Below are 72,089 nucleotides of genomic sequence, written 5' to 3'. Positions count from 1 at the left end.
TAAAAAATAATAATAATTCAGCTACAAAACATTAGCATATGCAAGCTTCCCAAATGAGTTCCAAGGCTGGTATTTACATTAAACTGTAAATGAGCAAAACCAGCCAGATGTAACTGTGCCATTCAGAGAAGGGGATGCTAAGATTTCAAAACCAGGGCGTTCAGCCCCGGTTTCAGCCCTCTCACCTGCACTCAGTGAAAGCTCATACAGGGAAGTGCCACCACAGATTTGCTGTGAATTAAAAACAGAGGGGCATGAGGATGAAGAGACATGGGGAGGCAACTCACACTCTGCTCACTGGGGACATTTCTGGGCCTTATTTGCCACCAGCAAACCTCAAAATATGGGACAAGTATGTGGGAGTCGTTGGGGTGCAGAAGACAAGGTTCTGGGGAGACTTTAAAGTCCATTTCAGTGGCTAAAGGGGCTCCAAGAGATGGAGAGGGACTTGGGACAAGGGCCTGGAGTGACAGGAAAAGGGGGAATGGCCTCCCACTGCCAGAGGGCAGGGTTAGATTAGAGATTAGGAAGAATTTCTGGGTTGTGAGGGTGGTGAGGCTTTAGCACAGGTTGCCCAGATAAGATGTGGCTGCCTCATCCCCAGAAGTGTTCAGGGTTGCATGGGAATTGGAGCAACATGGGATAATGGAAGGTGTCATGGGATAGTGGAATGGGACTGGATGAACTTTAATGTCCCTTCCAACCCAAACCATTCTGGATTCTCTATGACTGAATCCTGGATTCACCCACCAGGATCACCCCCAAACAAGAGCTCTGCTGAGCTGTGGTGTCCCACAGCCAGAACAATCCATGGGATCAAAGCTCTCTGCACCTGGGATCTAAGACCAGCTCATGGGGGAGCAGTGTCAGCACTGTGCAGGAAATTCCACTTTGGGCCAATGTTATGTGAAACCACAAACATTCCAAAACTTGCAAACCGCATGGAGAGTCAAGGTGAGTAACGTGCCCTGAATACTCCATCTACAGGGAGGAGATGCTCCCCCACATGGAAACAAGCTGCTCCCTGAAAATGGCCAGGATAGCTCTTGCTGACCTCTTCTGTTAATAACAACATTAACATTTTCAAGTTAATTAAAATGGCAGAGCCCACAACAAACGCGTGATTCACAGCAAGCTTCGAGAAAATCACGAAGTATATTTATGTTTGTTCTTTACCTGCTAACAGCCCTTCAAAACCCTGCTCACAGCAGAGCAGTTGCCCTTCGAGGACGCCTTCCCCACGCTCAGCGCTTAGAGGAGCTCTGATTCAGAATAAAACAAGTGGCTAGAAGAGTATGTGGGTATTTAGCTAATTATATGTCTGGTAAATTTGTGTTTTAAAACAATGCTGCTTGTCTCCTCCCTTTGTAGAGTGCCAGTTCACTGGAGTGTTTCCCATGGATTGGCAATTAGCTGTAATTAGGTCTTGTGATTTCCCCATTTGTCCTCATGTCACAAAGTTTACTACTGGAAACGCTCAATTGGATGGTAGGTGGTTGCTAATTGCAGCAGCAACAAAAACCATTGGCAGCGCCAGCACCTGAGTTTGCTGTTGGATCAAGCCATTGCTCCCTGCTCCCAACTTTCCAGGAGGATTTTGCAGCTTTTTGGCTGGGTCAAGCTGCACTGAAGTCAGGGACAGAGGACTTACCCCTGCCTGCCGGCTGACAGGTCAGAGCAATTCCTGTTTTCAGAGCTCAAACTGAGCAGCTGCTGAAAATTTAGAGAGGAGGAACTGAGCTCTTTTTATAATTTATTTTTACAGAAAAACAAAACAAAACCTGTCAGTATTAAACTGCTAATTTACTTCTGTAATTCAGGTCTGCCTGTGACTGACATTACCTCAGTCCCGTGCAAGGTGTTTTTGTGTAGTTTGCAGGGTCAGTCTGCTTTGCTTTTCCAAGGAGGATGGGAGCAGAGGCAACGGGATCAAGATGCAAAGGAAAGCATGAGAAACCTGGTCTTGTGGAAGGTGGCCCTACTCATGGCAGGGGGTCCCTTTCAACCTAAACCATTCTATGATTTTACAATTCTAAAAATTGGGAAAATCTCTGCAGAGTGAGATTTGACCCAGACTGGTGGTGGCACAGTTCCTTTCAAAATTTGGCTCTTTAAGAACAGGTTAAGGAAAGAGTTGGCAAGATTTCGGTTTTGTTGGGTGCTGGAGCTAGGAGATGGGTTGAACAGCTTCCTAAAGGCCTTTTGAGCTGTATCCTTTGGGTTTGGGAGTAGCACAGTCCCACCATTGTAGATGTTGCTTCACTGTGTGTGCATTTGTCACATTAACTCACCCAGGCACCAGTCCCCTCTCCTGGCTGGGCCTTCTGAGCTCTTAAATGCATTCCCCTGAAGAGTGCACAGCAGAAGCGCGTATTTGACAAGCACAATTGGAGATAAGCAGCCCTGAGGAGTTTCAGGACATTGAAGAAAGAAAATAATCTTCTGGTTTCTTCTTTGCACAAAAAAAAAAAAAAGATTTAAAACAACTCCATCCCCTCTGGACTGGAGAAAGAGACACTCTAAACCAGATAATCTCCAGCTCTTAGACAGAACATTTTCTCAGTTGATCTCCAAGATCTTTGCTAAGGAGGTCAGCAGCATGATCCTGTTTTGCTGATACACACAGGTGTGCGGGTCTGGGCTGTGGCCACGGTGCCAGGTGAGGAAAGGGTGGGATCTGTTTTCCCCTGCTGGGAGGCAGATGCAGGCTGTGCTCAGGGCTCCTTGCAGATGGAGAGCCCAGCACCTCCAGCCTGTGCATCTGTGTGGGCAGAGCAGCTGGGCCCCAGCAGAGCTAAGCTGGCCATGTCTAAGTCCATCAGCAGACACCATAAGACCAGCTCTTTCTTAGCACTCTGCAGATGCTCTGTGCCTCTCCTGGCAGCCTGTGTGGGTCACAGAGCTCAGGGACTGCTCTCATTCCTCTTCCTCACCACTCTGCATGGACATTGCACCAGAAACCGGCTCGGTTCTCCCCACAGGTCACGGGGTGGAGGAGGAGTAGAGCTGAAGGCACCATCCCGTTGTCCTGATGCTTTCCAAGGATGTCTTTGCCAGGAGCAAGCACGTTCATGGATAACACATGTGGCTGCGCACATTCCACCTGCAGAGAAGGCAGCTCTTTGTCTGGTAAATGCTGCTGTGACAAAGCTGTTCCCTATCACTCCCTTTTATTAAATGTTTGCAGCAGCACTGGCTCAGTGCTGCTTCCCTCAAACCCCACAATCTTAAATTTAGGGCTTGCAATAGCGGGGAAGCACAGGAGCAGTGTGTGTGCACAGGTGCAACACCTAAAAATTCAAAGTCTGGTGGTCCTGATAGCATGTGAGACTTTATTTATTTCTTCAGTCAAGCTTTGCAAGGAAAAAAATCCCAGAACTAAAAACTATCTCGTTTATTTTTGTCTGGAACTGCAGGGCAGATGAGTTTTCCAGAAGGAATAGAAGGCTGCCATCGATTTTATTATTGAGTCAGTTTTAATGAGTCACAGTATTTTTGGAAGGCTTTTAAGATTACTGTAAAGTGCTTAGTTACAGTGGCTACAGGTGCCAAGGCAGGAAAGGAAACAACAAAGAAATGCACAGCAGCTGTATTGCTACGCTTCCCCTCAGAACTGGGATCAGCAGAACAACACACATGGCAAATGCAAAAGAAAATAGGAGAAGATGTAAGAGATGACAGAAGTCAGCATGGTCAGCTCCTACGCTAAAGCAAAATGCATTTTATTTAAGGAACTGTCCAGTGCTCCTTAGCGGCAAGTTGGAAGGGGTCACTGACAGGCTCTGGATTGCCAGACGTTCAGTGAATCGTGTGCTTGCCTTTCAAGCTGTCCTTTGCTTGTAAGTCATTTGCTCCCAGAGCTGCCAAGCTCTGCCACTGCCATCCTGTGTTGAATGAAACTGTGGAAACATCTCATTTAGCAGATGAGAGAAGGGAAAGCAGTGAAGGGGGAAAAGAGGTGGTGTGAAGAGAAAAAATTCATTTTTTCTTTGTGACTTGAACGGACTTGCCTTTTTTTTTTTTTTTTTTTTTTTTTTTTTTTTTTTTTGCCTGTACCATTCTGAATGCACAGGGCACAACTTCCAGAGCTCTTAAGGATGATCTGTGTTTTCTGGCAAAAAATTATTCCGTGTTTTCCACTAAACAAAAGGTGCTGGAAACTACATTCTTAATATCTGTACTATTCTGTACATTCTTAATATCTGTACCATTCTGTACCAATACTTTTTTGTCTGTACCATTCTGCACACAGAGGGCATGACTTCCAGAGCTCTTAAGGATGATCTGTGTTTTCTGGCAAAAAATTATTCCGTGTTTTCCACTAAACAAAAGGTGCTGGAAACTACATTCTTAATATCTGTACCATTCTGTACATTCTTAATATCTGTACCATTCTGTACCATTCTGTACCAATACTTTTTTGTCTGTACCATTCTGCACACAGAGGGCACGACTCCCAGAGCTCTTAAGCATGATCTGTCTTTTCTGGCAAAATATTATTCTGTGTTTTCCACCAAACAAAAGATGCTAGAAACCACATTCTTAATATCTGGAGATGGAAAACGAACAGCCTGGGAAATACAGGGCTGGGAAGAAAATCTTCCAGTTACCACTCGATGTGCCACGTGGATTTTCAGACCCTTCCCATGATGTCTGGGCTCAGAGTCAGGCAGAAGCAGCAGCCATGAGCTGGAGCAGGAGTGACTGAACACGCACAGGGCACAGGGCTGCCTTTGCTCGAGCACAGCGAGTGTCGGGATGCACAGCCAGTGTCGGGATGCACAGCTGGACCCTTGCATATGCAAATTCCAGCCTGGAGTGCTGCACACACCCCAGAAATCACCTCAGACTATGCAGGCCTGTTTTCCCTCCCCTCCTGCCTCCCCCATCCCCGTCAGCAGCAGGGGACAAGCACAATATTCTCCAGGCACCGCCGGCATCACGGCATCCTCGCTGCCAGCCGTGGAGATGCCACATAGCAACCTGGGCAGCAGCCACGCTCAAACCGGGGCTGGGAGAGGCGGGGAGAGCAAAGGGAAGCGCTCATTGTCTGTGTGGGCCCAGCCTTGTGTCTGCTCCGCTCTCGGTGCGTGGCTGGCAGCGGGCCCGGCGCTCGGGCCTTGGCGGGCGGCCAGGCGCGGAGTGGCAGGCACCTGTCCCTGCTGGGAGACCTGGCGACCCCGGCGTGCCCCAACGGTTAGTTGCGCTCTAACATCACGTCTACTCGAATTTACCTCAGGATTTCCCCCCTCCCGGTGCCAGGGAGCTCGGGCGGTGCCAACCGCTTCGCCGCGGATGAGGCGAGGCGCGTTCCCAGGCCGCACGCGGGGCACCCCCCAAGCGTTCAGCTGGACTGGCCTGGCTGGAACAGATGGGGCCCATCAAGGTGTTTGTGTCCTCCAGCACATCAGCAAAACGCCCCAGCACTGGGACAAAGTCAGGAGAGGAAAACAAAGCCCGGCAGGGATCCCTTTGGGCCGTGCTTAAAATGAAGTTTGGGATGTGTGCTGAGTGGTTTCACCTTGGGGGTGGCAGTGGACCTATGAGTCCCCCCTCTTCCAGCCACTAAAATCCTTCACACAAGGACAAGGTCTCTGTGCCTATGGAATCTGAGGCTGCATTTTGGTTCCCTTCCTTTGGGAAACCTCTTCAAGCATTCCCCTGATCTTTTCCAGCACCTTGAGCGCACAGATCAAAACCTTTCACAAGTGGCTCTGATGGAGAAAAGGACGAGGAATTTCAGTTCACAGGAGTGGAGATAAAGCCCAGCCAGGAAGGGTTTTTTTTTCAGGAAGTTTAGGGCAGAGATAGGAATGTCCTTATTCTGTTTCTTCAATTCCAGCCTGTTTCTTACATAAAACTCCACTTTCTTCAGCGTTACAAATGTGAATGGAAATATTTCCAAAGCGTGGAGAATTTTTGAGTGATCTCCCATTATTTCAGCTTTATTTATGGTCTCTTGTCCCAGTATAGGCACAGTTCACTTATCCTTCTGAAGAAAAAGAACAGAAGCTTTTGCTTTCTGACAAGTGATCTGCCTTGGAAATTGGGAAGTCCTGTGCACCTCGTCCTCGATTTTGATGGCATGAAGTTCATCAGATAGAAATAATGACAAATGGTTTGTCTTTGACAACAAAAGTGGAGCTGTATTGTGTGGAGCAGAATCTTCCTGTGCCGTGATGAGGAAGAGAGGGGGGTTGAAGGCAGAGCATCCCAGCTCTACTGCCTCATGTCAGGCACTCAGTGACTCTGCAGCCTCCTTTTTCCTTGTGGAACCACAGTCCAGAGGTTTCTTCTGCCTGTCCTGTCTCCCCTGACCACAGATCTTTGTCAAACTCTCCTCTGAAAGGAGGATACAGTACTGACAGCCTGGGAGCTTTATCTCAGCAGGCTCCACTACAAAAGGAGCAGCATGAGGAAAAGCAAAGATTCAAATCCTCTGTCTTAGAAATCAATGTTCATTTTGTGTTTAGGTTCAAAGAGGCGCAACAAAACCGAGGCTGGGAGATAGAAAGGACTGAGCAGAAAGTGCTTGGTGCTTGAACCACAGCCCAAGACCGGAGCCAGTAATGTTCTGGGGCCTGCTCATCTGTAAAAACAGGCTAAAAGCAGCCTAGCAGCAGCGAGATGTAGGAAAAACCATCATTTAGGGCAGTGGCAACTCGTTAACCCAAATGACCTGCAGCTCTGGCAAGCGCTGACCCAAGGACTCGCAAATTTACCTCCATTGCCCAATAAACTGTCACTGCCCAGCTTCTCTAATTAAAATAGTCCTGGATTTGCAGGACCTACCCAGAGAATAAACTGGAATTTATCAGATTAGCTAAGCCAGATCATACGCAGAGCATATAGGCTGGCCAACAGCCTACTTTGGACCAGATTAACCAGCTAAAATAATTGGGGATTTTTGCAAAGTCTGCCCCTAAAGACTGGCATTAAAGAAATGCACCAAAGACTGAGCATATATTGCAGCCCATTTCTTTTCACCCTATTTACTTCTTAGCTTGATTCTTTGGCAATTGCTGGAAATCAGCTTTTTATCTTTCACTAACCAGTGAAAAAAATTCTCTCTTCAGCTCCTTCAGGTGAGCTGTGCCAGTGGAAAATGGTGGAGGAGGCTGTATTTAATGTATTCCTACTCCTCAACTCTGTTCTCCTTATTCCTGCACTCTGCTCCTTGCATTGTCAGCCTTGGGTAATGAGGAATAATTGCTGGAGAGCTTGTGGACTGATGTTTGAGTGGGAGCAGAGCTGGTCTTGTCCTGATGTCTTTTGCTCTGGAAAGGGATGAGGTAAAAAATTCCTGCAGCCTGAAAAGGACAGAACCCAGATGGCTGCAGAACGCCTTGGGGGCTGTGTGTAAAACAGGGGGCTTCCCCCTGGCCTCCTCAAGGGAATTTTGGTGCAGTGGCACATCTCTCCACCTGCCCTCCCCGAGCCACAGCCCGCAGTGACATTCTGGCAGATGTGTCTCCGTGCAATTCGAGCTTTGCTTTGCTGCCACTCAGGCAAAACAGGTTTTGCTACCAGAGCCAAAGGACTGCAGCCATGGGGAGGAGCAGGAGGAGGAGCAGAGCCAGGAGACACCTGGGAGCTGCATTTCCTGCTCCTGTTAGCTGTTCTCACCCTCCCTCAGCAGCCCCTGCCCACCACAGCAGAGCCATGGGCATCTTGTTCCCCTCTGTGGGTGTAAAACCCCCTTGGCTTGTGCCTGGGGCAGGCTTTGGGCATCCTCAGCACTGCTTTGAACCAGCCACTTCAGAGGGGAATCAAACCTGAAATCATCTAGGATTTTATGAAGCTCCACTTCAGCATCACTGATTTCAGCTTTTTCCTTTCCTTTTCCTACAACACTTACTGGGTTTTTCTTGCTACACAAAAGCCATATTTAACAAAATGTGTGAAACATCCTAAGAACAGGAAAGTTGTATTCTGCTGAATTTAGTTGTGGGATGCATTAGCTCATTTCCCTTCTCCTTATCAAGGATCTGTCCAAATGTAGGGGAATAGAAAATAGCAGGTGACAAGGGAGGAAATATGCTGCTGGTCTGGAGCCCATGCCCCTGAACAGTGAGGCAATAGAAAGAAGGATGAAAGTCATTAAAGGACGGAGAAAGACATTCTCCCCCTAGTTTTGACTTTGTGAAGGACATCAGGAGGTTTCTGGTTGGCTATAAAATGAAAAGAGGAAGAACCCAGCAGCCTGTCCTTTCATACAGGAGAACCACAGCTGCAGGAGAGCTGTGGCTGGTTCAGTGTCTCCTATCACCACATCTCTGCCTGTCCTGGGACTCACTCCTTCCCTCACCTCCTCTGGGCAGTGCTGGTTGAGCCTCACAGAAAAACCTTAAAATCTCACTCCTCTGACCAGCTGAAAGCACATTTCCATTCCTAGGAGCACACATCCACAGGAGCTGAAAGCATCAAGCTTAGTTCTGCCATGGCATTTGCACCCCTGACAGCCACCCAAAACAATTCAGCACTTCCAGGCTAAAATAAGGGAATCTTTTCCTTGGTTAGGGGATCTGACCCCAGGATTGTCACCAGGCAAAGCAAACCAAATGCTATCTGGGCTGCAAATGAGTCTTTACATACCCCAGCCAGGGTAGGCATCTGTTTTTTGGGCAGAGGGACAGCTGCCACAGCAGGAGAGAACAGCTCAGACCCAGCGCTCAGTCTTGGCTGCAGTGACCTGGCTCCTCAATTTCCACATGTGAAATTTCTTCTGATGTAAACAGGGGAGCTCCAGGTTCTGAGCAGCTGCAGAAATGCAGATCTGAGCAGCAAGGTGCTTCTCCAGGGGGCTCACCCAGCTCTAGCTGTGCTCCTACCAAGGAGCACTCAGAGGATCTGCTGCAGGGTGCGGAGCTGAACCCTGAATTTTCCCCAAAGTTGGCATTTCACCCTGTTCTCTAGAAGCAATTGCAGAAGCTGACCTAAGACACCCGCGTGGGGGATATTATATAACAATGGAGATTGTGTGTGCAGTTTATGTAAAAACACTTAATCTCACAGCTGCTTCCCTCCCCTGCACCCTGGGCAAAATTTTTCCTTCCATCTCCCGTTTAAATACCTGGTATTTGATCATTTCACAGGGTTGGCAAAACAAGCACAATGGAGGTAATATTTGCTCAGATCTATTTTTGTGCGTGTGTGCGTGTGAATTTTTGGCAGAATCAGTGTTTGCAAGGAGCAGATAAAACTTTTCTGTTGAAGAGCCAGGGACAGCCAGGAATTGCTGCCTGCCAGCAAATCTCTGCTTACTGAGGGAGATCATGTCATTGTTAGCCAGGTGGAGGGGCTGGATTCTGGAATCCAGAGAGCTTCCTTGTTAGGCTATAAACGAAGGAGTTGTTTAGCAATTACTTTAAGACAGTAAATCTCTGTGTATGAACCCACTTGAAGATAAAATCCAAACTTGGTTTTCCCTGCTTACACAGCACAGATGCATATGCATCCTGGAAGCCACATAACCCAGTCATATTTTATTCACATCACACTCCAAGGAGCTCACTGACTGGAATTCAATAGAAACTGTTCTCTGTGTGAAAGTAATTTCAGAAAGTAATCTAGTTTATGGAAATGAAAGGCATCAAAACACAAAAAACACTGTTTCTGTACAAGTGCTTTGCTTCAAATATTTGACATGGAAATTTATATAATCCCTCTGGGGCACACGGGTTTCACGAGTGTTAACATCTTTTGAAATGAATTTCACAAATGTTTATTTGGAATACCAGGCATACAAATAATTTAGAATATCAAGGCATCTTGTTGAATCAGTCTTAATGATACAGATCTCAGATGGCTGTGGAGGTTAAAAGGTATGAATTTTAATTGGGTGTGTGGAAGATGTCATTTTCAATCATTGCACTGCATTGCCAAAGCTATCACTTTCCAATTCTAAGCTTCCTGCTACCTCCTCCTCTGCTCCTTCTGTTCCTTAAAGACCAAAATGAAACATTTTTCACGTTTTATTTGTGTGCTGGGCATGTATTAAATACAGAGTTTTGCTGCCTATCTTGGTTTATACAGGACCCCATCACCGTTGTATTGCAACACTTCTCAAGCAATAAAGAGGTTGACTTTTTCCAGACAGATAGTGCTGTATTGTCATTCCAGTTTTAGAAAAAGTTAAATTATTGAAGGCAAACAGCATTAAGGAGGGAAAAAGGGTTGCTAAGACTGGTTAAAGTCAGATTTTACAGGTGCCTCCTCTCTTCCCTGCTTCTATGGCAGGCCCTGTTTACATTATGGGATAAATCAGAAGTAAAATGGTTTTGCCATTTAAAATATACATGCTTTTAATTAGTAGATCCATATTTACATATGGCTTTGGACAGCATGATGGATAAGCATGAAAAGAAAAAACGACTGGGTACCTGCAAGGAGATCTTTGTCCATCCTGTGTGGCAAAGGAGCAAGGATCCTGTGGGAAAAGATATCGTGTGATTGGGTAATTAAAAATTATCATAAGCCATAGGCAGTAGGAAGGCAAATTAAGCCTGCAGAGGCAGCGTGAGTTCTGAGAGCTCCTCTGCCACTGAGTGCTCAATATTGCAACTTTATCACTCATTTTAAGTTTGTTCATAACCCAGATTTGTAATCAGTTAGATTTTATCCGAGATATCTTCTTTTTTTTGTGTGTATTAAAAAAAAATAATTTGGAAGTGGTTTATTCACATGGAAAAAAGTGTTGGGCTCTGGTTGACTCACTTACTGGCTACCCTTAGATGTGCTCAACCAACACAGGGAGCTAAGTCAGGCACGTTTTGGGGAAAAATGTCCCTTTCCCATTCAACAGCCTTGGGCAGACCATGTCTTCAGAGAAATGAAGCAGCCAAATTTCAACAAACCTCTGAAGAACATGCATTCGACTGATAACTTGGCCAAACATGGGTGGATTTCAAGGAGGGCATGAAAAGCACTTTGTTCCCAGGCAGCACGCGGCCAATTTCCTTTCTGCTCCCAAGAGCAATGATAAAAGCTCAGCAAATGGCTCTGAGATTTTTTTTTTCCCTTTTTTTGCAAGCACATTTTATTCCAAGAAATCATCATTGTTTTCTTTGAAATGCCCATTGTCAGCAGCAGGAGCAAAATGAGCAAGGCAAACATCCAACCCACACAAGTCTGAGCCACTGGCAGGGAAAAACCCCTACACTGGTCTTCTGCTAGAACACATTAAAGATTCCCTGGTACAGAATTGTCAGCTCTACCTGCACCCAGAGTGATGCTGATTTCAAACACTTAATTTCCTAAGGCTGATGACCTGAAATATTTAATAGCAACCATTCTGGGTCAGGCAACTGATGGCCAGAGCAATGACTTGGGCCACTATTTACAGAATCATGGAATCAGATAGAATCTTAGAAAGGTTTGGGTTGGAAGGGACCTTAAAGATCATCTCATTCCAACCCCACACCATGGATAGAGATGCCAAGGAAAAGAGGACAATAAATATGGTTTTTTGCTTCCTGCATCTGGCAATCTGTGCCTTTAGGATTTATGGACATGCTGGCCATTAATTTGTAGGATTGAAGTAGATTGAGCCCCTGTGAGGCACAAATGTGTCCAGAGCATCCCTGGGAGATGCTGCACAGGCCTTCTGATGAAAAAGAAACCCCTGAGCCTTTGATCTGGTTCAGGTTATCAACACCTCCACAAGCAGAAAGAATTCTCCAAAAACATCCTTAAGAAACTCCTGCTTTATAAGGTGTGGATTTGGCCATAAAATTCCCTTTCTTTTAATCCCCCAGTTTTCTGCTTGTCCCCACTCTGGTGGGAGGCTGGGCCTGGTGGGGCAGGTCCCCTCTCCATGGTGTGTGAGCACACACTCCTGAATTCCAGCCCTGAAACTCCCCCCTTGTTAGGGGGAACACAAAGCCCCGTGTTTTGCTTGAGTCCCTCCCGTGAATAGGCGGAACAAACGATAGGCACAGAAAGAAAGAAGGAAAGTTGTCCAAAGGAGGCATCAGTTTTCCTCGTGGGAAAGGCTTTCCAAGCCCTCCCCTTCCTCTCTGCCCTGCTTCGATGGGAATGAGCTTTCTGCTGAGCAGCTTGGACATCAGTTCCCTCCATCCCTCACCTTTCTTTCCCCTTCCTTTGCACATCTCCTTCACTTCAGCCTTTGCAACACTCTTTTCATGAGCAATGACAAGGTGGTTGGGCTGACTTCCAAAACCCCTCCTGTGGATTATCTGGTTTTTTTCTGCTCAGGTTGGGATTAAATGCACAAGACGGTATTTCTTTTTTGGACTCAGATGTTTATTAGTTCTTATCTATGTTACAGTCTCACAAACCCTGAGTTCTACATTGCTTTAACAAGCTAAAAATGGAGCCCTATCTCTCTGTCTCTACAAGGCCTTTTAAGGATAAACTGTCCAATTAAGAAATGACACTTAAATTATTTTCACTTTCAACCCAATAACCAACCACCCATGGCTGCAATGTGGACTTTTTTATCCAATTACACAAAACCACCCAAACTCATGGAGAGGAAGGTGAAGAAGAAGGACCAGCTTCTGCCCTAAAACTTCTATCTTGTTTTATATCTATTACTACATTCTAAAACCTTAAACTATAAGTTTTCCACTCTGTGATATTACACACTTCTATCCAAATTACACACCCATAATCCCAGTCCTATCATTCCATTTTGGAATCCTTCTCCAGGGCCTCAGGTCAATGCAGTGTTCTCTTGCGGTCAGTGCCTGACAGCACAGAAAGTCTAAAATTCTCAGCAACCAGGGTTCCAACATCCTCCCTAAGCAGAGCAGTGGCAGAAGCATCCCTTGGAAGAAAAACCCTGGCAGGAGATCCTCAATTATTTCCTGAGAAATGCTTGTGAGTTGAGATGACCTTTCTGTGCTAACAAACAGCCTGTACAGGCTGGGAGGAGGAGAAGGGCAGTACCTGCTCCAAAGCTGCTGGCTGGGCTGGGGAATGAGGTCCAGGAGCAGGCTGGGGTGAAGGAAAGAATTCCTTTTCTGGAAATGAGGTGGTGAAATGGATCTCCTGCCATGAAATGACTTTCCCATCCTCCTTCAGGGAAGCAAATCACCTGCTGGTGCTGCTGGTTTGTGGTGAGGTTTGGCTGCACCTGCCATCAGCAACACATGGGAGATCTGTCCTAAGGACACTCAAAGTTTTGGGGTGCAAGGGGGTCTCTGACATGGGAAAAAGCTGAGGATTGATGATCTGATCCTGTCTGATCCTGCAGAGGCTGCCAAGAGTGTGACCCTCAGCAGAGCGTCACTTTTGATTCTGAGAATATCCATATTTGTTAATATCCACCAGAAAAATAACTTTGTACAGATTCTTGGAGAGGGTTTCACCATTTCAGGGATGAGTTCAACCCAAGCTTTCATTTCACGCTGACAGCAGCCCCATTTCACAGGTCAGTCCCACTTTGTTCAAGTCTTCAGTGCACTTCATCTGCTTGCTTGGCATTGATTGATCCGTTCATTTTACTGGTGACACTGATTTTACAAATGTCTAAAGAAGAGGTTTAGAGCATCTGTGTGTCTGTATATAATGGACTGTAGGATATAAGCCTTTGGGTAAACCCAGAGACTTTAGGAAACAAAAGGTCTGTAAGATCCCTCAAGTGAGGGGCTGGGGAGCAGCTGAGAGGGAGAAGGAATGAGTATCTTCCTACAAGACTGCAGCAGAAAATGAGCACCAAGCAGTTTGAGTTATCAAATCCAGACTCCTTATCCAGACTTGTGTCATGTGCTCCCTTTCTCCAACCAAGTGCCAAGATGCCAATTTGTATTATGGAAGGCAGAACAGGCAGCCACTGGACTGGCTACTTCAAATGCAACATTTAAAATGCTGAAAGTACCAAAAATGGTCTTTTGCAGTGTATGTGATGATACATTAGAAACCTCAGTTCAAGGGAAGGGCTCAAAGGAGTCATTGACAGTCCAATGTCTTATGAGGATGTGAAAGCAGCACAGACCACTGAGAGGTCAAGATGGAATGTTTGATTGTACCAAACCCACAGCCCTTCATCCCACAAGCAGAGTGTGCCAACCCTTACAAGGAGATATTTCTCCAGCCAGGGCACACTCACTTCATCCATGTCTGTCAGAATGTGCCAAAAGCCTGGAAAGCAGCAGCGTCAATTGCCATGGTCATCAAAACATGACAGCAGCTCCAGGACTTTCTGGGAAGCACCTCCAGCACCAAAGAGGAAACTGAAACATCCTAAAACCCATTTGAGGACAAGAAGGGCCCCCTTTAATCACCAAGTCCTTCCCGTCACATTCCCCAGCAATCATACAATCCCATTTCACAGGCTGAACAAGCCTCAGCTTCAAATGAACTGGAGCATTTGCCCCAAGGCCATTCCCAAATCTCTGTTGTCTGAGAGTCTCAAACTCCCTTCTGATATCCAGCCTGAATATATTCTCCATCAGTTCCTGTCTCTCTGTATTTGCAGCAGCACGGTCCATTAAAGCTCGGCAGCCCCGGCCCTCCCACAATCAGTGTCTGCACAACCAGCAGCCTTCAGCACACATCAAGGCAGGATAAATCATCCTGGCTGTGCCCATCCCTTCATTCCTGACTGAATTCAAACCAGTCCCCTGCTCCTGTTCCCATCAGATGCCCCCAGTCTCAAACCCAGGTATTGCCCAAAGAAGCTCATTGAAAGATTTATCCCCAAAAGCAGAGAGTGATGCAAGAGTGAGATCATGTCCTTCACTAGAGAGATGATTTTTTTTAAACTTATTTTCCTGCCAGCAAGATGACAACCTGTAGATGTGATCTCCCATTACTACCATTCTCAACAATCTTTGTCCAAATTCAAATAAATGCTGATTGCAGTGAGTGTGATCAAACTGACACAAATACTGGAATGCGTCTGAAATTCTACCAAAAAGGTTCTTCAAACACCAGGGAAATAAAACCAATGACTGGGAAGGAATTTTGATTCTTGGTCACCTTGTTAATCTGAAGCCCTGCATTTCTAGGGCAGTCCTATTTTTCTCCTGTGTGATTTGTCCCAAGCACACAGCCCTGGGGACCAGCTCCCTCCTGATGGGTGCAGTCATAGGATCATGGAATATCCCAAATTGGAGAGGGCCCACAAGCACAAAGCTTCCAGATGCTGGGACAGTTACACCAGCCCAATGCAACCTTTAACATCATCATCCTCTGCAGAATATCCCCTCTGTATGCAGTGCTGGTAATTTTGGGAATCTCTCTTAAGCTGGGCCAGGTGATCGCTGCTCTCATTGCAAATGTTTTGGAAATGAGTTTCATGAGAAGTCTGGATCTGGGTTGCTTGTCTGGTAATTGGGGCACACTTTTTTTTCCCCCCACTGGATACAAAGCCCCAGATAAGCCAGCTGTGCAGGTCAGCAGGAATTCGAGTTTCTTCTATTTTTTTCTCTTCTTCTTTTCCTCTTCATTTCTTGTTGATTTGGAGGCACTGGTTAAAAATAGCTATGTAATATGTAAACCCACAGCAGGGAGTAAATGTCCTTCCCTCAGCACTTCCAGGCAAGTCCAAAATTGTTCACCAAGGCTGCGTGTGCCCATGTCTCTCCCACCCAGCAATCCCATTCCTCACTTTGGAGTAACAGCATAACAATCCCTCCTCTGCCTAAGAGCAGCCAAAGGATAATTAGTCTCTCTTGGTAGACAAGAGAGGCATGTGGTGGGATTGTTGGGGTGTCCTGTGCAGTGCCAGGAGTTGGACTTTGAGGATCCTTGTGGGTCCTTTCCAATTTGGGATATTCCATGATTGTACCCATCAGGAGGAGCTGGTCCTCAGGGCTGTGTGCTTGGGACAAATCACACAGGACAAAAACAGGACTGCTCTAGAAATGAAGGGCTTAAATTAACAAGGTGACCAAGAATCAAAATTCCTTCCCAGCCATTGGTTTTATTTCCCTGGTGTTTGAAGAACCTTTTTGGTAGAATTTCAGACGCATTCCAGTATTTGTGTCAGTTTGATCACACTCACTGCAATCAGCATTTATTCGAATTTGGACAAAGATTGTTGAGAATGGTGGAAAGGGGAGATCACATCTACAGGTTGTCATCTTGCTGGCAGGAAAATAAGTTTAAAAACCTCCAATCGGCATCAAATGGATTGCTTAGGAAATAATTTTCGTTCCTAAATGCAATCATCTATATTGGATACAATGTTTATTTGTTAAAAAGAAAATAAAAATGGAGTTGGGGAGCTCTCATGTCTATAAAAAGACTACTTTTCCTGGCATTTATAAATATTAATTTGGAATGCTAGAGAAGAACAATACATAACAATAATGAGAATCACCAAATCCCATCATTTTTGACATCGTCGTATCAACAGCTTAAGGATTAGCAGGTGAACTTTAAACATATTGCTTCCAAATAATAATAATAATAATAACAGTAATGATAATAACATCAGAATGTAAAAACTAAAACCCCCTTACTGCATTATATATTCCTGATGGCTTTCTTCTTCTAATAGCGTTTGCAGGATCGCTGCTTTGAACGTTTGGATGACACGCTTAAAAAATTAACCTGGAGAAAGTGGAGGTCTTCTTATCTCCCTCCATTCTTGCAAAGCTTTACTTAGCCCTGTCTTTGTTTCCCACTAACCCCTGACATTGACAGAGTCAAAGGCCTATCAACTAATACCCTAATTTCAGGAGGATTTTATACACGCTGTCTATCTATGCGCATCTGCAAATGTTTTGTGCACGTGGGGACGTCTGTGCATAAAACGAGGCAGTGTTTGCAAAGATAAAGTTGCACCAGGTGTCAATTTTCACACCTCCCGCTAAATACGCGTGGCAAAAATAAAAAAAACGATGCCGCAATTTCATTGAAAATCCAAGCTATTGAGATCTAATCGCTGCTTAAGCTGTGGCTTTATTCAAATCTGGATCACCAATAGGGCTCGGGATGTAAATGAAGTGCAAAGAGAAATAAAGCAAAGGAAGGAGGGGGGAAAAAAAGAAATCTCTGATAGCCCTTTCCTTCAGCCATTTGATTCCCAAGTCCTTATCAGTCAATTAATGCATACTAAAACTTTAGTGGCAGCCTCAGTTTAACAGACCTAATAGCTCCAGCGAGTCCCCAGCATTAGCCAAACAAAACACACTTTCAGCTGCCTTAATATGAGACTGAAAAAAGGTCAAAATAGACAGGCTTTACAGAATAAATCCTGAAGATCCATTCTAATTTCCACTCAAGGATCTTTTAAGCAGTTCTTGGATGCTCTTTATGGTACTTTGATCCAAGCATAGTTTCATTAAAACTTTGTGGCTTGGTATTTTTAAACCTGATAGCTTCACTAAACTAGTTCTCAAAATGTTAGCTAAGCCGCTATGCATAAAACTACTTTACTGTCATGGTGTCTTCTAATATCACCTAAGTACAGGCTGTTGCAATTTTGAAAATGAACCTTTTCTACATTCACCAGATCCCAGCTTGGGAATTTCTGCTTTCGCACTTGAAGGCTGTCTCACAGCATAAAGGGAAGGTGCTGCCTTACCCCCTTCCTCTCCCCCTCCTTGAAACCTAAAACTAAAATTAGCTGCTGTACCTTATTTGTTCTGGAAGCAAGTTACACAGTACTTCTATCCACTGTGGTTTCCAATTGCAGGATTAACACTGGATGCTAAAAAAAAAAAAAAAACCCAACCAAAAAACAACCCAACCACCCGAGAAAAATAACAAAACATTAAATGGTGGTTTAAAAATCCAGTTTAATTATGACAGGATAAATTCCCTTAAGACCCAGGAAAACAAATGTTACTTCCCACCTTCATAACGTGGCATGTTAATAAATATTATTTAAGTGCCACAGATAAAAGAACAAACCCAACTGTGTCTCCAGAGATTGTCCTTTGCTCCCCTGAAAATGAGGATGGCTGAAAGGTTAGGTGACAATTTTCTTCCTCATGCCTGGTGTTCACAACAGCCTTGATTTCTCGAGGAGCTTTTGTGGTGAGTTTGCATTACAGTAGTTAAGAGAATTACAGAAAGATGGCTTCAGAAGGGGCTGGGCTGAGTTTTGAGAGAAAATACAAGCAAAGGATTATTTAAAAAAATAGTAAAACTGAAGAGACTGGATTTGCACAGGCACTCAGCTACGATATCAGCCAAGGGACAAACTCCTGCTAATTTTCATGGCAGCAATGGTCATTGTTGGGAAACAAACAACAAAAACTTGCAAAACAGCCCCAAAAACATCTCTGGCTGGGAGATTACTTTCATGCATGGTGGACATTTAAAACCAAGCTGGCCACAATTAAGGCCAAAACACTGTATAATCACATATGGAAATACACCTTCTGTCATCTGCAGTCAGCCCTGTCCTGGATGGGTACAAATATCACCCTGAAATGGGCCTGATGCTGGTTTTAACCACAAACCAGGGGCTCTCCAGGCTCTGAGCCCAGCATCACCCTCTAACCTCAGCTCTGGCCCCAAGAATTGCTTGATGGGACAGATTTTGCTCCAAACACTTGAATATGAGTTTTTATATTCCCAATCGTTTCATGCTCACTTCCTGGGCCAGGATTCCTATTGGCTATGTTATAGGAAAGGCCACCAACTCTTGGCTCTTTAATTCTCTCAGATGCTCTCTAAAATAAAATGTAATTACCGATTTTTGTGAGCAGCCTGTGCCCAGTGGGTCGGGATAAGACTGTCCCACCTCTCCTCCTCACCTGGCAGAAAGGGTTTGGTTGTTTTCCCTGCTCCACACACCTCAGAGGGGTCAGCAGAGAATCCTGTCAGCTGAAGGGCTGACAAAAGCTCCTGATGTCAGGTATAAAGAATGCCACCTACAGCTTAATGTCTGCACAAACCCCTCCGACTTCGGGCAAACAATGAACGTTTTTGTCTCCTTAATGCCCAGTATGCAATCGAGTGGAAATGCTACTTCCATCCTTAATCTACAAATGAAATTAAAGTTGTTGAAAGACACACGATAAACCGGGATCCTTTGTTTCTCACAGAAGAGGGGGGAAAAAATTGAAACCACTAAATATTTTAGCAGATTTACTAAATTTCCAATTAAATCCGGAATTATGGCAGAGCCTGTATCTCCCCTCTCACTCCACCACACGCATTTTTCTATTTGAATAAAGTAGGTTAGACACAGCGCTCCCTCCACCCGCCCACCCGAGCAGGAATATTAATGAAGCAGATCCGTCTCCCCGGCGTGCTGGGGATGCTCGGGCATCCCTGGACCCAGCGTCTGGGAAGGGCTGGTTTATAGGGGAGCAGCCTCGGCCATCCGGAGGGAGCGGGATATGCAAGGCAAGAGCACCCTCTGCCCGCTGGCAGGAGGGTCTGGCTCGGCTCACATGCCCCCCATGCCTCCCCCTCCTTCCCTTCGCCGAGGAAAGGTCACGGGAAGCAGCTTACACAAGCCAGATGAGGTGGAGACCAAATCAGGACCGAGATTATGTGGCAGGGACTTAGGGACGGCAGCGGCAGGGCTGCGTGCGGTGCCAGGGCGTGCGGCCTGCCCGGCTCCAGCCCTGCTCCCATCCAGGGAGCGCTGGCCTGGACAGGGAAGGGTCAGGGGCATCCCCTCACTCAGGGGGTTCCAGTGCACGTGGACACATTGCCAGGAATTGGACAGAAAGGTTTGAGACAGGTGGATGTGCTTTGGTCCATTTGGAATTGGAGGCGTTGGCCTCCTCCTCCTCCAAAATACTGGCTTCCACCCTAAAACCCCTATCTTACTGTCTCTCTCTATACATTACTATATCCTAAAACCACAAACTCTAAGTTTTCTACTTTGTGATCTAATCAACTACACACTTGCAGTCTTAGTGTTATTAATAAATTTTGGAAGCCTTTTCTACAGCCTCAGGTCCAAAATGCAGTACTCTCTTAGGAGTTAGAGTTTGTCAACAGAAAAAGTCTAAAATTCTCAGTATCTAGGATTCCAACATTGAAGGGTGAGGGACATCCCCTTGCTCAAGGAGTTCCAGTGCAATGCTGGCCAGGACTGGGCCACAAAGCTTTGGGATACGTGGCTGTGCTTATGGCTCCTCCAGTCTGGTGTCCCATTTGGAACTGGAGGTGGTGGCCTCCTCCTCCAAAATACTGGCTTCTACCCTAAAACCTCTATCTTGCTCTCTCTGTATATATATTACTGCATCCTAAAACCCAAAACTCTAGGTTTTCTACTTTTTGATATTACACACTTCTAATCAACTACACACTTGTGATCTTAGTGTTATTCATCAATTTTGGAAGTCGTTTCTACAGCCTCGGGTCAAACACAGGGCTCTCTTAGGAGTTAGAGTTTGTCAATATAAAAAGTCTAAAATTCTCAGCGTCTATGACTCCTGGGTGGGTACAAATATCATCCTGAAATGGTCCTGATGCTGATTTTAACTTTTTAATTTTTTGATTTTTATGACTCCAGTATAGAAGGGTGAGGGGCATCGCCTCCCTCAGGGGGTTCCATTGCACATGGCCACGTTGTCCAGGACTTGGCCAAAGAGGTTTGAGACAGGTGGATGTGCTTGTGGCTCTTCCAATCTGGTGTCCTATTTGGAATTGGAGGTGTTGGCCTTCTCCTCCAAAATACTGGCTTCTGCCTTAAAACCTCTTTCTTGTTCTATATATATATATATTACTATATTCTAAAAGCACAAACTCCAAGTTTTCTACTTTGTGATATTACACACTTCTAATCAACTACACATTTGCAATCTTAGTGTTATTAGTCAGTTTGGGAAGAACTTTTCTATAGCCTCAGGTCAAACACAGTGCTCTCCTCAGAGTTGGAGTTTGTCAACATAAAAAGTCTAAAACTCTCAGCATCTAGGACTCCAGCATCGAAGGGTGAGGGGCATCGCTTTCCTCAAGGGATTCCAGTGCCTGTGGTCACGCTGGCCAGGACTTGGCCAGAAAGGTTTGAGACAGGTGGATGTACTCATGGCTCTTCCAATCTGGTCCTGTTTGGAATTGGAGGTGTTGGCCCTCATGGGAGGCACAGGTTAGCTTGGGGAAGGGTGGGAGCTGTCCCCTGCCCCAGGTCACACCACGAGGGACAAGCAGACCCACAGGGAAGCCTGAGCCTGGAGTCTGGAGCAGAGCAAGGTGACATTGGCTGTGAGGACAGGGTCACATCCATGCTGGGCCAGTTTTGGGACCAGCAGGTGTGTTCCTCCTCCTCCAGCACCAGCCACATTCTGGAAATGAGGAAAAAAGCACAGAGCAGCCTTCTCCCAGCACATCCCTCAGCATGCAGCAACCAGGGCGTTAGGGATGCCTTGATCCAGCATGCTGCATTTGGGACCATCCCCTTTATGTTTGGCTCTGTGACATTTCTGATGTCTGTGGGGATGTCACCTCAGAGACACCCAGACCCTGGGGAGCCCAGGAGACTGTCCCCATGCAGCCACAGGAACAAACAGGCAGCTGGGTGAGGAATGCATGGGCAAGGGTGGACAAAGGCTTGGACAGACCTTCCAGAGTGGCTTTTGGTGTGGCTTATCCTCACACACCTTCTGTCCACATTCTCTGGAAAAGTCCCTTTGCTCAGGAATTTTTCTCTTAGGAGATTGAGAAGCTTCAGAGAAAAGGAAAACAATTCTTGTCTCATTTGCTTCTCCTGTGTTTTGCTCATGTGGAATGTGTTTGGAGATTGTTTCCCCACAGGTGATTGTTTCATTGGGTTCTGCTGTGAGTTGTTTCACTCTTTGGCCAATCAGGGCCAAGCTGTGTCAGGACTCTGGAAAGAGTCACAAATTTTCATTATTATCTTTTTTAGCATTCTGTAAGTATCCTTTCTGTATAGTATAGTATAGTATAGTATAGTATAGTATAGTATAGTATAGTATAGTATAGTATAGTATAGTATAGTATAGTACAGTAAAATATTCTTTAATACAATATAGTATCATAAAATAACAAATTAGCCTTCTGAAACCATGGAGTCAGATTCATCATTCCTCCCTGCCACAAAGCTCCCTGCAAATACAATTCCACTAACCACACATCATTTTTTCCATGCATTAGACAAGGCTTTACCTGCCTGGACTCTGTGTCCCTCCAATCCCCTCACTCCCTGCTCTGGCTGCTCATTGCAGTGCAAGGGACATCACTCTCCTCTTTCTTCTCTTCCTTAGCACCATCTTGCACAGGAGAGATGTTTTTTTCCTGCCAATAAAACAAAATAAAAGAGTGGAAGGTCCTTTTCTTTTCCTTACATAGCAGCTAAGCCTGTGCAAATTCATCACAAGTCTTTGCTATGGCACAGAGCACTTGAGAACAAGGCCAAAGAAATCAGCAATTGCCCTTATTTTCTTCTCTTAAAAACAGCTCAATTGGCCCATTGCAACTTATTCCTGCTGTCTCTATTCTTCCAGGCAGCTGCCAACTGATGCTGCACATTTGCTTGGAGTGTAATATACCAATGGGCCTGAGCTCTAAAATGTTGTTTCAGTCACATATCAATATTTAGCTCATACACATCTGTATAAATCCTGGGTTTTTTCAAAACCTTGAGCAGGAAGAGAGCTAAATGGGGTTATTTTCCTTGTTTGCTGTGGTCAGAAAATGCAAATTCCAGCTGCAGAATGTTTTGCCACTTTCTGTGGGCTTTCCCACACTGTGAATGCCAACGCCTGAGGTGCTGACCTGGGCATGGACTGAGAGAAGGGGATCCCCAACATCTCCATCCTCCAGGATTGCTGCCCTGGGATGGGATAGATCCCCTGGCACTGTGCAGCCCTTCCAGGGGAGCCTTCCCTGGGACACCTGAGATGCAAAGGGGGAATTGGAGAGGTCTCTTCATCCTGTGCTGCCCCAGCCTGGAAAACCACTGAGCAGCCAGGTCAGGATATGTGCCATGACACATCAGTGAAGCTGAGGGAACAGAGGGAACTGCAGGAAATTCCAGGGAACCTGGAGAGATGTGATTTTTTTTTTTCCTCTACCAAGTATATATTTATAATGATTTTATGTTTTCAGAATTTAGGTTTGAAAATTCAGGGGTGATGTGGGTTTTTTTGTTGAGCTTTTTTTTTTGGTTGGTTGGGTTTTTTTTTTGGGGGGGGGGTTGTTGTTTTTTTTTTTTTTTTTTTTAACAAAATGTATGACTTCTCATTTTCAGCAGTTTCCACTCAATAATGGTCTTATAAGGAAGAAGCCTTTGAAACCAAAAGGTTCAAATAATGCTCCAAACAGGGCAAATTATTCCACTGCTGCTGAGTGGAGCATCACAAAGAAATGTTTCAACAGCAGGAAAAAAGTGACCTAGACTAATCTAAACTGGCTTGCAATAATTTCCATAATTCCCAGTGGGAATTCCTGCTTACCAGTGCCTTGTGAGTTGTAGAAATATCCACTACCATCAACCTGCCATGAGCTTGTGGGGAGCAACCACCCTGCTCTTAGCAAAGACACAAAACCTCCCTCAGTGCATTCAGACAATCCCCTTGGCTTTTACTCCCTCTAAAGGGAAAAGGAATTACCTGCTGCACATTTCCAACATATTGGGTGAAACCCAGGGCAAGAGCAGCTTTCCCTCCTGCTCAGACCCTGCACATCCAGCTCCAGGGGATGGTTTTGGTTCAGAGCAGCATCACCCTTTGCTCTCCTGCCTTGCTGGAGCTGGAGGTTTTCACATCTCAACAGCCTTGATCTTGGGGTGGGAGGAATTTGGGGTCTGAGGGACAGCTCTGGTTGCACAATGGCTTGGGATTATGAGAGCTGGAACCACAGATTATTCAGGTTGGAAAAGCCCTCTCAGATCACTGAGTCCAACCATTCCCCAGCACTGCCAAGGCCACCCGTGTCCCCAAGTGCCACATCCACACAGCTTTTCAATCCCTGTGGGAATGGGGACTCCACCACTTCCCGACTTTGCAAATTTGCGGGATGGTTTTTTTGTTGTTTTTGTTTGGTTTTGGTTTGTTTTGGTTTGGTTCGTTTTGGGGTTTTTTGGGGCTTGTTTTGTTTTTTTGTTTGTTTGTTTTGGTTTGGTTCGTTTTGGTTTTTTTTTTTTTTTGGAGGTCTACAAATAGATCCTGGATCCTCCTAGCCTGAATGAACTGGGGAACTCAGTGATCTCTGTCCCTAAAATCAGAGACAACAGAAGTCTGGGACAACATGCTCCTGCAGGTCTTGCAGGCACTGCCCTGGGTTATGCCATTAAACAGCAACACTGAGTTTGCAAAGCTGTCAATCCCATAACTTTCATCAGCACTTAATTCACATTAAAAAAAAAAAAAAAAAGAGTCACACCAGCCCTTAAAAGCTTTGGAGCTGCATTTCTCATGGCTGCAATAATACTTACTTACAATATGGACTCTAGCTGCTTTTTATGTAACTGCTGCTCTTAATCAGCTCAGTATTAGCAGCTCTAACCTGCTCTTGCTTGATTTATTTTATTTTATTTCTAAAACAAACATGGCTTTACAATCTCTCTGATTTCCCAGCTTTTATGCCACTCCACTGAGGCGCTTTAAACATCTCATTTATCTCCCATACGTTGGGAAATTACAACCCCCCTCCTCTCCAAAACAAACAAGCAAGCAAAAAAAAAAAAAACCTCCAGCTAAAATCTACACAGTTGGAAAGTGTTGATTTAAACAAAAACCCCGAAACAAGATAGGGAGAGACTAGAACATGAAAACAGACTATTTTTTTTTTCCTTGCACAGATTGAGCTCTGAGGTTGTCTGCATCAAACATTGACTTGTTCCAGGGCAGCATCTATTTAGGTGTTGTGAATCTGGAAGGAGCCAGTGTGAAATACATTTTTTCAGTTGTTTGAAAAAGACTGTGCTGTTGTATTTCTCCTCACACACTTTTCCCTCTCTTTCTTCCTTCCCACTTGTGCAAAGGGGACTGGAAGCAGCGGGAATAATTTGAAATATCAGACTTTCCAAAGGAGGATGGGTGGGAAGAACACATTAAAGGTTTTTTTTTTCTATCTGTATTGTTTATGAAAACAATTTTCCCCTAATCAGAGAGGCTGATTTAAGGGTTGTGCTTGTTCCTGGGGTTGTGCTTCTGAATAGTGACTGTACTTAGGAATATCTGCCCTCTCTGCACTGGTGAAAGCACTGCCGTGCCCCAATGGTCCATTTTTCTAATTGCATAATTCACTGAATGAAAAGAATAGAAAATTTCTAAAAAAATCTGTTGTTTTAGGCTTCTCTTACATGTTCTCCCTACCTATCCCCTGCCTAGTGCCATCACAGGTTTATTCTATAGTGTGTGAAACTCATGGGAAACTTTCTCTTCCCAGTCACTGTTTTGTTGTATATAAACCAGTGACTCACACTTTTCCATAAATAAAAGTGACAATATTCCCCTCCTTATGATTATCTTCAACCTGTTTTGCCTTAGGGATTTTTTTCACTCTGTAACATTTTTATTTACCCACAGAAACCCACATAAAAACACTGCTGGAAGAACACACTACCACAAGACACATCCTCTCCCTGTCAGCAGCCAAAATCTGAATTTTTAATTGAAGACACCACTCAAAGACCAAACCTGCTCCCCACACTTCACCAAACCAACCCCAGAAATTTAACAAAATAAAAAGTGGGCAAAACACTAAAGTCCCTTGTGGGGCTGGTGGAGGAGGAAGGGTGATAAATCTAAACCCTCTATTCCAGACCACATCCCCAAGTGGAAATAAGCACCCAAGCATGCTGCTACATATTTTTGCAGGGAATAATTGCGAGCAGCCTTATCAGCAGCGTCTGGCCCATCACTTATCCGTTGTGCCCTCTGCTGGATGCAGCACACAAAGGCAAGGAATATTATTCCCAATTAATTTTTGGCATCATCCCTTGGCATCTGTGTTAGGAATGCAAAGCGTGAAATTTGTAGTAGCAGGTTTAATATTTGATCCAGCCAAAAAAAAATTAAAAAAAAAGAAAAAAGAAAAAAATAGAAAAAAAAAATAAAAAAAAAAAAGGAAAAAATAAAAATGTTTATTTTGCTACAAGGACTTACCTTTGGTGGTGTTTTCCTCCCTGCTCAGCCCCCTCCTCTGGCTTTGCGTTGTGTGGCTGCCACTGAGCCTTGTTTGTGGTCCAAACGGAGAAATCTGCCGCCGAACGCCATCCATGGCAGGAATAATTTCATGCTGTGCAAAATTTGTTTCATTTCACATCCTGTAAGAATAATTACTTAGCATAATGCCACTTAAGCTGCATTTCTAGCTGCAAACGTTAAGGAAATGGTAAAAAGCTAGATCCTGGTTGGGAGAAGGGGGGGAAAAAATGGGTATTTAGGGGTCCCCAGGGTTTCTTCAAACTGGTTGTTTTTAGCACCAGGGACAACTGGAAGAATTAAAAGTGTCGTGAGTGATGTCACTGAATTTAAAAGCACAATGAAGCCCAATATTTTCAATGATATTTGAGGTCACCCATGTGCTGGGGACCTTGATAGGACACTGCCTTCAGGAATTGAGGACAAAACATGTAGCCCATTTTGCCCACCTTTCTCATGTTTTCTGCAAGTAAGTTTATTTGAAGGTGACTGTTGCCCAAAATGGTCCTAAATAAAACGGCAAGTGAAGAAGCTGAATCCTCTTTGTGTCACAACACAATTCAAATTTTTATGTGACAAAAAATAGGTTTTGGTAGGTTTGGAGGAGAGTCAATGGGATGGGATGGGTGAGCAGGGTGTATTGATCAAATATCAACATGAGCTGATACACTGAGCCAAAGTGGGCTCCGACCTCCCTCCTGGGCCCCCACAAGATAGAAAAATCCTCTTTCATATCTAGTCAGAATTATCCATGGTTCATTCTTACCTTCTAGCAAAACCAAGCTGCTGTCTTCAATCAAATGCAAGACTGGCATGGTCTAATTGAATTAGTTCAATTAAGTTTAAAGATCAAAATTATGATTGTGGATTTCTAAAAAAAAATCCCGCTTTCTTGATGCCAACACTTACAGCTTGTAACTGAGTAGTAAATTCCGATTTGTTCTTTCCCAAATGCTGGAAATAATCACTTCCAAAGAACTTCTCTTTCTCCAACAATGGCAACCCTCATGTACACCAAGTATCCAGGTTGACCTTCATCTTCCTCAAGGCCATTGTGTCTGTTCCTCACTCACCAGCAAAGCCCAGTTTTGAATGGGACCATCAAGAATTTACTGATAAAATTCACTGGAAACAAATACATTTGCCTTGGGTTTGTTCAGCCCAACAAAAGGCAAAATCCAGTTTTTTAGAAGCAGGCTGTGAAGGATGGATGGATGGATGGATGGATGGATGGATGGATGGATGGATGGATGGATGGATGGATGGATGGATGGATGGATGGATGGATGAGGAATGGATGGATGGATGGATGGATGGATGGATGGATGGATGGATGGATGACGGATGGATGAGGAATGGATGGATGGATGGATGGATGGATGGATGGATGGATGGATGGATGGATGGATGGATGGATGGATGAGGAATGGATGGATGGATGGATGGATGGATGGATGGATATGAATGGATGGATGGATGGATGGATGGATGGATGGATGGATGGATGGATGGATGATGGATGGATGGATGGATGGATGGATGGATGGATGGATGGATGGATGGATGGATATGAATGGATGGATGGATGGATGGATGACGGATGGATGGATGGATGGATGGATGCTGTCATTCACAGCACCCTCTCCAACCAGCCCTCCACCAGCACAAATTGCTTCCACTCATCTGAATAAAGTGATTCCCTATTGATTCTTTGTTTTCACTCTGTTTCAAAAAAAGTCTTTCTTGAAAAGTCAACTTCAAATGTAACAGGAGCTTCAAGAGGCAGCAGAGAGAAATAATAAATTTGGGGGAAAAATTGGGCAGGCAAATCCTTCAAGCTTGAAGCAGGCAGCAGATCCTCCTTGGCCTTCATAAGCAGAGGAGTTCTTCAGATGTCTTTCTCTTTTTTAAGTGGTTTTACTGCTTAAATCAAAGGACATGACAGAAAAGACCCCCAAACCACCCAAGCCCATGCTCCTCTTGCATGTTTTTTCCCCAAATTTCAGCAAGCCTCTGCTGTATGTGTACCAAATATGCTACAGCTCCAGAACTACCAAGAACACTCAAGTGCTCCTTAGAAGGGACAGTGTGGTGGCACCAGCACCCTCCAGCACTGTGTGGCCCTTGGTGGCCGTGGAGCTGGGCAGGGTCCCACACCCAGGCAGGAGCAACGCTCCAAACTGACCAGGCAGATCCAAGCAGCCTTTCCAAGGGTGCTGAGTGTGATGTCTCCATTCCCCACGGTGGGATGGGAGAGCTTCAGCTGCCCATTTGCTCAGGTAGCACCATGCCAAGCTCCCTGTCCTGGAAGTCCCTGGAAAAACAGTGTGGGTTTTGCGGGGTACAAGCACTGGTAACCCAGTGGGAGATGCCATCCTTTGTGTGGACACCTTGGTTCATGAGTCCCTCAAATGCAGAGTTTAGGGGACACATCAGCAGGATTTGGTGCTCTAAAACCACCAATATTTTCCAGGGGGAGATTGCCCACAACATTCTCACTTCTCATGCACAAGATGCTTTCACAACTTTGCAAAAGTTTTTGTCTCTGTTTAAAATGCGCAGTGTGGGGGACATGGGGAGAGAGGTCAATAAGTACCTTCAAATCCATGCAGCCCTTACCAAAATCAACATCAAAAACCAGTTTACATGAGAACATCCAAGTGCCTCCACACTGAAATAATTCCCAGGTGTAAATCCCATCACTATACCCAGGGATGACTCCAGGCCAGCCAGAATTGTCTCCTGGCTTGTGGGAGCTTCAGCACTGCTCTGCTTGACCCTGCAGTGGTTCCAAACTGCCCAGAACAGTGGTGCCCCCCAGAGACCATCTCCCACTGCTTTTGGGACGCCTGTCCCATGAGTAGGTTTGGCTAATGCACACCTGTAGGATGCATGAATTCCAACTGCATTTCAAGGTGAGCCACATCTGCTTCCATCACCCTCTTTTAAAAAGCAAAGCTGCCAGCATCCTCATGAAGGATAAACCCAACAATTTAGCAGTTCCCTCTTTTTTAAAATATATTTTTCTATTTTTTTTCCCAAGCACCACATCAAATCCCAATGGGATTTTTGGGGGTTTTGTTTTAATGGCGAGGCAAAAATTTGCTGATCCTCCCCGTGGCGAAGTTACTTTCAAGTCAGTGAAAGTTCTTGGCCCGCAATGAAAAGTCTTTGCCAATTAGCGCTCAACAACTTCAATTCATCCCTCCTGGTTCAAGATGAGTAGGAACCTAATAAGGCTGTGATAAAAGGGCAAAAGGCACCGAGTACCCAAAGGGGATTAATGGGCTCTTCCATTTATTTGTCTTCCTAACAGCTGAACTGTTGCAAGTATTGACGGTCTTCAAACGCCGGGCGCCGGGGTCTCCAATGGCCAACTCCAGCTCCCGAGGGCTTCCCCCTGGGCGATGCCAAAACCAACAAAGCCCCGGGGATCAGGTAATGAAACTTCAGCTTTCCCCCCCCCTCCTCCTTCTTCTTTGAGATTTATTTACTGGCAGCTGACAAGGGGCAAATTCAGCTGGAATTGTGTAGTCAAGGCCCTGTCAAGCCTTCAGAGGCACCCTTATGTCGAATCACCTTCCTGACTGGCATGTCGCTGAAAAGCCCTCGGCGCTGGTCCTTAACAGCTCCCGACAGCACAAAGGACACTCCAGACAGATGCCTACATGGCATCCTGCAGCATTTTAAAAGAGAATTAGTGGTTTTAATTATGGTCGTCGTATGAAAGGAAACCATGCAAGCTCGGCAGGAGACCTTTGATCAAACCCTTTTGCTAGCACAATGCCGCGGAACTGTGACTATTCCTAGCAAGGGGCCTTTTCTCGCTGAATGACTCACCAGTGATCTTTGAATGCAGACAAGTTCCTCACCCTCCCTCTTCATTAGCGAGCATTTCTATACAGCCCCTATATAGTGCTCCGAAGTCTCGGAGCTATACAATGGGGGGGAAAAAAGAATCCCTACAGATTCTGGCCTCTACTTAGGAAGTGCTGAAGGACTCTGAGTGACTTTATTCATTAAAACAGGTTGCTATTAATTAACTGTCATAATAAAATAAAGAACTATTATTTGCATTTCTTAGTGCGCTCCCTTTAGTAATATGTATAAAAGATGCTTGTAACAAAAATGAATTTATAAGGGAGAAAAAACCCTCAGAAGTCTTTTTTCCCCTCTGCCCCCACCCCCTTTTTTTTTTTTTTTTTTTTTTTTTTTTTTCAGGTCTAGGCAGCAGGAGCCTGACTAATTATTAGGACCCGTTTTGCAAGAGAACAAATAGAGGTAAAACACAAATATGAAAGTAATTAGGAAAATGCAAAATCCTGTTTACTTGGCAACCGATTCATGCAACTGAGACTAACGAAGAGCAAATCAGCTTTGCTTGTTTGATAAACTTCAGGGTGCCACCTAAGAGGAGCTGATAAAAATTAAACTCTGCCAGCATCCCTCTGCACCGCCTTTTAGCCAAGGCTCAGCAACATCCACGCAGCGGCTCCGTCTGCGAGCACCAGCAAATCTCATTTGAACAGGTTCAGGGGAAGGAATTCTGGAGGTTCCATCAGTGCTGGATATATCCCCCCTCCCTGGCACATCTTGTGCTGAACACCCAGCACAGATCCCTGAACCTCACGTGCTCGGGATTTGCAAGGACACGGACACATCAACGGCACGGTTCTGATTTTCTCCCTAAAATAAGCATCACCATCCCACTGCTCTTCACACTTTTTTGCCAGTGGTAAAGTCCTTTTTGCAGCCACCACCACTGTTTATTACAATACAGGATGATACTTTATTCACAGCCCCTCTTTCCTCCCGGAGCAGATAGTGGCATCCACAAGAGCTTCCAATTATCTCAAGACTATGCGGCTAAGGAGGGGCACCTAATCAAGATAAAGAAAACCCTCAGCTCAGTATATTTGTTTGAATGGATTTGCAATAATGCAGGTAACAAAAGCATTCAAAAATTGGATTCCTAATGCTTTTCTGCCAGGGCTGGAGGACTGGTTTGGAGAAGGGAAGGAGAAAGCTGCACGGAGGAATGTGTGATATTCCCTCTCCCTGTACAAACACTTCTGCAGGGATTGAGAGGAGGGAAGAGATTTAAGTGAGGCACAGCCGACCTGAAATGTAGTCAATTACAACACAAAGAGTTAAAATGACACCCCTGAACTGCTCCTGTTCCCTCTCACCCCTCTGCTTTGTGGCTCTGCAACCCAGAAGCCACAGTTTTCCATCTTTTTATTGTTCATTTCCCATCTGCTGTTTGTAAAGGAATGGCTCACAGGAACGGGGAATTGCTAAATCATATACTACAAAAATAAATCAAGAGTGAGAGAGTGAAAAATAAAGGATGTTATTTTGCAACTGGAGTTAGAGATTCCCAGACAGCAACTTGATTTTTACATGGGAAACATTCAGTGAAAGTTGGAAAAATCAGCACTTGGAGAGAAAGAGAGAAGTGGTCCACTTTTAAAAGGATCTATTAGGAACAGCAGCCATGTGTCCCTACACACACCTCAAACTCCAGACCAGCAGAGCATCCACCTGCAACACCCATCTCTCCTGCCCCATCCCAATCTGCTCCAGAGATGCTGTTTCATAATGTGATCTTTACAGAAGTGCTTCTTTCTTCTCTGACAATTTTACCAGTCTAAAAGAAATCCTGACCTGGCAGTAATTTGTCTCCTGCAAAACACTGGGCTGAGATATCACAAAACCACAGAATAACGTATGAAGTTTCAGATAACAGAGCTTTACAGGAACACCCCCAGAGTTTTGGGTCTGTTTTAAGCATCTGAAGTACTGTTAACTGACAAAATATTGAAAAACACATTTTATGTCTTTTTATTGAAAAGAAGAAGCGGAGTTCTTGTTAACCCCAGAAGTCTCTTGGCTGCTGGGGCAGATTGAAAAGCAGGGTGGATTCACACCCAGTTCTTTTGGTTAAAGCCCTGGTATCTCCAAAATTTCAGTTCTGGCATCCCCAGGAGAGCCCAGATAGAGGCCACAGTGCGGATGCCATGACCCATGGAGAGAGCAGCATCCCAGGGGAGCAGCATCCCAAACTCAAAGCAATAAAGACCATCCCATCATAAAATCCTAAGGAATGAAAGCAGGCATCCCTGAAAAGCAAGGCAGGCACTATCCACTCCATTCCAGCAGGACATGCTGTCCTCCCAGTACCTAAAGGGAGAGCTGGAAAGGGACGGTTTACATGGGCATGAAGTGACAGGACAAGGGGGGAAGGCTTCAAAGTGAAGGAAGGCAGGGATGGATGGGATATTGGGAAGGAATTCCTGGCTGTGAGGGTGCTGAGGCCCTGGCACAGGGTGCCCAGAGAAGCTGTGACTGCCCCTGGATCTCTGAAAGTGTCCAAGGTTGGACAGAGCTTGGAGCAACCTGGGATAGTGGGAGGTGTCCCTGCCATGGCAGGGGTGGAATGAGATGATCTTTAAGGTCACTTCCAACCCAAACCATTCTGGGATTTTGTGATTATGGTTCTGCAGTGTCCTTGGGCACAGGCACAGCCAGGGCTCAGAGCACATCCAAACCAGTGAGTGACCAGGCTCCTGGGAGGGCACCATCCCCCAGCTTGTCCTGCTGGAAACCCACCACAAAAACACACAGACACAGCACAGCTAATGAAAAATGCCTTTAGGAAACCTCTTGGCTCAGCAACAGAGGAAACAATAAAATGCTAAATACATTTTTACATCTAGAATGGACGCTGCATTCATAAAAATATATATATATATTCACAGTACAACCTCATAGTGTTCTTGTAAAAGAAAACTCTCTTTTTCAAAACCTGATATTTTATTTAGTGGTGAGCTTCTCCCATACCCCCAGAAAAAGTTCATTTGGCAACATAAATCAATCAATCAATCAATCAAAAATATATATATATTATATATATATATATATATCTGGTATTTTGTTTAGTGGTGAGCTTCTCCCCTACCCCCCAAAAAAGTTCACTTGGCAACAGAAACCAAACACCACTATGTTCCTGCAGAGGGGATCACACTGGATTTCCTCTCTGCTGCCATTTCTGTCCCCTTTTCAAACCGCTTTCACACAGCCAAGGACTAATTCAGATTTTAAGTCCCGACTTTAACGCTTCAGCAGGACCGGGAGCTACCCAGCTCCGCGCCTCAGCTCTGCCTTCCTCCTCCTCAGCCCCTGCAGCTCCTCCCTGAGGTGCTGCACGGCCTGCAGGATGTCCTGGTGCTGGGGATCATCCTCTGCCTTCTGGGTGTAGAGCAGGAAATGTTTCACAGTTTGGGAGAGCAGCAGTTCGGGGTCCACGTCCCGCCGGCCGAGGCGCAGCATCCTCTCGCAGGCGATGGCGAAGTTTTTGTGCCAGTTCACCGGGTGATGGGGATGGGAGCTGACAATTTCTTTGTATGACTGTTAAAGGAACAAAAAGAAAAAAAAAAAAAAAAAAAAGAAAAAAAAAAAGAAAAAGAGAAGGTAGAGGCAGCAAATTAATTGAACAAAGTGGGAGCAACAGCTTTTAACAGTGCTTCAAAACTGCCTAGAAAGAAACAGATGCTATTTAGATGTCCAAGTCCAGAGCTGGAGTATTTCTGTAATTTGCTCTGTGTTTGCCATTCAGCAGCATGAATCAGAAATCCAAGGGGGGCTGAAACGTTTCCCTTCCAACAGCAGCTGTTTGTTTAGAAACATTACAGATGATGGTGATAACCCCACAGCACATTATGTGCTTCCCCCAGAGAGGTGTTACACCAAGCTGGGGGAAAAAAGAGATTTAACTGCCGCGCCTGCAAGACATTTACTCAATATTTCAGGAGATCAGGATGTCTTCCACGGGACTTAGGCAGTCTGTTGACTTGAGTGGGAATATTCATAAGCTCAACAGCAGGCATGTGCCTGGGAACTTTGCAGAACAGCAAAAATCACAGCAAAACGGGCAAGAATTAAGGAAACCATTTGTTGATTCTGTGCTGGAGTATGAAATACTGCTCCTCTCTGCTGACACACACTGATCACTTCGTGCATCTGTTGGCATCTCAGGCAGTCCAGCATTTCCAGAGATACCTACACCAGCTTATGGGTGTTATTCTTTGGTGTGAAATGCAGCAGAATTAATTTGCAGAAAGAAGACTGTCGGATTTTACACTCGCTGGCTCAGACCGCACGACTGTGTAATGACAGAGGGGACAAGTGCAGAGAGGGGACTTCAGGACAAGCAATCTCTTGGCATGGGTTTGGAGCCCAGCACAGACAACATAATTATAGCAAAAGCAGGGTGTTGACTGGTTTGCTGCTGGCATCCTCCGTGACCGAGGGGGCAATGGATAAAATCCCTGAACAAATCTCTTTGGATCGGCTGTGCTCCCAGTTTGGATAAACAGGGGGAATGCAGATTGCAGGAAACACTGTGTTTCTATGGACTCTAGATATTTAAAAGAAAAGGGGGTAAAAAAATTGTGATGGAGGCTAAAAAATTAGGATGCAGGGAGCACTCCTAATCCAAATCCAGGACTTACAGTGTATGCGAATGTGTAAAGTTGTGCTTTCATTTCTGCAGTCACACTGGCTCTTTCTGCGAGGTCAAAGATGAAGAAAGCTGTTTTCATCCTAGGAAAAGGAGGAAAACTTCCATGTGGTAACTGCTTAATGCAACCAGCTCCCATCACAGGGTTGTACACAGCTTCAACACGTCCACATGTGGGACAGCAAAGCCATCAGTGAGACAAATTTCTCTCCATAACCTATTTCCTTACCCTACACCCCAACTACCTTTGAGAGACTTTGAGCAGAACCTTTTGGTGAACAAAACAGCCACTTTGCTGAAGGCTTTGCTGGCAGCTTCATCTCATCCTGCCAGCCTTTTCCTTCTAAAGCCTGGCACGTGCAGACCCAATAAGGCCACGGCCCATCAAGCTGCCTACTTTGGTGTGTGTTTCCACCCCAGTGAGCTGGCAGTGCCCACTGGCTGTTGGAAGGGAGCAAAGGAAAATTACCTGGCTTGCCACATCTCCTCGTTGGCAACAGCTTCCCAGGAAGAGGGGCTGAAACTAAATGGGAATGGAAACAAAATTCAGCCATCAGATCCACGTCGCTGGGTTTCACCCACCACAACCCTTCCAGCCCAGCTACAGAGCTCCCAGGCAGAAGCAAACCTGTGGCTCTGACAGCAGGGAATTCAGCTGATTCCCTGTCATTCAAAAAACTTTGTGCCTCTCTCTCCACAGAAGGAGCCTCAGGTGTTTCACAGCATCCCAGATCTCAGAGCCAGAGATGTTTTTTACCACCACAGGTCAGCCTATGACATTTAAACCTCTGGATGTCTCAATAATTTTAGATCCTGATTAAGTTTTAAGGTCAGAATTGGACCGCATACTTGGCTAGAGCTGTCCTTGCTGGTTTTCACAATATTAAAAATCACAGATCATGGAATGGTTTGGGTTGGAAGGGACATTAAAAAGCATTTCATTCCAGCTCCCTGCCATGAGCAGGGACACCTTCCACTATCCCAGGTTGCTCCAAGCCCATCCAGCCTGGCCTGGGACACTGCCAGGGATGGGGCAGCCCAGCTCTCGGGGCTGTGCCAGCATCTCACCACCCTGACAGGGAAGAATTTCTCCCTGCTATCTCTCCAGAACACAAAACATTGAGATTATGGCCCTTGTTTGATTCCTCTAACACTGCAGCAGGTGTGGCAATGCTGCTGGCAGAAAATGATGAGCAGGAAGGAGCAGAGGCTCCTCTGCCTTGTACCTGCCATAGTCTTCAGTCCAGTTATAGAGATTCCTTGTGAGATGAATCCACTCTCCTGGGTCAAACACAGCTCCAGAAGGAACCAACTTCTCACACGTCCCCCAGGGCCACAGCGAGTGGCTCCTTCTCCAGGTTGAGTCCCCCTCATGAAGACCTATGCAGACAAACACTTCCTTACTGCCAAAAAAACCAACAGAGAGAGCAATGGTGAAGCCACCTCTGGGACCATGGGCCACCCAATGTCCCTGAGCAAACCAAACCAAACCAAACCAAACCAAACCAAACCAAACCAAACCAAACCAAACCAAACCACAGCACACTGTGCAGCAAACACACCCACCCAGCACATCTCCCATCAGCATGGGCATGATTTGGAGCAGTGTGGAAAACAAATTAATTCCCCATCTGGCACTGCCCATCCTGAGCAGTCACATCCTGTTCCCTCTCCTGGACCTCCCAAACAGGCCAGAAGCTGTAGCAGAAGCCCATTTCTGCCCACTGGCACCTGGCTGTGCTCCTGTGCCTCCCCACCCTCGCAGGGCTCACCCCAGCTAGTCTAAATGCAGATGCTATTCTTATTCGTGTGAGTATCTAATCCTTTCTCCACTCTTACTAAGCTATTTTTATATGATGATTATTCCTGGAATACATTCATTCTATGCTAATCAGTTGGCCACAATGTTCACAAAGGAGAAGCAGCAGCAATTTGCTCTCCAACCATCGTTGTTCTGAGTACACAGGAACGCTCCTATTCTCTGTGATGAATTGTATTGACAACAGCGACAAAAAAATCATCAGTAAACACTCTGCAGATCACCTTTTTTCCCTTCCTTCCTAAAAACCAAACCAACCTCAAAACAACAGGCAATATTATATCCGGATGGAGTTACTTCTGCAGAGATATTTTGCTTTAATTGCAAAAATAATCTCGCCACCGGGGAGGAAGTCAGTGGAGAAAATTGGTCTTTTGGATGCAGTACCAAGCTGTTCCATAAACAATTTCAAGAGGGGAAAAAAAAGAAAAAAAAAGGTCAGAGATTTTAGGAAAGCTGTTACATATGAAAGGAATGCTTACTGTTTATTTACTTGGAGGAAACGATGGAGATTAAAGGCGAGTGTCCCGTCGGGTAATGCTCCTTCCACAGGATTCCATCGGTTCCCGGGAAAATGAACGCCCGGTAAGTGCTTTGCCAGCTTGGGTAAATACCATCCGTAAGTCATCATCTGCAATGGAAGTTGTTAGCACCATCTGAACAGCAGTCAGGAGATTTACAGCCAGGAGAAATGGTTTCTGCAGGAGGAACGGCCTTTTGCTCAGGGATGTCACCAACCGCGTCAGCAGGGACACGAGACCAGGCTGGGGCACCATGGCCAGAACGGGGCACCATGGCCAAACTGGGGCACCAGGGCCACACTGGGGCACCATGGCCAAACTGGGGCACCATGGTAAATCACAGCAGTGACTGGGTCACCATGGCCAAACTGGGGCACCATGGTAAATCACAGCAGTGACTGGGTCACCATGGCCAAACTGGGGCACCACAGCCAGAATGGGTCACCATGGTCGCACGACAGCACCAGACTGGGTTACTAAGGTCAGATTGGGTCACCATGGTCAGATCACAGCACCAAACTGGGTCACCAAGGCCAGAATGGGTCACCATGGTTAAATCATGGTCAGATCACAGCACCAGACTGGGTCACCATGGTTAAATCACAGCACCAGACTGGGTCACCATGGCCAAACGGGGTCACCATGGCCAGGCTGGGTCACCATGTCCAAACTGGGTCACCATGGTCCCACACAGCACTAGACTGGGTCACCATGGCCAGACTGGGTCACCAAGGTCAGATTGGGTCACCATGGCCACACCACAGCACCAGACTGGGTCACCATGGCCAGACTGGGGCACCATGGCCAGACTGAGTCACCATGGCCAGACTGGGTCACCATGGTCACACACAGCACCAGACTTGGTCACCAAGGTCAGACTGAGTCACCATGGCCATACCACAGCACCAGACTGGGTCACCAGTGCCTTCTGATCAGAGCCACGTGGTCCTCACTCCACCACAAAATAGCCACTGCTGGTAAGACACACAACAGGGATTTGGTTTGGTTAAACACCAGGAATTGGGTTTGGGGTTTGCCAACAAGTTGCAAAGCCAGGTGTGAGGATGATGTGGCAGTGGAAGTGTTGGTGACCCATCCTGTAACTTTTTTTTTCCTTTTCCCATTTCTCAGTGAAAAAGGAATGTGCACACCACACTCCAGTCCAGGGTTACCCCTGACTCTTTAAAAAAAAATCAATTTTATTTATTACCACATCATGAGTTTTAAGGAGACAAAGGAACAACTGAACTTTTGCAGCTGATATTTAAATCTGCCTCTCTAAACAGCACTTTCTGAACGTACCTCCTGGTCCACTAAGGTGATATCTGGCCTCATCCCCTCACAATAATGAAGGTAACGAAGAGCATTCCCTGGCAAGTCTCCTCTGAGCAGGATCACTGCCCCCCTTGGCATGGAGGACAGCACGTTCCTTGCAAACTTATCAACAACGTAGTTGTTGCTCTGATCACAAGTGCTGAAGAGAACAGATGGAAAACAGAATGTTTAAACCAAGTATTTGCATGGCTTGGCAGAAATTCTGAAGAATTTTATACAATGGGCACCCACAGGGGAAATCCACCCTGGTCAGGATGGAAACATCACAGTCACAGAATGGTTTGAGTTGAGACTTTAAAGAACATCTCACTCCACCCCCTGCCATGGGCAGGGACAGCTTCCACTGCCCCAGGTTGCTCCAAGCCCATCCAACCTGGCCTGGAACTTCCAGGGATGGAGTCAAGAACTTAATCACTACAACAACTTAATATCTCTATCTCCAGAGAAAATGAGATGCAGAAACAAAGCATTTAAAGCACAGGCACTCATCAGAAAGCACCACCCACTACAGTTTAGCCAAAACACACATCTTCACCTTAATTCTGATTTCTTCTTGGGCTAAATCTAAAAACCTATTAGTTGGTGCTGGAAGTGCCAGTCCAACAATGGTTCTGCAGAGCATTTGAAATCCTCCTCATCCTTTAATGTTTCTACTAAGATTGAAAACCCCAAGTTTTTGTAGTGTCAGGCAGGAATTGGTTTACATGATCTGAGATTAGATAATTTTCATCAAAGTTGTGTGCACATACTCCAGGTATAGATTCAGATGACACTTGAGGACAGGAGCTATGACTGGCTCAGATATGGACAAGCCTTTGGAAAAGGTGTGCCAAAGAAAGGTTTCCTGATGAAGAAGTCTACATTCCTTGGTCAGCCTGTACCTGAGCATCCCTACCAGGACACTGATTCCTATCCAAGTGACTGCATGAGTTATGCGATGGGGAAGCCACAAACTACAGATTTAAATCTTCAAAAATGGGAAAAAAATCAGAAAAAATTTCAGGATATAAGCTAGAGTGTCACAAACATCTTTTGTGAAAATCCTTTTCTTTAGGATTTTTCCTGTTGAGAAGCTGAGGTCTCAGGAACAAAATGTAAACATTGGTAATCTGCTGCTGTGGAATGCAACAGATGGATCTGTGATTGGTCTCGTGTTTAGATGTTTAGATTTAGTAACCAGTCATGGCAGAGTTGGCTCTCTCTCTCTGTCTGAGCCAGCTGCTTTTGTTTTCATTCTTTTCTATTCTATTCTTAGCTAGCCTTCTGAGAGGAAACCTTTCCTTCTGTTTTTAAGTATGGTTATAATGTAAAACACATATATCATAAAATAATAAATCAAGCCTTCTGAAATACGGAGTCAGATCTACATCTCTTCCCTCATCCTTAAAACCCCTGTAAGCACTGTCACAGTAGAGCGAAGGAAAGCAAGAGAAGTTTGAGCCACATGAATTCTGCAAACCTCCTTAGGAGACAAAGCAGAGATTTATAAGGGGTTTTTAAAAATTTACGTATCTACTGAGTTTTTTTTCCCTCAACCTCTGTGACATCCCCATTTACAGCCTGGAGTGACTCTGAGGGAGATCAAACCAGGGGGTTCTGCAGGCTGTGACCATGCAAGCTTAGGTGGGGTGTGAAAAGAGCCTTTCCCACTCCCAGCCAAGGCCAGAAATGCCAGGTCACCCAGCGAGGTGGCACCGAATTTCTCACCTGTAATTTGCCCAAAGTTGAGAAGCCACGAGGGCAAGAGCAGGAAGCCATTCCAGGCATGGCAGCAGCAAGGTGCCCTGCAGCACAGTGTCCCTCCCCAGGCTGGCCAGTGTGGCCAAGCCCAGCCCTGCCAGCACAGCCACCACAGCGCTGCTCTGCAGCCAGAACCGCTCCACCTAGGAGAGAGAATCCCAGAACTGGGGCGGGGCTGCAAGGGACCATGAAGATCATCCCTCATCCCACACCTCCCACCAGACCAGGTTGCTCCAAGCCCCATCCAACCTGGCCTTGGAGCTGTGTTTTGGTACTTTTCTGCAGTTTAAGACAACTGCCTGCTGCCTGGTCAGGTGGTTTTAAGGTTTTGAATGTTTCTCTCAAAAATCTAACGTGCCGGAGCAACTTTGGGAGTGCAACTTACCACGCCTAGAAACAGAGGCTTTGTAACATCCAAATTTGCTCTCCAAGCAAAGAAAAGGGAATAAAGGCAGAGCATTCCAGTGAAGAGCCATATCACAGGTGATTTCTGCTGCTTTTTCCTATTACCAAAAAAAGTATCACTCCTGAGACATGACGAAAAAACAAAGCAAAAATCATTTGTGCTTGAACTTGCATACCTAAATGCATTTAACACAGGGAGCTGATGAGTGTTTTTTTACCTTTTCCATTTATGAAACTTCTGTTTTCAAAGCACAAAGCCATCAGCATTTCAGGAGTTTTAAACTTGCCACCTACCAAGGCACAGGGTTAACCAGGAGTAAGGGATATTTTGCTCTTAATAATTGATGACCACAGCCAATTGCTGCAATTTCTGCAGCAGCAAGCAGAAGGCAAAACAAGCTGCCCATGCAGGCAGTAAGAAAAATGAGGAAAAAAAATGCACATTGAAGCAAATATTGTTCAACTTACAGTGGCAGTGCTGTGCTCACACAGGTCACCAGTGCCAGGGCAAGGACAGGAAGGGAGAGCTCTGACTTCATCTGTGCCAGCTGGAAACTGTGGAGAAATTAAAGTGTGTATGTGTCAAATCATCCCCAAATCATCCCTGCACTCAATTAAAGTGTCAGGAGAAACAGGGAATAAGCACAACAGAATATATTCCCATTCTGCTGGGATTAAGTCTACCAGAAATGGGATAGGGATGGGTTATATGGTAGAATTTTGAAGGGAAAATCACTGGGATGGGGGATTCAGTGTTTTTCCTTCAGTGGGGGAGCCAGAGGGCAGGATTGGTGCTGGACACACATGGCCCCAGCTCTGGATATAGGTGAGGAAAGGAAGGACAGGAGCCACTCTGGGCCAAAGGACAGCAGCAGCAGCAGCAGCAGGTGAAAGGCACAGCCAAGGTGTCACTCACAGCAGCATCTCTCCCATACTGGATCCTGTCTCAGACTTGGCCTGAAATAAAAACAAAGGAAACCCGTGAGGAGCCCACACAGTGATTGGGGGAAGGAAATTCTTCTCATTTTCTGTTTGCAAGAAAGGCAGCAACCTCTGCTCAAACCTTCCCTGCAAGGTGTTCTCCCACCTGCCTGTTTCATGTGATGCCACTGAAGGATTCACCCCTGGACAAGCATTTCTTCAAGGTGCTGGCAACTCATTATCCTGTGATTAGAGCATGGCATGTGGTTCAACCACGATCTCTGCTGTATCATGGAATCATTTGGGTTGGAAAAGCCCTCTGAGATGGAGTCCAACCATTCCCCCAGCACTAACCCATGTCCTCAAGTGCCACATCCACACATGTCTTAAATCCCTCCAGAGATGAGGACTTCACCACTGCCTATTCAGCCTACTCCAATTCCTGACCATTCTTTCTGTGATTTTTTTTTCCTAATATCCCACCTAAACCTCTCCTGCCACAACTTGAGGCCATGCTCTGTATCTTCATGGTGCAATTATTTTCTGTGACATCTCCCCCCAGCCTGAGACAAGCTCAATTCCTCCTTGCTTACCAGACTTGCCCATCTCCTCTGCCCTGACAAATGCAGAGCTGTACAAAATCTTTATGAGATAATGAGAATTTTTATTGCAGAGATCTGCAATCCATGCCACATGTCTGGGAAAAAGACATGCTATGTGGAGGGGAGGAATTACCTTCATTGCTGCTTGTTGGAAAAGTGGTGGCTACCACATTAAAGATAAGGTGAACAGATTCAGGAGGTTTGGAAGGAATATTTAATTTCAATAAAAATGGAATAGCTAATTGCATCCAGGATTTGATTAAAAAATAAGTGTTAGAGGATGGAGAGCCAGCTCACAGCTCCTGCAGCCCCACCTTGTTGGCAACTGATGGCCCTGGACACATCCACCACAGAGATAACATTTCTGACCCATGGCTTACAGGTGGAAACCTCTCCAAAATATTTTCTGGGCTTTTTTTTATGACCCTGTCTGCCCTTAAAACAGAGCTATGGGATGTAAAAGCTGTCTGTCCACCCAGCAGTGCTCTGGCATTATCCCAACTGGCACCAGGACCAAACGCTTGGATTTTGCTGTATTTATTGCTCCTGCTTCAGACAAGTTCATCCTAAATGTGATTTGTGGTGTAGGATTACACACAGTCCATCCCTAAGCCTCCTGAACATCAACTTGAATTCATCACATTTGATGGAGAGAGGAGTTAAGGGATTTGCATGCCTCGGTATTGCTCTGCCCAGTGGAGGCTGATTCTCAGGAGACAGCAGGCAACAGGACAACAGGGGAAGTCTCACAGGTCCTTCAGAGGCTGGGCCTGATCTCTGAACGAGTTTTTGGGCAGATTTAGTGGCAGCAGCAGGAATTATCATGTCTTTTGACACACATCCTGCAGCCTCAGAGCCCTCTGAGAAGGAATGGCACAGTGGCAGTGATGCTGTGTCACGCTGGCTGCAAGTGAAGGGTGGTTTCTGAGGATGTGGAGCTCCAGGACTCCAGGGAGGGACAGAACATGCAGACCACACCTTTTTATTGTTTTCCTCCCAGTGGTGTGACTTCCCAGCCCTCTGCCCTGAAAACTTGGAAGCAGGACAGACCCTGGGGTGGTGGGCTGGTGATTTCCTTGGGTGGCCAGAGCCCAACATCCAAGTCAGGGCTGGAGGAGGAAGATGCAAACCCTATATTCTGAAAGCAACCAGGATTCTTCCCTCTTCTGGCAAGAGCAGAGACCTCAATAACTCAGATCAGAGGTTCCTGAGAACCCTCAAACCAACCTTTCACTTGAATTCAACATTAGTAAGTTAAGAGGAATAATTTAGAGCCCTCAAAACAACCACTCACTTAAATTCAACATCAGTAAATTAAAGAGGAATAGCTTTTAAATGAAAACTGCTTGTGACCTCTTTAAATGTCTGAGTTAAAAATAGAAAAATAAGACAATATTAATCTTAAAAACATCAAAATTGATGTCACCAACTCCCTCTGGCACAGTTTGTTCTTTGGGCTCCTACACACATAAGACACCCATACAGCTCCCAGGAGATAATTTGGCTCACCCCATAAGGCAATGAGAATTATCTCTTTGCTTTCCCAGCCATGTGACCCATTCCCAGAAAACCTGACAGGTCAGGAGGTCGAAATCCAAAATGAATGCTTAAAAAATGAAACATTTTCAATTTCCTTCCCCGCGAGCCCTTAATCGTCACAAACAGAACATCTCTGCTGTTGCATAAGTGAAGAGGAAGCAATTTAGGCAGTGACCCTTGTTTACCAGATTGAATGTCCCATATTCTTCCCTCAGAAAGTGGGTCAGAAATCCTTGAAAAGTCGTCTGGTCTCCCCATGTCCAGCGGGCTCGATTGAGGTAGGACGAAGCCGGCAGATAGAGATAAGGCAGCAAACCAGCCAAGAAGCATAAACCCAACTTCAGCAAATGGCCTAGGGACAATTCCTGCACCAAAATATGTCATATTGCATAACAATGTTTATTTTAGTTTAATCACGCTGGAACTTCAAGAACAGATAAAGAAAAAACATCAAATATATTTACACAGAGCTGATCTCTCAATTTATAGTAAGTCCCTACAAAATGCTATGTTAAACCTTACGATTTTGTGGATTACTAGGAAACTGCATCAAACTGATCTCCTTTGCATGGCAGGGTGAAATTTAAGTGAAGCAAATAATATTAGCTAGGACTCATGAGTATCATACTCATTGCATCTTTCACATTTAAATCATGGCATGACATGCATAGATGGCTGAAGCACTGCAAGGCTGAGATAACCCACTTTGCAGCGATTAAGAGTTGGCTGGTTTTCCATCTGGCAAAAAAAAAAAAAAAAAAAAACCCACATAAATGCTGCTCTAGTACAACTGCACACATCATCACCATCATCAGGAGTCAGTTTTGCCATTCACTTGATCGTGATTAGGCTGGCTAAATTGGATAGGCCAACTTTTGGGGTGGGATTTTCGACACTGCCTAAGGGGTCAGGGAGACAAGACTTTCAAAGGGACTTGTGTGCCTAACTCCTTTAAGTGCTTTGGAAAATCCCACCCTAGAATATTGCACGCTTGCTTTGTCGTTAGCCACTGCCCTGTCAATCAAAGCACTTCCTCAGCATTCGGGGTTACTGGGAGTGATGATCTGTGGAGCAGAGAAAGGAGCTTGATAATGATGGTGGTCAGAGCTCCTCCAGAAGGAAGGTGGCTCATTTGTACTTTAAAAAGGCAGTTCTCCATCCATTTCCATCTTATTCAGTGGTTTCCTGCAGCAGGCACTACTGGGCTGTCCAAAGTATTTCCCAGGATTATCATACTGGCACAGCACTGCCTTTACTGGGAACCACAGAGGTCTCTCTGGACCTCCCTGCTCAAAAAAGAAACCCAAAACAAACTATAAATATATTGCAGAAGTGATTATTGATTGTGTTAATGGAAATATATGGCCAGAAAAGGGCATTGCTGGGGATGCTGAAGAGATTTTGGATCAAGCTTGTCTGAGTTGCATCACATTTCTTGCAGCTCATGTGCTTCACCCAGGCTTAGTTATGCCCTGAGTGGATGTGGCTTCTGCTGGCTTCCATCAGGGAGCCAACACACAGAACTCATCTCCAGGGGAGCTGATGGCATGGGGAAGGCTGAGTTCTCAGTTCCAAGTATTATTTTAGCTCACAGGGTAATTGCAAGCAGCTGGGGCAGAGCACTCCTGTGCCAGGGGATGCAAGAGGGTCACAGATCACCGGCATGAGCAAAGATCACAGAACCCCAGAATGGTTTGGGTTGGAAGGGAACACAGATATCATCTTGTTTTAACCCCCTGCCATGGGCAGGGACACCTTCCATCATCCCAGGGTGCTCCAAGCCCTGTCCAGCCTGGCCTTGGGCACTGCCAGGGATCCAGGGGCAGCCACAGCTGCTCTGGGCACCCTGTGCCAGGGCCCCACACACTCACAGGGAAGGATTTCTTCCTGATATCTAAATCTAACCCTTCCCTCTATCAGTTAAAGCCTCTTGTCCTATCACTCCATGCCCTTCTTGCAGACCCTCTTTAAATCAGACCCCCTTGAGATCAGTGGCTATGGCGTCAGACTGTAACTTCAGTGGGTCATGATTAATCACATTAACTTAGAAGTGACACAAATTCTGGGGGAGAAGAATCAATCCCAGCCTTAGAAAACCAGAGGTGTGAGTGTGTAAGTGACTGTATATACATACCCTCTTTCTGAAAAGCTGTGAGAGAACCCAGGGCACAATACAAGCAACATAAAGCACTATGGTGTGCTGATTGCACAGACTGAGCCCACAGCAAAAGGCACCCCATTTAGAGATCTGAGAGGGGAAAAAAACAAAAAAAAATCACAATTACTATTTACAAGTTTGCAAAAACATCTAGAGATCAAAAAGATTCAGCACAGCATCCTTGGAGGAGAAAGGCAAATACACCAGTGAGCACTGGGCAGTTGTAACACAGAACTCAGGGGATTTTTTTATTTTTGACAGGGAGATTCCAACTGTTTAACAGAAAACATTCTTTAAGAAGTGTCCAGCTGAACAGCCATGCCTCCATGCATACAGAGATCCTGTGCAGCATCATCACATCATAATGATGGGATAAGTCCAATTCCTGAACCCAGCTGCACAGGGGAGGCTGCCCAACAGTTCACTTTGTGTGATTTTTTAGAAACGTCCTAAAATAAAGCCATTATCTACAGAAATCTATTTTTTTTTTAACAGAAATTATTTTTTCCTCTTTGTTAGGCACAGAGAGCTAAAGTCAGGGCTGCACAAACTTCCTAAGCCATGGGAATTAAAGGTGAAACCCTCATAATTCTAAAACCTCAAACCTGTTCCAGTGCCCAATCACCCTCTGGGGAAAGAACCTTTTCCTGGTATCCAAGCTAAACCTCCCCTGCTTGTTCCAGCCCTTGGTGAGGGTGGTGTGTGAGATGCAAACGTTGCCTTGGTGTAGTGCTGGGATCACCTTGTAATTTTTAATTAACTGCTCAGCCTTCCACACTGGACACTGCCCTGCCATGGAAGCACCTCGCCATAAGTTCAGAAAAACCTTTGTGGGTCTCAGAGCTGCCTGGCAGGGCTCAGAACCACCTCAGTCATTTTTTAAGTACATGGATGAGCTCCAATATGATGTCTGTATGACCATCTGATTTATAAAAAGCACTGCAAGCTTGCTGTTGGCAGCCTGGCTTCTTCCAGGCGTGGGATGCCAGACACTCAAAAAAACCATTGGAACAAGCTCCTTAACTGCTTCTGAAAATCTAATTTTGAAAATCCCATTGGAAACCAGGCATGTGAAACATGGGAGAAGGTTGGAAAATGCCCAGCTCCATGTCTGTGGAGTTCAGGTTGTGGGGATCTTGGGACTGTTGCTCATTAGAAAATAATAATAATCATTTTTAAAAAATCCAATGGTAAAACAAGGTCTCTGTAGCCATTGATAAAACATGTTATTTGAGAACTCATGAAGCTGAGTAAACTACCACTGCAGACTCCTGAAATTCTAGCCTAGCCTGACAAAAATCCCTTTATTCACACAATTTACAGGAGTCACAGCAGGCAAGTCTGTCGGAGGAAAAGAGATCAGATGTTCGGGCAAACAAAAAGAAAGAACAAGACTGCTGAGCAAAAATATCATTTGGCTGACTAGTCTGTTTAAAAAGTAGAAAATACAGCATGAAATTTAAAGTCTCTGTATTTAACAATGCCATTATTTTAGGGGCACATTTAATTTCAAAAGAAAAACTGATTGAAAATTTGCTCGTTCCCATTTTTGAGCTGGAACCTGGTTTTTGATTAGATGGAGGTTTCTGTACAATACATCCATTTACCCCCAAGAAAATTACCAATTCTTAAAACAAAACCTTGAACACTCACAGCCTAGTTTGTGTCTTTGATGCAGGACGAACTAAAATGTTTCGATTGAAATGATTTTGGTTTTCCTGCTTCCATTCTGTGAGTATTAAATCAATTCCAAACCTATCCAACAGGTCCCAACTCAATCCTTAAGCAAAGTGGGCAGGGTTTTTTCAATGTTTGTCACTTTTGAACATCCAGGTAGATCAGGGATGGACCCACCCAGCAAGGTGCTGAGGCAAGACCTAAAATTTGGCCTATTTACTTAAAACTAAATCAGCAGTAAACGAACAAGAAATTAAACAAACAGGTGCTAACCAATTACGAAAAAAATAAAGAACCATTCACTTTGCTTGAGATGTTTTACCTTTGATCTCTCTTTTGCAGAGGATGCCTCCTCAAAATGAGCAGTGAGAGCCATCAGCAGCCCCACAAACAGATTGTTTAAGCTGAAAACCTCCGCCGTGATGGACCACTGCCATGTTAGACGGGAAAACGAAAACACCCCCGCAGCAAGGATTCCTCCAGCATATGAGCCAGAAAGCCTGCAAACACAGATAACATGAAATCTTCTTTTCCAACAAAAAAAAAGAGCCTACTTTATTGTCCTTCTTTTTTTAATTTTTTTTTTTTTTAAAAACAAAACATACTGCAGCAGCAGCAGCAATGAGTGCCACCCAGCACCCTGCCAAAACATTATATGGTTAAGATCTCCCTAATAATTTCTCTGCTAAGGATTGCCATTGGGAAGAGCAGAGCCTCTTTGCCAGCCACCCAACACCAAAGAATCTGCTTCTTCTCGCCATGCAAACTTCCAGGATTGAATTTGCTTCAGAAATCCTGATGAGGGAAGGCCCAGAGGGTGCAGGGAGCCAGGGAGTCATGGCTTTAATGGGATACTCTGGAGGAGATGCCAGCAAGGGTGCAGCCTTCAATTCATCCAGGAGCTGAATTAAGAGTGGATTAGAGCTATTCAGGATGGACAGCATTGGCAGGGCTTTCCTGGGGGGGGGTTTGGTGTCCTGGGGACTGCAGCACCCACAGTCCCATCAGGGAGAGGTCAGGAGTGTGGGAAATAGGTGCCAGCTCCAGCAAGAGGGAGGGAGAGGGTGAAGCAGCCACTGCTGGGATGGCTGTGAGCCCAAAGCTGGCCATCTCTGGGACTCCCAGATGGGATTATGGCACATTCCCCACAGAGAATGGAGAATGGATGCTGCAGCCAGCACAGGCAGCCCGTGAGGGGGAATTTAAGAAACCCATTCCACCACAGTGGCTCTTCCCTTCATTGCTCTGGCTCTGCCCGTCTGGAAGCTCTCTCCTTTAGGAAGTCACTCTGAAAAGGAGAAGTGTAGGGCACCACAACATGCTCAACCAAGCTTTATTCAAAAATACAAATAGCTGTGACCGTGGTCAAAGCTACACTCCAGAAATTCATCATTCCACTGTAAGACTCAGATAGTCTCCACCAAAAATTGGGTATTTTTCTGATTCCATCCAGACACACACAGTTCCATTTAATCCTAACAATTCTAGCAGGTTTAAACAAAAAAAAAAATATAAACTACTCAACCTCTTCATCGAGCTACACATGTGATTTCCACATGAGGAAGCTCCTGATAGAGCCTTCTCTACAAGGGCTCCTCTGCTTGGTTTGCCAGAGATCTGAAGGTATCTGGAAAATAGATCTCATGATTTTTATCTCCTTTGTGAAGTATTTTGAGATTTGCACCTGCAGGATGTAGCCTAAGGGTGAGAAGTATGGAGTGAACATTGGGAAAAAAGGAAACAATTCTGAGGTGCTCCAGGCCAAGCTCAAGGTGACAGCATGTTCAACATCAAGATAGTGGGAAGGTGACAGAGTTCAACATCAACTGTGGGAAGAAGTCTCAAAAAATCAACAGAATTGGGAAAAAAACTGAAGAAAGATACCAGGAAAGGGCAGCAGGACCAGGTATAATGAAAAATCAGCAGATCCCCAATACACAAATTCACTTCATGATGTTCCTGTTTTGACTAAACCATTAAAACAGTTCAAACTTTTAGTTATAAAGAAACAACTCCATAAACTCCTTTGAAATTCTTGCAGGGAAATAAGGTGAAAAAAAAAAGGTGAAACAACTTTTCCAAAAACCTTCAGAAAACCAGCACTTTAGGCAAACGTCTCATTCATTCACCAATTCTCCTTGTCCTTCTCAGGAAAGACTCAAACATATCATGAGAGTTCAAGTGAGACGAAAGAAATCCCATCCTCTTGACAAAAAGTCTCAAACCTGCGAGTTGAGTTTTATGAAGCAAAGCTTAAGCAAAAGCCACTCAACTCAAAGCTTAAAGAGTTATCCCAGCTGTGTGGGACACAGGACACGTCTGCTCACCGAGCAGATCAGGGTCAGGAGCACAAACTAAGCACAGCCCACAGATCTGTCTGTCCACAGAATTACAAAAACAATCATTAAATGGCTCAGGTGGGAAGGGAACTCAAAGATCATCCTGTTCCAACATAAGCCATGGGCAGGGACACCTGGGCTTAGTGTCAAACCTGGCCTTGGATGCTTCCAGGGGTCCAGGGGCAGCCACAGCTTCTCTGGGCACCCTGTGCCAGGGCCTCAGCACCCTCACAGCCAGGAATTCCTTCCAATATCCCACCTAACCCTGCCCTCTGGCTGTGGGAAGCCATTCCCCCTTGTCCTGTCACTCCAGGCCCTTGTCCAAGTCTCTTCTCATCTCTCTTGAAGCTCTTTCAGGTTTTGGAAGAGTCTCTAAGGTCTCCCTGGAATCTTCTCCAGGCTGAACAACTTTCCCAGGAAATTCATGAGAAAGCCAGGCTGCTGAGCCCACTCTGGGACAGCCCATTTCATGCTTGGAGCACTAAGCTCCTCCAAGTACCACAGATGTCAAAAAACCAAACAGGAATGCGCTGCACTCTTGAAGAATATCAAGAAAACAGCTTGGGGAAGTGCAAGCTGGAGACCACAGACATGTCTGTCCACAGAATCATAAAAACAATCATAAAATGGCTTAGGTTGGAAGGGAACTCAAAGATCATCCTGTTCCAGCTAAGCCATGGCAGGGACACCTTCCTCTAGACCAGGTTGCTCCAAGCCCCATCCAACCTGGCCTTGGACACTTCCAGGGATCCAGGGGCCCACTAAGCTCCTCTAAAGTACAACAGATACCAAAAAAAAACCAAACTGGAATGTGTTGCATTCTTGAAGAACATCAAGAAAACGGCTTTGGGAAGTGCAAGCTGGAGACCAAGAGTTTTTCTGCAGGTTCTGCTATCAGCAATGGAAGTGATGGATTTGTGAGTTTGCTGCTTCAGAGGGAAACTCTCAGAAGTGGAAGCAATCAGGGCAGGTATCTCCAGAGGAGGATGAAGAGCACCTGGCAGAAGAAATGCATCAATCCACAGTGCAAAGCAGCACCAGCAGGACAAGTAGAAGCGAATCCTAGGCGATTGTCAGCATGATTTTGGGTCAATATTAAATCAATCCTGCCCTGCAGCTGGGATAACGTGGTTATACAGCTCATTTTGACAACATGAGGGTCTCCGTGCTCCTCTGCCTCTGCAGCCTGTTGGAATCCTCCAGCACAGAGTGACAATGTGCCCACATCTCTCCAGCCTCAGAACCAAGATGGTCTCAAATGACACACTGTCCAAGGAGGTGACAAAAACCTCAGGCATGGACAGCTCAGCCACCTACACCCCTCTGGACCAAAGACCAACCTCAGGGTGGAAAAGACACTGATGGGTGTTCAGTGGTGCAAGGCAGAGTGAGATGAAAGAACTCTCAAGAATAGGCACAAGAGTGAAATAAAGATGGGAAAAGCTGAAAAAGCAAAGGGATGGGACAGAGCTTTGAAACGGAGGTCAAGAAGCCTAAAGCCAAGAATTATTTTTTTCCCTATCCCTGGGAAGGTTCCATGGCAGGTTGGATGGGGGTTGGAGCAGCCTGGTCTAGTGAAAGGTTGGAAAGGGATGAGCTTTAAGATCCTTTCCAACCCAAACCATCCTGGAATTCTGTGATTCTCTAAAAAGCATGAAAAAATTGCAAAGGAGCACAGTGCAATCCACAACTGGAGATGTTGGTGACATGTTACACAAGGAAGCAGGACATTAGGGGGACAGAAGATAATAGCTGCCCTAATTACAGGCACAGAGAGAATTCTTGTGGTTAAGACAGAGTATTTTGTGGAAGATGGTTAACTCAAGAGCTAAAGGAAACCTCCCATAAGTCCAGCAAGAACTCAGCAACCCAGTGACCAATGTGGAGACAGAGGGAACAACATGAAGAGGTTACTCCTGGTGTGGAAGTTAAGAAGATTTTCGTGGCACATAATCATTTGTCTCACCAATTCAAACACCAGGCCTGGCACTGACAATGCAAATATTTCCTGCAGTGAAGCCCTGCTGGACAAGAAGGAACCACAGAGCCTTTGGGCTCTGCCACCTTGCCTGGAGCCCCACACTCTGCAATCTGCACTGGCTGGAGGCTTCCCACGTGTACCATGGTTAGGAGAAGGAAAAAAACATTTTGGGTTTTTTCCTGGAAATACCTTCCAGTTGTTTAACACTGTCTTACCTTTTGACAGTACATCAGGACTGCAGAGCAGAGAGCAGAAGAAAATTATTTTCACTCAATTTCTACTTGTGCTTCTGTCTTTAAACACTTTAAACACTGTCTTTATTTTTCAAATACAGTTGAGGTGCTACAAAACATGGCAAAGACACCCAGCAGCTCAATCCTCAACTGGCCTCATGGAAAAGCATTATCCTTAGGAGAGTTTATTCCAATATTTTGGGGAGCAGGGAGGGTAGATGGCTGCTCCCCCAAATCCAGCTTGTTTCCCCACTTTTTGGGCCCAGTATGAGAAAACAGCCCCAGCACCAGAGCCAGCTCATGGAAGAAGAAAATAATTGAAGCCATGGCAAAATTGGGAAAGTCTTCATGACCATCATCCAAAAACTCACTCAGAAGGGACAGAAAGAGTCAGCAAAGGAGAGGTCACACAGTCCTTTCTGAGAAATATTTTCCCATGGCATCCCTAAACATAAAAGGAAAAGACTAAAAAAAAAAAAAAAATTATGATTGTGTTTTCCTTTTGAAGCATGCAAGTGAAAGAATGTACTTGGGCCTCAGCTAAAAGGATGCAGCCAGTAGGAATTTGCTTTAATCAGGACTATATTAGCTAAATTTCAGTTTTCCCAAATGTTCCTGCAAACTCTTTTATTAAGAGTTTGCAGGAACATTTGGGAAAACTGAAATTTAATATATTAACCTGGGTGTTTTTTTCAAGTATAGTTTTTAGCTTCTCATTTGTTGGCAATCACTAAAACATGCAAGATTGCAATTTAAAATTTAGCCTTTCCTTTAAGTTTGCTAATATTTTCCTTTAGCCAAGATTACAAGTCATATGCCTTTAATAAAAAAACTCCACCAGCATTTTTACTTTTTATTTATAAAACAACAGTAGATATTCTATATTTAATAATTCCCCAAAATGTATTAAATGATCAGCATAAAGCTACATATGGATGGGAACTGGAATTTAATTAAAATGTTTTTGCTAAATGCAATCTTCGGTGCACTGGATTCATTAAGAAAAGTAAGATAATTGGAATGGTTTATATTTGAAGCTGATGTATTTAACACTGGCAACACCTATCTGTACCTAGTGAAATAAGCTGATTATTTCTGCCTTCTTTTCTCTCCAAAACTTTATAGGCAGGAGATCTTAGCCTTGCATCTTTCATTTATTTTTTTTAGGCAGTAGAATAAGAAAAACTCTCTTGATTTTTAAAATCTCCACTAATTAACTAAATAATGGAATTTAAAAAAAAATAAAATTGCCTGTCCCTGCACCTGCAGTTGATGACCCTGATGTTGCTGGCTCCCTGTTCACTTCCACAGACTCCAACTACATCACCAGCAACCTCTGTCTCTTTGCAGTAGCAAAGATACATTCTTTCAATGTATTTTTATTTCAAGGCAGTGCACTAAAGAGTTAACACTTTGAATTTAAGAGGTTTTTCTTGTTAATCAATCAATTAAAAAAAAAAAAACAACTATTTTTTTGATGAGGCTAAAGAGAAAGAGACGCAGGAGACTCAACAACCAAGCTCCCCACTGATAAATTTCAAGCGTGCACGAGCATCGGCGCTGAAATAGAAGAATTATTTAAAAATTAAAATCCAAACAGGAGTTTAGGGCTTAAGTAACAATAATTATCCCCCAAAACCCCAATCCCTCTGGGTTTGCCTGCCTCTCAGCCACAAACACTCCACGACAAAAGGCGGTTTCTCTTGCTCTCAGCGCTGAAGAGCCAGCTCAGGTACTACAGGGAATAGCAAACCAGATTTTATTCTTCCTCAAGGACCTGGAGCTCAATAGCCACTTAAGCCCTGCCCGCAGCAGGAGGAGGAGGAAGGAGAGCAGGGCTTGGCTCATCTCTCCTGGTTGGGTCCCATGGTCACAGGGAGTGAAGGGAAAAGAGACCAAGCAAAGAGGCAGAGCCACCATGAAATAAAAGAAAACCAAACCAGTCTGGTCACAACCAGCTGCTGTCCTTGGTGTGAAACGGGACTTCAGCATCCCACAGCTTCAGCATTCCCATAGATCCATGATTTCTGGGATAGCAGGCAGCACCCTCACCTCCCACCACAAGCATGGAACGCCTCACACCCTGCCAGGGACCGCCATCACTTCCTGACTCTTCTTTCTTGTAGTTATTTTATTGAAACACCACAGTTTGGACAGGGGATGGTCCAGGGTGGCAGTGAGGATTTTGGCAAAGGGGAGCTGGTCCTTGCACCCTCTCACACATGTCCTCCTGGACTGGAGGTGTCCAGCTGGGACACCACCTCTGAAGGATATTGTCTCTGCCCACCCCTTTGGAAATGTGGACCTGTGAAGGTCGCCAGCATATGCAAGAGGCATCTTGCATCCCATCCCTTGTGTCCTGGGGCCAAGTCACCTTGGATCCTCTTGCTGGGAGACTCAAACTGCTCTGGGATGGCAACAAGGACCTCCATGGGTCCACTGGACAACAGGGATGGGAAGAGCCCCCTGTGACAACTCGTCAGGGGAGCAAGGAATGAGACATTCCAACCTCACACCTTGCATGCTCCAGGATGTCCATCACCACCGGAGCAGAGCCTGCCTGCAGCAGCCCCTTGCCAAGGAAGTTTGGTATTTAAATTCAACACTTCCATGCCAAGTTATTCCAGAGCAGCTCAACGAGTGGAACAGCTCATGACAGATCTATAAAATGCACACAGGGCTGCGCTGCTTTAAGAAATATCACCCCATACTCACATTTGAGTTGTACAAACTGTGCTTCCAGCCATTACAAATGAGAAATTCTCTCCTGGTGTCTTTGCAAGTGCAAAGGGTGTATTAGTTCAACCCATTATTTGATTCACAATCCTTGGAAAATAGATACACCTTTATCCCAGGCTCCTGTAATAACCAGTGCCTGCTTCCAGCAGCCAAAAAACCCCAACCCACAGTAGGAGCCGACTTGAGCTATTTAAATGTTTTATAAGTTGGCTTTTTTTTTTTTTTTGGGTAATTGCAGAAACTTTTCCTAATCTGACATTTGTTAAAACCCCTTATTAGAAATTATGCAGCCGCAGAAAAAAAAAACATAAAAAAGAAAGAAAAAAAAAAGGAGCTGGGGGGGGGGGGGGGGCGAAAAGGAAGGAGTTGAAGGGGGGGGAAAAAAAATAGAATAAAATATAAAATAAAATAAAAATGAGCTGGCTTCACAATTACCAAGTCAGCCCATGCAGCCCTTCGCTATTGTACGAGTGGCATAAACCCCCCGGCGGCCTATCAGCTCCCTGGCAGGCAGGGGGCTGCGCTATTCAAAGCGAGAGATACAAGCTGCAGGGCAAAAACCTGGCAGCTCCCATCTGACCCCCCAATCCCCGGCTGGTGACAGCTCCAAGCTCCATGGCAAATTAGCCCTTCTCACATTACAATTGCAGGAGACAGATTCCATTAGCGGTATCTGAAATTGAGTGGAGAGCTGCTCCGTTATCAGACTTGACTCATAAGCGCCGCTATTAATCAGAGCTATGATAGCATTTATATATTTCAAGCTATCTGCCGCCGCTGTGATATTCTGCTACAAAGGGTTGATGGGACTTAGGGAAGGGAACAATGGAGCTTTCTGGGAAAAGCAGAGTAAATCAAGAAAGTCTGTGACTTCCGCACATTCTGAAGGGATTGCGGTTTACATAAATTTTCTCCCAATTGGAGATTGAGCTCTTCCTCATCTTACACATGGGATTTAGTTGTCACTCAATGGTAACAGCTGTGAAAAGGTGAAGCGGCCCACCGCTCAGAATATTGCCTCCGCTTTTAAAGCAATTAACCCATGAACAGGAGGATACCTGGTGATATCAAAGGGATTAAGCCAGGCAGTGCATTATTAACATTTCCTTGAACTAATTCTAACTCTGACTAGCTGTCAGAAAAGACTCTTCAGTCTTTAAAAAAAAAAAAAAAAAAAAAAAGAAGAGTTTTTTTGCCCTGCTTTTTCTTTCCCCCCCCCTCCCACCACCCTTTTCAAAATGAAGCAGAGTTACTGCAGCCTCGTGTGCCTACTTTAGAGCCAAATGCAAATGAACAGATTTGGCAGCGTCTTCAAACAGACTGAACTCAGCGCCGGTTTATTCTGGGGACAAGTGGGAAAAAAATAAAAATAGATATGTGATCAATTAGCCAGAGGTCACAGCAGATTTTCTAAAAGCAAATTAGTACCTGAGTGCATTCCTTTCTTCTCTCCCACCTAAAACTTTGTAACTACTCCTCACTAAGCACAGCTGCTTCCCAAACGCCCAAGACGTTCCTGCTGTGCTACAACAGAGATAATCTACGATAATCTGTAATCTGGAAAAATCCAAACACGCCCTCTAAGGAGATTCCTCCTTCCCCAAAGCCCAATTTCTTCATTTCTCACTCTGGCTGAGCAGGCACTGACTCCTCTCTCATCCCTCCATCTTCCCCAAGTCATGTCCACAAAAAAGGGGGTCAAACTCTCAGGGATGAATTCTGTTCTCAGGGATGAATTCTGCTCTGGCAAACCCATGTACCCAGGGACACGGAGCATTTCCTCACTCACCAGAGGCAGAAGACAACTTTTCCCAGCACTGGGCAGTTTTAAGGGAGCATCAGCCATGGGGTCCCTCTGGGATGGCCATGAAGGTCCTCCTGGTCCTCCTTAGGGACCTTCCCACAAGAGCTCCAGGACACACACCCTGGGAGCCAGAAAGCTCAGTGCCATCAAGAGGGTCAAGTGGCACTTCCAAAACATCCCTATGATTTCAAAATGATGGAATCCTTTTGATGATTTCATTATCCAACACACCTAGTTCTCCTTTTTGCTGGCAGTGGGAAAAGAGCTGGCTCTGGGTTTTATATACAGTTCCTTGCCTGGAAGGTTTAGCGGGCAGGGAATACACATATACATATAAAAATATATGTATGCATAATGTATTGGTACCAAAGTTAATATGATACCCAGAACAGCCCACCAAACACATGTGATTTGCTTGATTTAATGCAACATCTTCCCCCTTTTGAAAACTCTGTCAATTCAGCCAAAATAAAGCTAGCAAAAACTTCCCACAAATACCTGGGCAATGACACCATCTACTCTACTACTGCCTCTGCAATAAAACAGCTTTATGTGCTCAGAAACCCCAAAACAGCCAAACTATAAAAGGTACAGACCGAAAAAAAAATGCACTCAGAGCAGGGGAAAGCTTCCTATTTCTCTTTGCAGCAGAGAACGCAAAGAATGCATCCCCTGTGCAGAAAATGACACTTTGGCAATCATATTATAAGAAGATAATTGGTTTACTTTGTAAACTTGCTATGCTTTGCCTCCCACAGTAAAACAAATAAATAGTTGTTTAAAGAAACAATCCTACAGCCGCACTCACTGAGTGCTAAAAACATAAAGCATCTCCCCCCTCCTTCAAAGCAAAGATGAATTATTTGCCTCAGTTACAAGCAGTCCGAGAAAACTCTTTGTAAATGGCATTTTACGATAATTACAAGCAATTTATTAAGACTGTGCAGAGGGGGGTGAAAAAATCCACACTTGAGAAGTAACTCAAAGGAGAAACGGCTCGTTCAGTGATAGTCTGGATTACTGACAAAAAGCCTTTCTGCATCAATGTGCTGCCACATAATTTCACTTTGAGAACAATCCAGGCTTAAAAAAATAATGTAATTAAAGGAGTAATATAATATATTATAGCACAATAAAATTAATAAACAGATGTGATGCGGCGGCCGCTTCCTCTTGACCCCAGTGCGGAGCATCCCGCCAGCCATCACCTGGCAAAGGAGAAATCTGCTCGAGGAATAAATTCCACCCTAATCCCACACGTGCCACAACATCCCAAACACCACAGAGGGAAGGAACCACCACTCTTCTCCTTAAGCAATAAAATCATCCCGACCTGCCGAGGAATAAACTCCGGGAAATGACTCAAACAAAAAGAATCAATGGGGAAATTAATTTAAAAGAAAAAAAATTTAAAAAGGGAGAGATTTACTGTATGGGGATGCCGGGAGGGAGGGAGGGAGGCACGGGGTGTGAGGGTAAACAGCAGCGCTGCCCGGCTGGCGGGGAGAAAAGAAAGGTTTTAGAGGTTAAGTTCAGGTCAGACGACAAATGAAATCGTAACAACCCAACTGACATTGTATAATGTCTTCTTCACTGGATCAATAGGGCAGCGTCAGCCCCATTTCCATAGAGATGGCTTCCTCCCTGCTGGAGGGTGGCTATTGTTTGAGCAGGCAGATTTGCCACTTGAACCGTGTTGCTCCCGAAGGATGTGTACTTCATCAATTATTTGTACTCCTAACATCTACATATTTTCATATTAACATCCACGTTTCACACGGCAGGAGGAGCAGCTGCTGATTCTGCCATTGGCACCTCGTAGGGGTCACCCCACCAGATAATTTTATTTAAACACAAAAATAAGGGGGGATTTGATAGACCCGTTTAGTCCCTTTGTGAGGACAGACAAGCCCAGTTTAAAACACACCACATCACCCCCAGAGAGCAACAGCTTCAAGCAGACAGCGCCAGTGAATAATTTCTAATATTTTTCTTTTAAAAAAAAATTTTTATAAAGCAGTAACTTTTCTTCTTTTTTTTTTTTTTTGCCAGATCAGTGTTCCAAAAAATAAACCAATTTTAAGGTGCTTGAAATGAAAAATGTAACACTGTAATTTGGAAATAAAACTGACCTTACAATTATTAAAAAAAAAAAAACCAAAACAATCACTGTTAGGCTGAATAATTGATCCCGCCAGTATCTGTGAAATAATTTCTGTAAGTCTTAATAGTTTTTATGATCTCTCACTTGCACGTTTTCTGTTCCTTCATGCAAATTCTAAATTTGACAGAAGCGCCGTCTTCCAAATCCAATTAAACACCAACAAAACACCTAAACCTTCAGAAGTGCTGAAGTAATTCCCAAAATAATTCTCAAATTTAGCCTGCCATTTCTCTCCTGTATCCTTATTTCTCTAAAGGAACGATTGCACCATTTCCAAAGCACAAAGTGGGTACCCAAGGAACTGTCACACACAAACTAAAAACTGGGGAAGATCTTCCAAATAACTGCAATAATGGGAATAATCATCATTAAAAAAGAAATCAGAAACAAATATAGAAAACCTTTAGCAACTCCTTGCAGGAGTTTTTAACAGAATGGAGTTGTGCTCTGATGCTGCACCGAGCGCTGTGCACGGGAGGGCAGCGCCACTTCCAGCCTCCCAAACAGGCTGTGAAATACAGGATATTAAATTAAATAATGCTGACTTAATTACATGTATTACCCACCAGTGAAAGCAATCACTTGAAATGCCTACAGAAATATTTAGGAACTACTCAAGCAATTCCAGTAGGTGTGCTTTGGAGCTGATGCTACGCGCGAGGTGATGTGCAAAAAAGCAACTCCTCTTCAGCAGAGAAAGATGGACCCTGTGGAACAAAGTTTAAGCGAGCTCAGAGCTTGCTTAATCTCAGAATCTGCCCCCCACCACCTCCCCATTTATTCCTGCTTTTATTTCTAGGTTGCTGGGAAGGTTTCCCTGAGGGGTGGCTCTGGAAACGGGTGGGAGAAAAAAGGCTTTTGTCAAAATAATCCCGGTCGGGAATCGCCCCATCTCATCCCGGAGCGCCCCGATACCACTCGCAGCCTCAAAACGTGCCCTATTTTCCCTGCAAAAAGAACATCAGAAATTGTTTATACGGGTTGCCATAATCCTCTCAAATATGGGTCAGGCTGAGGTTAAGAGCAGCCAGAACTTGCACATCAAAGACGAGCAGGGTTAACAAAAACCCCACAACCACGTGAGCATCCCGATTGTCCTCCCAAGGTTAGAGGTGCGGAAAGGAGGCTCCCGGACATCCCCCCCGAGCCCGGAGCTGCTCCAGGGAAAGGCAGGGATGCTCTCCCTGCTCCTTGGGTACCACGGGCAGGCAACTGCCCATCCACCTCCGCCGGGAGCTGCAATTAAACCAAGTTCACGGTTTCCCGATAGGTGAAGCTCATCCTGTTAATTTAAACAGACCATCTGCATCTTTCGAGAACGACAAACTTCATTAGTTCTGGTTAGTTAAACCGAGCGGTGATTTGTGATAATGAGCCTGAACAACCTGTCACGGCTGGGCAAGGGAAAGGGCGCACTTTTTATTATTGCTATTATTATTATTTAACAGAAAAGAAAAGAGTGGGGGGGAAAATAAAAAGAGGGGGGAGGCTTTTGTGCGGGAAAGAAGGTCAAATTCAGATTAAGTTGCTGTTAGGTTAATCAGAGGAACTAATTAGGGAAGGGGGGGGGGAATGCTGGTCCGAAGGCCAGCAGGGAGCAGAGGGAGCCTTCGGGAATGTCCCGAGCTGCCGGGGAAGCACCACGAAAAGCCAAGGAAAAAGCACCCCGAGGACTTTACCTGAAAACCGTGCAAAAAAGCAAAGAGGCAGCAGCTGCTCCCACCAAGCCGCAGAGGAGATTGACTCGGAAGGCAGGGGAGCTGCCGGGCAGCCCCGTGGCCCCTTTGGCCAGCAGCGTGAACAGGGGGTAGCCAGGAGGGTGGGCGACCTAGGGACAGAGGGACACAGCGTTGGAAGGGGGGGAGAGGCTGGGAATGGAAGCAGGGCAGCCCTGAGCAGCTCCGCTCCCCGAGCCACCCTCAGTGCCCATCCCAACCCTTGGTACCCATCTCAAATCCCCATAACTATCCCAAATCCCAGTGCCCATCCTAAACCCTGGTACCCACCCCAAACCCTGGTACCCATCCCAAACCCACCAAGGTTTTTTCCTCAGTGGATCTGGCTCCACACCTCGCCCATAATAATGAGGCTGCGAGGAAAAGGAGGTGCCACGTTTCATTAGTGTGCCTTAAAGGGCTCCTTGTTTGGGTTCACAGTATATTAGGGTCATTCAAAAGGCTGTTGTTTTTTTTTTTCTTTCCCCCTTTTTTTTTTTTTTTTTAAAAAAAAGCAGCTTCTCAACTATTTTATTGGTTAGCAAGTTGAAAGACCACACTGCTATCGGATTACCACCGCGCTGACAGTCCTAAGGTCTTGCCTAAAGGGATCATGCACCATAATAAAGTTTATTAAATAATAAAACTTATTAAAATTGTTAACCCGATTTATTTTATTCTCCCCAGCTTATACAAAATTTGGGTTGATAATAAGCCAGCTACTGTATATACAGTAAAGCCTTTGCTTTATAATTTAGTTTAATTGGATTTAAAACTTGAAGTAAATTGTCGCGTGCTGTACTTATAAGTTAGTAAAAACTGTGGTTTGAAAATAAATTAATCTACTTTACTCCATGCTTAATTAAACTTCCTTAATTCCTAAAACTGTTAATGAGAGCATTGATTAAACAATAAAACTAATACTTACTCCAAGCTCATATGCGGCTGTGATCAGCTCCCCTGTGAAAAAATAATGTAAAACCAATAATTACTATTAGGAAATGACACTCCTCCAAAGTTTTCAAAATCCAAATGCTTGCATTGGGGTTTTGCATTAATTTGACTGGATAAAACTGTAAATCTGTGGAGATTTAACAGCATGAAATTTTCTAAGAATATTTTCTCCCTCTGATGTCATTGCACAAAATATCTTTTGTATGTTTTTCGTGAGACTTTTATGAACAGATAAGTGAAAATATAGGTAGGATCGGGCAAAGAATGGCCTGAGACATTCAAAATGCAGACATCTGTGTGTGTGTATTTTTAATTTAAAACCATCTGACTCAATAACTTTCAAGCACTACACTTTGCAACGCTTAAGCTGCATTGTTTGTTCAATAACCCAGTTGTTTGTCATAAAAAAAATTATAGAAACCAACACAAAACCAGAGCTTTACAGCTTTTAAAGAGGAAAAACATAATCACTGATTGTGCAAATCTGCATCCATTTATCTGGGAAGCTTGCTCTCCCTAGATGCTAAAGCAATTCTGCTTCACAAGTAATTCTTTTACCTGTCAGTGGATGCTGCACCCAGCTCCCAATAGAAACAACATTAAGATTTTGCATTTTGTTTGTATTTTAAGCCAGGACAAATAGCTGCCACAAAAAGACCCACGTTAGCAGAATAGTTGGCATTTTTAGAGCATTTGACACTGGAGCATTTTGCAGCAAACTGAACAACACACATCAAATATATTCAATGAGAACAACGCATTCAGGGAGACACAAAATTAAAAATTTACAGCTGGTTTTCCTTCCTTCCCTCAAATTTCATAATCCAATTTTACTGGTCCTAATAATTTTGCAAGCACCAAGGTCATGGAAGCATTGTTAGATGGGAAAGACACAAATGAAGGGCGCTGGTGGCTTTAAATGCTAAATTAACAATATTTTAAATTTCTGTACAGTCACGTCCTCACCACGCCACACAAAGGGGGGCAGGGGGGATTGTACCAATGGCACCTTTAAATCCTGACACCAGGATTTAAAGTAAAATGCAGTAAATGCTGCATTTTAAAATGAAGATCCAACCCATTACTGCTGGTGGCAACTTCTGCAGAATTAGAGCTGTTGGCTGGCAATGACTGGAGCCAAGCCTGCCACTTACTGCACCAAAACCTCTCAGACATGGAGTTTCCTGCTATTCTTATTTTAGGAAAATTTCACTCTACACTGCAAAACAGCCCCCAAAAAATGGATGCAATTGGGAAAACCATCCATCCCAATTCTGAGCCCTTCAGAGTTCAGCAGCTCCAACATTTCCAGGGCTGGGAAGGGATAAATCCTCCTGCACACAGCAAAGGATGGTGACAATAAAGGAAACCCTAAATTTGGCACTGGGGGGGCTCCCCAGTGTGCAGCAGCTGGTGATGCCCATCACCCAGCACATCCCAGGCATGCTGCTCCACTAAAATCCTCCTGGGATGCAGCAATATGTGCATCTAAAAAAGCAAAAATTTAACTTCGTTCACATTGCTGTGACGTTTATATCGAGGGCAAGAATCACCCCAAAGAAACACAGCCACAAATCAACCAGGAAGCTGCAGAAATAATATAAATAAACCACTGGTGGAAGCCACCACCAAGCTTTGAAATACAACAGCACAACTTTGCCTTGTAAGAATTAAGGAAAAAAAACCAAAAAGAGCTGCAAAAGATCAGCTCACAGGCTGCAGGCTTGTTGAATTCCAGTGGGAAAATCAAAATAAGTTATGAACAGCCACTGCTTTGGATAAGGTTAATTCTCCACCTCCCACCCACACACCTGAGCATCCCTTACAGCCTCCATGGGCTGGAGGAGTGAGGAGCATTTATTTTGTTAAATAACAAAACACACCCCCAAACTCAATGTCCTGTGAGACAGAATGACCTCTGGCATCTTCAGGCACCAGCTCAAACTGAAATGTTTATTCCCTCCCACTCCACAGGAACAGGAGCTGGACTTGATGATCATTGTGGGTCCCTTTTAATTCAGAATATTCAGTGATTCCTGATGGAAACAAGTTTCTGATTCCCCCATAAAGGTGTTCAGGCAACAAACCCAGTGCTGCCTGAACTCTTGATTTATACCCAGCAAGTTTGGGAGCTGATGTTTGAAACATCACAGTGAACATCTGGTTGGTTTCTATTTTTTAAACTTAATTTGATCCCTTTTAAAGCTGTTTTAACATCTATGGATATTTCTGAATTATAATTCCATCTCCCCCTATTATTCTCTCATTCATTTCTTTATTCCAACACTAAGTAACACGAGCAAGCTGCCAGAGAGAGAAATACCAACTGCCTTAGATATTTTTGGATTACTGCAAACTTGGGGAACAATTAAAAATACAGATAGTTTAAAAATAAAATAATAGAAGATAATAAAATAATAATAAAAATAAAATAAAAATAAAATAAAATAAAATAAAATAAAATAAAATAAAATAAAATAAAATAAAAATTAAAATAAAATAAAAGAAAAGAAAATAAAAGAAAATAAATGAAATAAAATAAAACTTAAAATAAAAAATAAAATAAAATAAAATAAAAATAAAAATAAAATAAAAATAAAATAAAATAAAATAAAATAAAATAAATGAAATAAAATAAAACTTAAAATAAAAAATAAAATAAAATTAAATTAAAATAAAAATAAAATAAAAATAAAATAAAATAAAATAAAATAAAATAAAATAAAATAAAATAAAATAAAATAAAATAAAATAAAATAAAATAAAATACTAGGCTCCCTGCCTGGAAGCAGATACAGCAAATCCTTAAGCAGCTCTTTATCCACACAAGTAGCCTCAGTGCTTTTGGTGGCACAAGTTTCAGGCACAGGCAAATCAAACACCACAAGCAGGGCCATGCACAGATATTCCAGCTGAGGAATTCCAGGCTCAATCCATGAGAAACCAGGGAAATAATGCCCAAAAAAGTCCTGACACTGTGATGGGACACAATGCTGGCTGGGACAGGCACAAGGGGACAGCAGTGTGTCTGCCCAGTCCCAGTGAACACATGGAAGACAGGCAGGAAATTTAAAATAAAATTCAAAAAATAAAGAAATAAGGAAAGACAAGGAGCGAGGTCACAGGGCTGGTCAGGGGGCTCTGTCCTGAGGGATTTCCTTTCCACAATACCCTGGGGAAAGTGGGGTGAACCCACTGTGCTGTTTGGCTGCTTGCTCTGTCCACTGGGATAATTCATATCAAACAAAAAACCAAATCCCAGATCCAGCCAGGACATCACCAGGAGAACCTGCATCCCCCTCTGCAAAGGCTGCTCATGCCTATTTGCATCCCAGAGGGAGAATCCAGGCTCAAGCACCAGGTTTAAGAACCAGGTTTAATCAAGAACCAGGTTTAATTAAGAACCAGGTTCCCGAGGCTTCATGCAGCATGAACAGCTCAGAGCACAGGGTGCTCTCCACAGACAAAAAAAGAGGCAAAAAACTATAATAAAAACCCAAATTGTAACAACTGTAAATATACCAATCATCACACATTAATTAATATACCCAGAAGGAGCAAACACAGCCCTTTCAGTAACTTGGGAGCAGAAGCAAAAGGCATCAGGATGCACATGGCCAGCCTGGCCACTGCCTCTCTCCACACATCCTGAGCCTGTAAAATACCTGAAACCATTAAAATGCCATTTATTTAGAAGGATTTTCATGCACAGCTTGGATTTGAAACCACTGGTGACCAGGAGGCACAGCATTAAGCAGAACCACTGAACTGTTCTGGGATGACACAGAAAGAAAGAATCTTGGACACTTGTTCCATTAAATAAAAATCATCAATATATTCCCAAGAAAAACCAAGCCCTCCCATCTCCAACCCACACAGGCCATTTAAGCATTTAGGCATTTAAGCATTTTTAAAACAAGAACAGGTTAAATCAGTAGAAGCAGAGCAGGACCAAACAGGAGAACTCTGTCCCCCTGTGGGATCAGCAGGGCCAAACACCAAAATTCAGACAGGCTGGCACTGCCAGGAAGCTGCACTGGCAGAGAGGCAGCTCCAAAGATTTCCCTGCTGCACAATGCCATGACAGCACAGCTGGCAGGATGGCACAGCTGTCCCCTAAAGCCACCAGCTGTCCCCTGCCTAAATCCTCCTCTGAAAGGCTCAAATATGGGCAAACCATTATGGGGGGCTCAAGGGCAGCAGCCCAGGGGGGTCCCTGCTGTGCTGACCCCACTGGGCCATTGCACACCCCAAAGCAGGGTGTCCCTGCTGCACCCACCTGTGGGAGCTTTAAATGCACCAACCCCAATGGGGTGAGCACCCCAAAAGTGGCTGCACTGCCCCTAATGGGGCTACAGGGACCTAATGGGGACCCAAAATATACCAGTGGGACCAGCAACCCCATGGGGTGACAGCAATGCACCCGTCCCTCTAGGATGAGCATCCTTATGGGGTGACACTGAAGTACCAGCCCTTATAGGATGAGCATCCTTATGGGGTGACATTGAAGTACCAGCCCTTACAGGATGAGCATCCTTATGGGGTGACATTGAAGTACCAGCCCTGATAAGATGAGCATCCTTATGGGGTGACAGCAACCCCCTGCAGTGACACTAATGCCCCAGTCCCTGCAGGATAACAGCAACCATATGGGGGACAACGAAATAACAGAAATATCCTATAGGATGAGCATTCCTATGGGGTGATAACCAGCCTAATGGGGTGACAGCAATGCTCCAGTCCCTGTAGGATAACAGCAACCATATGGGGTGACAATGAAATACCAGACCCTACAGGATGAGCATTCCAATGGGATGACAGCCAACCTAATGGGGTGACAGCAATGCACCAGCCCCTCTGGGGTGAACAGCCCTACAGGGGTGAGAGCCATGCACCAGTCACCCTGTGGGGTGAAGTACCAGCCCCTATAGGATAAACATCCGTATGGGGTGACAGTAAAGTACCAGCCCTTATAGGATGAACATTCCTATGGGATGACAGCAACCCCCTAGAGTGACACTGATCCCCAGTCCCTGTAGGATAACAGCAACCATATGGGGTGACAATGAAGTACCAGCCCCTATAGGATGAGCATACCTATGGGATGACAGCCAACTTAATGAGGTGACAGGAATGCACCAGCTCCTCGGGGGTGAACAGCCCTATAAGGACGAGAGCCAGTCACCCTACAGAGTGTCAGCAATGCACCCATCCCTATAGGATGAGCATTTTTATAGGGTGACAGCGCCTATAGGATGAGTATCCTTATGGGGTGACAGTGAAGTACCAGCCCCTATAGGATGAGCATCCCCGTGGGATGGCAGCAAGCCGATGGGGTGGCATCAAGGCACCAGTCGCTCTGGAGTGAGCAGCTCTCTGTGGTGACAACCCAGCGGGGTGACACCGACCCTCCAGGGGTGACACCGACGCACCGGCTCCTTCGGACAGACCAACCCTACACGGGTGACACTGATGCACGAGCTCCCGTGGGGTGACAGCAGCCCTGTGGGGTGACAGGGATGCCCCGGTCCCTGAGGGCTCGGCCCCCGCCACCCACCGCCATGCACCGGCCGCTACGGGCCGAGGGTCCCCACCCGATACATTACCCGCATCCCCGCCGGGCAGGGCGGGCGGCAGCGTGGCCGTGTAGAGAGCAGCCACGGCAGCGCCCAGGGCCCCGGCAGCGGCTCCTCCCGCCCCATTCCCGATCCCGATCCCGATCCCGATCCCGTTTCCGATCCCCGTGCCGGTGCCGGCCCCGGGCCCGGGCCCCGCGCCCATGTGCGCCGCCACCTTCCGGGTTCGGGCGGGCTGTACCATCCACCGTCCCGCGGGGGAGCATCCCTGTCCCGCTCGCCTTCTCGCTCTCCCCAGAGCGCCTTCAGGGACTTCTCTCAATACAGATCTCAGAGAACAGAGAAAGCGGAAAACCCAGTGAGGCTATTCAGCGCGGCCTCCCGCTCTCTTTCATCTTCCCCGGCGGAGAAGAGTTGGTACAGCCGAAGAGGGCGTGGCGGAGGGTGAGTACGGCCGGGCGGGACCAAGGCTCGCTGGGGGGGGACGGGCCGAAACCACCGCGGAGATGCGGGGGGAGGAGGGGACCGGTGCGCGTCCTGCCTCTCCCTTGCTCCTGGGATCGTCCCTTCAGGACGAGGTTTTTTAAGGATCAGTTTTTTAAGGATCAGCTCCTTCTGGCCTCTCTCACACACATCAAAACCCTCCTCGGACAGTGCTGGCTGCACCCCCTCGACCACAACTGCAGTGTGCCCATACACAAATAATAAAGATTTAACCCCTGGTTGGGGTGGCACAAGATGCTGGTGAAGGGAAAGATTGAAGGTGTCAGCACACAGATTATTAAAAGCGGTGATTCCCGCTGTGGGAAGCAGTTAAGGAAGGCAAATAGCATCCCGAGACCTATCGATGGAGGACTAAAACACATCCGTGGAAATCATTATGGGATTGTACCAAAGAGCGGCGAGGCCGTACCTGCAGAATTGAGACAGATTAAAGAGAATCTTTTGAATACAAATGAAAAAAGGTATAGGAGAGGGTAATGAGGATAATAAACAGCCTTATGGATTAGATCTAAGTGGAGACGTTAGAAAATTAGGTTTGCATTTATTAAGGATTAAGGGCCGACACAACGGAGGGAATGTGCGTGGTGTTCTGGGGATGGAGAAGGGTCCTGCTAAAACAGCAGCAAAAAAACCCTGGAAAGTGAAACCAAGGGAGGCATTCAGGGAATTCTGGGGTCCCCAGCACAGCAGGGACATCAACCTGATGGAGGGAATCCTGAAGAAGCCACCAAGATGATTTGAGGGATGGAGCCCCTCTACTGTGGGGAAAGGCTGGGAGAGCTGGGGATGTTCAGAGGAGGCCTTGGGGTGACCTCACTGGGGCCTTCCAGTACCTGAAGGGGCTCCAAGGAGCTGGAGAATGACTTTTCACAGGAGCATGGAGTGCCAAGACAAGGGGGAATGGCTTCAAACTAGAAGAGATTAGATTTAGATGGGATCTTGGGAAGGAATTCTTCCCTGTGAGGGAGGTGAGGCCCTGGCACAGGGTGCCCACAGAAGCCATGGCTGCCCCTGGATCCCTGGAAGTGTTGATCCCTTGAATGTTCTTCAAGAATGCAACACATTCTTGAAGAAATGTTCCCATTTAGTTTTTTGACATCTGTTGTACTTTAGAGGTGCTTAGTGCTCCAAGCATGAAATGGGCTGTCACAGAGTGGGCTCAGCAGCCTGGCTTTCCCAAGAGATTCCTAGGAAAGTTGTTCAGCCTGGAGAAGATTCCAGGGAGACCTTAGAGACTCTTCCAAAACGTAAAAGAGCTCCAAGAGAGATAAGACTTGGACAAGGGCCTGGAATGATGGGACAAGGGGGAATGGCTTCCCACAGCCAGAGGGCAGGGTTAGGTGGGATATTGGAAGGAATTGTTCCCTGTGAGGGTGGTGAGACCCTGGCACAGGGTGCCCAGAGAAGCTGTGGCTGCCCCTGGATCCCTGGAAGTGTCCAAGGCCAGATTTGATGGTTCTTGGAGCAACCTAGGATGGTGGAAGATGTCCCTGCCATGGCAGGGGAGGAATGAGATGGGTTTGAGGCCCCTTCCAACCCAAGCCATCCTGTTATTTTATGAATTTAGGCAAGCTCTGTGCACTCAACCGGGCTGTACAGAAAAGATGAAGATTTGACACACTCTGAAGTCACTGGTATTGGAGGCTGTGAAAATCACCTGGGCCCAGCAGCTGCCTCCCATCCCAAAGGGAAGCAGAGGTGACCCAGAGCTTCCAGGGACCCAACTCCTTGGCAGATTTTTGCCCTCATTGGCTGAGCACCATCGGGGAGGGGAAAAAGACACGTTCCAATCCTCCTCCAGCCATTGTCACTATGGAAATGAGTGGATCCAGGGGCTGTGGCTGCTCCTGGATCCCTGGAAGTGTCCAAGGCCAGCTTTGATGGGGCTTGGAGCAACCTAGGATGGTGGAAGGTGTCCCTGCCATGGCAGGGGTGGAATGAGATGGGTTTTGAGGCCCTTTCCAACCCAAGCCATCCTGTTATTTTATAAATTTGAGCAAGCTTTGTGCACTCAACTGGGCTGTAGAGAAAAGCTGAAGTTTTGACCCAGTCAGAAGTCACTGGTGGAGGGTATGAGCACCACCTGGGCCCAAAGGCAATCTCCCAGCTCGGCGGTGACCAAGAGCTTCCAGGACCCAACTCCTTGGCAGGTTTCTGCCCTCGTTGGCTGAGCACCATCGGGGAGAGGGAAAAGACACGTTCCAATCCTCCTCCAGCCATTGTCACTATGGAAATGAGCGGGGTCATTGTTCCCCTGCCCGTTGGGGCTCCTAAAATGTAATTTTAGCAGCAAAGTGCGCAGCCTGTGTGTGAAAGCAGGCTGGTGGCGAGGCTCTTTATCCGGAGCGTGGCTTTTTTCTTTGCCGTATTTTTCCTTCTTTGTGTTTCCCTTGGAAAAGGCATCCAAAGACAAATGTGAGCCATGGCTGATTACAATTATATTGATGGGGGAGGTAGCAATTTACGGGCAAATATCGAAACGTGGAAGAATGGCTGGTAATAATAGGGTGAGGACAAACTGTTCTTTAATTGTCCTGCAAGTTGTTTCATATCTTTGTCATGCAGAAGCTGGAAGTTTTAGGGTGCCAGTGACAAAGTACTTTGCTGTAATGTGGTAGGGCAGGCTCACAGCAGCCTTTATCTTACTGAATAACTACCACCATTTCAAAGGCTGGGATTACAGGCACACTTTATGTTGAAAAGGGGAATTTACATGTTTCTTCTGTAAGCAGAAATCTATTAATTCGTGAGATTTGCCTCCCCTTTCTTCATCAGCCATGACCCGGGGGTTTGACCAAGACAGGAAGGACATGCAAACCTCCCTTTTTTGTTGTTTTTTAGAGACAGGTAAGATATTTTGGGGCGTTTTCACCCACGCTCTGGAAACTGGGAGTTGTCCAAACCCAAGTTAGATTCACCTCACCACAGAGCAGCCCTCCAGGCTTTCTCAAAGCTTTGAGAAAGCTTTGTGTGCTCAACAGCAATTAAAAAAAAAAAAATTTTACTTAGAAAAAAACACCCAAACCACTGGGGCAAGTGGAAAGCCTTTGAAAGACGGCCTCGTGCTACACAGAGTGATTTATTTCTAAAAAATCCTTGGAACTTGTAGCACGAGAGCATACTCTAGTGGCAACCGAGCAAAGAAAGTGCTCTGGTTTGTGCAGTGTCCTGATGATAAGACACCTCCCACCTTTCTTCGAGAGGCTTTTCCCTCCTATCTCCTCCAGCTCCACGCTCAGTGCTCAGCCCGGCCGGAAATACCCAAGGCAGGCAGAGAAAATAAACAGGAACTGCTAGAAGTAATTTTAAAAACACAGCTTGGGAATGTATCTCCCAAAAATTACTGTGTACTTAGAGAGTTGTCTTTTTACCAGGCTCTGTTGCAGATTTTCTCCTGAGAGACACAGTTTAGAGGAGGCAGGAGATAGGAAAAGGGAGAATAATACTTAAAGCAAATTCTATTCACCCATGGCAGTGTCATTACAAACTTGAATGAGCACAGTTATTGCAAATAAATAAAAACAATAGACCAGAACCAGTTTTACATAAGAAAATACTGAAATACCGTTCAATTAGTCCTAAGCTTTAGTTAAACCTTTTCTTTTGCCCATCAGGTGATAAGGTTAATGCAGAAAGCACTCAACTGCTGTACTCGTGTAACAACAGTCAGCACCCATTTAATGAACTTACACGTACACACATTTAGCAAAGCCTCAATATTGTCAGCACTGGGCTGGCACGGAATTTTAATGGCAAAGTAGCCAGCCCAGGCTTCATTCTGAACAATATCCCCATGCAAGGAGAGCAGGTCCTCGTGGGGACCACCAACAATACAAAGAAGAACAGCTCCTATATTTAAACAAGAATTTTGGCAGAATTTCCACAGGCGATGTATGGCCGCCTGCAAAGCACGATGAAGGAGGTTATGCTGCTTTTATTTGTTCTTAAGTTGATGAATAAGCTGCTTTTTATGACTTGTTTGTTGAGGGGGGCAAGACCAGGCTCCCATACCCCAGTTACAGCAACGTGGCTGCAGTGGACGTGGTGCAGAAGGAGTTTCCAAGGAGAATAAAGTGGAATAAAAGCACACCTGGTCCTGGGAGCATCCTGTTGTCCTTGGACATGTGTTGGAATCCTGGATGCTGGGAATTTTAGACTTCCTGTGCTGAAGGGCACAGACCCACAAGAAAATATTATATTTGACCTGAGGCCATGGAGAAGGCTTCCAAAATTGATTGATAACACTGGGATTATGGATGTGGAGTTTGATTAGAAGTGTGTAATATCACTGGGTGGAAAACTTAGAGTTTAAGGTTTTAATATAGCAATATATGTGGGGCAAGATGGAGATTTTAGGGCAGTGGCTGGTTGTTCTTCTTCACCTTCTTTTTCCTTTTTCTTCATGGGTTTGGGTGATATTTTGCAATTGGACATGAAAGCCTGCATTACGGACTTGGAGTGATCAGTTATTGGGTTAAAAATGAAAATAATTTAGGTGTCATTTCTTACTTGGATAGTTTAAAAGACTTTGTAGAGAAAGATAGCCATTTTGTAGCTTGTTAGTAGAATGCTGTAGAACTCACAACTTGTAATACAGATAAGAAATAATAAATGTCTGAGCCTGAATACAAAATATCATCTCGAGAGCTTCAGTCCTGACCTTGACAGAGGTAGAGAAAAGAAGCCAAAAACCATCAGATATGGGGTTCTCTCTGCCCCATCCTGCAAAATCACATTTTCAAGGTAGATCCAGCCATCAAGGACATGTCTGGATGTGGCTGGTCACCAGAGCACTGGGGAAGTTCTGTGCTGGTTCCTTGTGTTCTCCCTGGCCATCCAAGGGACCCA

The 72,089-nt window shown here is 45.2% G+C and overlaps 1 protein-coding gene across 1 annotated transcript; it reads right to left on the bottom strand.

Annotated features, from left to right (window-relative positions):
* Positions 1 to 32,633: 32,633 nt before the first annotated feature.
* On the bottom strand, positions 32,634 to 66,956 carry TMEM260 (transmembrane protein 260). The gene is made up of 16 exons (XM_063159707.1): positions 66,768 to 66,956; positions 61,136 to 61,167; positions 60,172 to 60,320; positions 47,555 to 47,732; positions 45,532 to 45,645; positions 43,583 to 43,762; positions 41,252 to 41,292; positions 40,804 to 40,890; positions 40,316 to 40,433; positions 39,898 to 40,073; positions 38,158 to 38,329; positions 36,817 to 36,965; positions 35,742 to 35,918; positions 34,985 to 35,038; positions 34,508 to 34,598; positions 32,634 to 33,404 (listed from the first exon to the last, which is right to left on the bottom strand). The coding sequence occupies exons 1-16, from the start codon at positions 66,940 to 66,942 to the stop codon at positions 33,132 to 33,134; spliced, it is 2,166 nt and encodes a 721-aa protein (XP_063015777.1). The 5' UTR covers positions 66,943 to 66,956; the 3' UTR covers positions 32,634 to 33,131.
* Positions 66,957 to 72,089: the final 5,133 nt, after the last annotated feature.

This window comes from Melospiza melodia, chromosome 6, assembly GCF_035770615.1.
Source record: "Melospiza melodia melodia isolate bMelMel2 chromosome 6, bMelMel2.pri, whole genome shotgun sequence".
NCBI lineage: Eukaryota > Metazoa > Chordata > Aves > Passeriformes > Passerellidae > Melospiza > Melospiza melodia.
This window is presented reverse-complemented; position numbering and strand designations above follow the sequence as displayed.

Bases quoted from the DNA above. Each gene is read 5' to 3' on its own strand.
- TMEM260 (XM_063159707.1), bottom strand. From the start codon at position 66,942: ATGGGCGCGGGGCCCGGGCCCGGGGCCGGCACCGGCACGGGGATCGGA. The intron at 47,733-60,171 runs GTAAAGTCCTCG...CTGTGTTTGCAG, and splicing joins CTTTTTTGCACGGTTTTCAG to GCTTTCTGGCTCATATGCTG. The intron at 41,293-43,582 runs GTAAACAAGGGT...TTTTTATTTCAG, and splicing joins AATATGGGACATTCAATCTG to GCCAAGTCTGAGACAGGATC.